Genomic DNA, 72,089 nt, shown 5'->3' with positions numbered 1-72,089 from the left:
ATGAGCCATAAGATAACTTGATACATCCATGGTTTTAAGGGATATCACAATTGACTGTGGTCTATGCATCTAAAGAAATTGAGAAAAAGACCACCACTTTTCTGCCATGTGGGCCAGCCTATTCTGGAGCTCTGGAGACCTTCAAAAAGTAAGTGAGAGATCAGTGATAGGATAGGGAGGAGCACATGGACCCCAGTGGGCTAGCAAAACAAGCTCAGTGCCTCTGGAGATGTCGCAGCATCTCTTGGTTGAAAGGGCGACCAACCACTGTGATGCTGCAACATAGGTAACTTCGAGACTGAGTTGTAAGTATCATAACTTTGAACCATCAGTAAGTGAACAGTCATAACTGAAGGAATACCTGTTTATGACACTTGTATGATACTGATTTTGTTCTGATTGTATCTGGGTTGGCATTTACTTGTCCAATGGATCTTACTAATTTCACCCCTTTTTTATGATCTGCAGGCTTTGGAGAGTGAGGATGCAGGCACTGCACTTTTGTATGTGGGTTGTGACATTATGTATGTGTGTAAATAAGCATAGAACAGGTAGAGATAAAGTAATGATGCAAATGTGTTAGTTACAGGTACATCATTTTGATGAAAGCATCAGATTTTGCAGACACCTTTAATGGGTAACCTTTACTGCCACAATATAACAATCTGTAAAATAAATCCTTGACCCTACTGGAGGACAAATTTGGTAAAGTTTCTATTAATCAAAATGTTTGATCATGTATAATAGGAGAAAACTATGGGATATGTAGTATTTCAGGTTGTTCTACACATCCTCTTTTATAGAAAACAAGGCAGAAGGACAGAAAAATCACATATTACCATATAACATATTATCTAACTTTTGTCTGTTTGTACACACCATTCAGTTTGTACATACTGTACAGTACATGCAATAGGCTACTCAAAATACATAGCTTGTATTTCTTATCAAATATTCAGTTATAATTTAGTTTTGTATTGGACTTTGGATTCTAATACTTTATGTACCTATCATTGTTGATGGATATTTGTGTCCTGTTCCTACCATGCTAAATAACCTTTTACACTGAGATTACACTGTGCAATTAGTGATGTGAGTATTCCCTCAGAGGCAATATATCATCAAATTAATCAAGGATGGCAATGCTACTGGGGAGAAAAGAATAATATAAAGGTAAATAGTAGCAGGCAGAGTGGACTTTTTTGTTATCTGTAACAACACTTAAAAAAGGAATCAATAAACATTTATTCTGAAGTTTACATTGTTACTCATTGGTCATTCTTGATCATGAGAAAAAGTGTACCCTTCGGTCTATTCAAATTGTCATAACAATGGCTGTTCTGGGGACACAGAATGAAATTAACTTCTAGGTTATCATCGTCAAGGACCATTAAGTCCTGAACTGTGAGGGACATTGTGAACAAGCCATATTTTAGCCTCCCCTGAGCTCAAAGCACGCAGGTTCTGCTCTGTCCCTCCAAACTCTGACCTTCAGTAAAATTTATGTGGAAATGAAAAGAGCAGAAGAAGGCTGTAGCCCTGCCAAATGCTGATGATGTGACTCATTTTAATTATTGGTATTTGGAAATTAAATGGCCTAGGGCTTGTTTGGCAGTTTGTTTCAAGCAAAAAATGATTTAAGCTGGCTCCAGAATCCAAGTATCTTTTTACAGCAGGTGTTCAACAAGGCTCTCATTTTTCTTTTTACAGGATGTCCTTGTAAGCATAATAACAATTAGGAAGCTAGGTCTTCACATCAAGATCTCCTGTTCTATCTGACATTCCTCCTTGGGCTACTTCATTACTTATAATTTTATCAACAAGCTTCTCTCGTCAGCCTATTTTTAAAAGTGGCTTTGAATAATAACTTTGGTTGGCTTCTTTAAAAGGTGAACATCAATGGGACTGGACCAATAATACTGAATTATGAGCTGACTGAATTTTTTTTTTTTGCACTATCAAATCTACTTTGTCACCAAGTTTGCTCAAAATGTTCATTAATGAAAATGAATGCTTAAGTCATTCCACACAGATATACACTTGGGATTAAATGTTCTTCTAGGGAAGGGCCATCTATTTTTATGTCAGTAAATTTTTTTACTGAAATATAAATCTTTAATTCTGTGTTACATTTTAATACACATTCTTTTTCATAATACTAGAATTACTTAAATTATTTCAAACAAAGTAAACTGCATATAAATGGAATGCAATAATTGTCAGTTGGCTGTTTTTAATTTTGTTTGGTTAAAAAACACATTGTTGACTAATTATAACGCTGTAACTGTTTTATCTCTTAAAGATAGGAGATTACTGTGGACATCTACTGAAAATTTCAAGGTAGAAATCCATCAGAATTTGCAGGAAATAAGAGATAAATCAAAAGAATTCCAGATATTTTTGTGTCCTGTGGAATGATTCTAACTACACACAATAGTGAGTATAAGGCCAGCATTCAGTGATCTCTATGCAATAGAATGTTTTATCTGCTGATAGACATGCATTCGCCTTCTTGGTGTATTGCTAAGTAATGGCTTTACAAGCTCAGTGTTCCTATCTGTGAATTTGTAGAAGAAAGAAGTGTATATTGCTGAAGCTTTACAGATCATCACGTTAAAATTTAATCCAGTCAATCCAAATTCCAGTTAAGTACAAGGTTTTTTTTCTAAGTAAAGGGCCACACTTGGTCTTTGAGTGGTGTGCTAGGACTAATGCAATACAGAAGGTAATAGAGGATTAGAATGAAAAACTAAATGCAATTTAAATGTAAATGTCATTTGTATTTAAATTAAAATTGAATACAATGAATATAATGAAATGGAAATAGAACTGCTTTTCGGTGATGTATTTAATATTATCACCTTCTGTCATATGGAAAATAATAATTTGATATGAACACAAACAGGGCATTTGATTGTCAAGTTTTACATGTCTCTATTAAATTTCTAAAAGCTAGAGAAAATTGCCTAAAAAAGATAATCTTCTCCTCTCCTTATGCTTTGTTTGTGTGCATGTATGTGTGGAAGACAAAGAAAGAAGGGAAGGAAAGAATCTGTTCCATGATTATCCCTGTGTACTGCTGGTAGCTAGGATTGTCAGACAATCATAAACCAATAATACCCCAAATCTCAAATCTACCTATATACTACTAAAACTCTCACTGTCATGACCTTTACCCAGGTGAAACTGTGCATCATAGGGCAACAATTTATGAACTAAGGTACCTCAAATGGGCTAACTTTACAGAAAGCATTGAATATCCAGGACCCATGACTTCCAAGGAAATAAAACTTGGGAAACTTGTTGGCTGCTTCACCACTACTGGTTACTGCTGGATGGCTGCTGCGGTTCATTTTCGATGTTCCTCTCTCACAATCCCTCAATTTCTTTCTAACTCAGCAGCAAGGAATTGACCCATCATGTGACTCTTAAGAAGCAACAACTTTAAGGTACAGATAGAAAGATCTGAATATTTGTATTGCTTTATGTGCCACTTCTTTGTCACACAAACATGCACATGTATCTACATTCCATCTTTATTCAGAAACTCAAGATACATACATAGTCTTTATCCTATATTTCTTCACAACAACTGTGTGAAGTAGATTGGATTGAAAGCCACCAAGTGAGCTGCTGTAGCTACTGATGATGTAGAAACTGAATCTATCCAGTGTCAGTCAAACATATTAGCCACTATGCTTTAGTCCTTGCCCATCCTCTTCATTTTTCAACTGCTTCCTACTCTGAGTGTAGCCCAGCCCTTCCTTTGGCTGCCAGAGACCAGGTAGACCAGTCCTGCCCTAACCCTGGGAAAGTTACATGATCGTATTTTACAACTACCTTAGTTACAACTAAATAGAGAAGTCAGCAGGGAATCTAAACTTAAATCTAAACTTAAATCGAATCAAATCAAATTAAATTAACACCAGCATAATTATGCCATGTGGAAAGGGGTGTGTGTCGTGGTCAGGAGATGATACTAAATTTTGTTAGGATGGGTCTAGGAGGAAGAGAGATGAAGCAACAGATGATGAAAGGTCTGCACCTTTCCATAATCACAAGGAAAGGTCCAAAATGAGGGGTCAAGAAAATATGAAGGAAGAAACAGAAGATCAACTTGAAAATATGTGACAAAAACTAATTATTGCAAGACTTCTTCAACAAGACAATAGCTACTTTCAACAACAAAAACTCAACAGAGAAAGATCAAGGAAAAATGCATGATTTGCATGATGCAATATTTCTGCTGATGTTAGTGGCATGACTAAAGTCTGCCCTCACTGTCATGCATTTCTATTTCCTGGAGAAACCACAAATTTCTGCTGTATGAAGAGAAAGGTCATGATAGGCAATTTGTAACCTCTACCTAATGAACTCCTCAATTTATATAACAATGACAAACCTATTGCAAATGAGGTCTTTGATTATTCAAGAGCAAATCCATCATTACATCAGTGTTTAAAAATGACATGGTCATGATTCAAAGAATTACACCAAATTTATCAAAGGGCAAAGATGTCTCTCTTCAGAGGACACAGTTGCCAATACAGTCATGCTTTCTTCTCACTATACATAAAGTGCAAGGACCAACTGTTATGTATATATGTATATAGGAGATGTTCACAGAGATAGCCACTGACACCACCAGGTGGCAGGGTGCCCTGTCAGGATTGGCAGGGCAGTCTTTGGTGGGAAATCCGGACAATGGGATTGGTTCCAAGTATACCTGGCTAGGTATATAAGAGGGGCAGTTGCCCCTTTGTTTGCCAAGTCTGTGCTACATCAATAAAGGAAGTATGCTGAACCCTGTTGTCCTGTGTCGTCCATCTTGGCCATGCGGTCCTGAGCCCACGATCTAACACCAACCATGGAGAATATGCTGATTTATCTGGAGAAACTAATATTCCAATATGGTCAGCTATATGCTACTTCAAGCTGAGGAAAGAGAAGTGAGAATACTACAGTACTTTTAAAGAATGCAGATCAACCACAAATGTTGTCATAAAAAATCATTTGCTAAACAAAAAGCATTGAGGCTTGTCTTGCTACACATATTTCTTCTTTAATAAAAAGATATTTTCTTCTTTAATTTTAAAACCAAAGCAATAGCAATTCAGCTATGGTCACTCTGTTTCTCTGTTTAGGTAATGAAATACCTCCGAAGGAAGACCCAATGGATCATAGGTTGCCTAGTCAAATTATAAAACTACAAAGTGTTGTTTTATCTTTAAACTTAATTTCTATTAATCTCTGAAGGAATTATTTTGAATTTTTGCACCTCATTTGATTAGATAGAGAGCTTATATTATTCTTTCATTATTAAGGTCATATTTTATATAGCAAAAACAAGTCTGCCAAGCTTGTTCATTGGTTGATTAATATATATATATGAAAATTGGATTGGGTGGCATTTGAATGGAAGACTACCAGAAAATTACAGGGCCTTAGGCTAGATAAATTTGATTACTTTAAACTAAAGAAAGAAAATGGGGGTATGTGGGGGGAACAGAAGGAACCACTAATGACAATTTGCTTCTCTGCTACTGCAAAGAAATCTACATGGCAATCCATGAAATTATCAAAAGTCAAACATAATTTAAATAAAAATTTACTTTAGAAGAAACTACATGATATGCAGCTAATGAATATAAGTAATAGAATGAATCCCATTGCATTGGAGAAGGATCATTACAATGAAGGTAAAGCAAAGCAAAAAGGTAAAGAAAAGCAAAATTCAATAAAGGAGAACAGAAGAAAACTTTTTAAAATTGCTTTCTAAACAATCATTTTCTTTGTCCAGAGACAAATTTTGGGTTGTCAATGAGAATGAGATAATATACAGCCTCTCAACCTTGAAAGGTATTAGGATACTTCTTTCTTGAAGCGTGTTACCTTAGTAACTAATAGCAGTTGACCTTGTGAGTTCTAGGGACAAGAGATGTTGAAAGCAGTTTCAATTGTCTACTTGAAAGTCAGTTGGTTTTAGTTAAGTTGCAGACAACTTCTTATGCAAAACATCTTGATGCTTTAACATACTGCTTTGGATAACAACTATTATTGTCATAAAGAACACAAGCAATTCTATTCCACGGAATGAAATAACTGGTCCATGCAGCTCAGTATTGACTTCACAGGCCCATAGTGGTTCATAGGCCTTAGACCAGGCATGTCAAACTCGTGATGTCATGTGATGTCACACGACATATCGGAACTTTTTCCCCATTGCCGGCAATGAGGTGGGCACGGTTTTGCCATGACACATCCAGTCGGTGGGCCAGCAGGTTGACATGCCTGCTTTAGACTAAAGGCTTCACTATCTGGAGAACCTGTATCTGCAGATATCAGGAACTAATCCTAGAAATTAATCTTAGAAACTAATCCCAGAAACAATACATCCAAGCATGTGATATGTTTATGGGATTGCTTCATCACAATCCTACTTAGTAATTCACCATGCTTGTCATACATACTCGCCAGCCAGTGGATCCACAGCTGAGTCTGAGGAATCAGATGAAGAGGAGGGGCCTGGAGTGACATTAGAGCCAGAGGAAGGCTCTGAGGAGCTCCAAGACTTACAGTCGGACGAGAAGCCTGGCCCCTCTACTCATGCTTAGGCTGAGCCACAGCTGTGCTGGGAGCCTGAGTTGGACAGTGATGAAGAACAGTTCAGACAAATCCAGGATGCATGAAAGTGAAGGCAAGAGAAGTGAGTAGGACAGAGGAATGCAATGGGGCATCTCCAAAGGCAAAGAAGAAGGCATTAGGAAGCCATGCCTTGGCTGAATTATAAAAGAGAAGGTATGGGAGGTGCTGGTTGCTGAAGGCAACCTTTTGTGTTGAGGATCAAGTTTCTGTGGACTGTGTTTGTTTGCTTTGGACATTGACTCAGGTCTGTGAGAATAAAAGGGGTTGGTTCTTTCTTGCGGTTCCTTCCTATTTCTTGGAAGAGGGGTTTCTCCGTGTGAGTATAACAAGGACTCATGTAGGCTGGGACAGATCACATACAATACAATATCTGTCTAGTATTGCATGTTGACTCCTAGCTTTGAGAAAACTGTGTTCCAGTGCAGCCATAACTTTCATAGTGAATATATAAAGGCTATTATTTTGGCAGGAAATATTTCTTATTATTAATTAGATATTGCTGTTACATACAGTGCTTCCAGATGGAGTGAAATAATAATAATAATAATAATAATAATAATAATAATAATAATAATAATAATAATAATAATAACAACAACAACAACAGCAACAGCAACAACAACAACAACAACAACAACAACGTTGGAAGGGACCTTGGGGGTCATCTAGTCCAACCCCCTGCTCAGGCAGGAAACTCTAATTTTAATTTATTGCACTGATGTTCTCAATTTCATTTTTATCTTGATTTCTGTACTTATTATATGTTTTGCTGTTAGCCGCCCTGAGTCCTTTGGGAGATATGGCGGGATATAAATCCCATAAATAAATAAATAAATAAATAAATAAATTTCAGACAACATTCACAGCTTCTGGAGGCAGGTTGTTCCACTGATTAATTGTTCTAACTGTCAGGAAGTTTCTCCTTAGTTCTAGGTTGCTTCTCTCCTTCATTAGTTTCCATCCATTGCTTCTTGTCCTGCCTTTGGGCGCTTCGGAGAATAGCTTGAGTCCCTCCTCTTTGTGGCAGCCCCTGAGATATTGGAACACTGCTATCATGTCGCCCCTCGTCCTTCTCTTCATTAAACTAGACATACCCAATTCCAGCAGCCATTCTATATATGTTTTAGTCTCCAGTCCCCTAATCATCTTTGCTGCTCTTCTCTGTATTCTTTCTAGAGTCTCAACATCTTTTTTACATCATGGTGACCAAAACTGGATGCAGTATTCCAAGTGTGGCCTTACCAAGGCATTGTAAAGTGGTATTAATACTTCACGTGATCTTGATTCTATTCCTCTGTTAATGCAGCCTAGCACTGTGTTGGCATTTTTGGCAGCTGCAGCACACTGCTGGATCATATTTAAATGATTGTCCACTAGGACTCCGAGATCCCTTTCACAGTTACTACTATTGAGCAAGGTCTCCCCTAGATCTAAGATGGCGGTGCCTGGAATGGCTGCGGCTGCATTGGCTCTTGAAAGCAAATAGTTTTGGGAGGGATAGTAAGGGCTATAGGCCACATGATCAGGAAGATTTTAATGTGTTTGAGCAACATGGTGGAACTAAGGTAACATACGACATACGACCAACAATCTTTGCTGGCATGGCAAGTTTCTAGTTGTTTTGGAACTGTTGGTGAGACCGTTAAAAATCGTTGGCACTGTTTGAATTTGTTCTACCAGCAGCAAGATCTGACTGCTGACCCAGTGATGGATTCTATTTCAAATCAGGGCTGTTTCCAGAGGAGGCAGAGGAGGAGAGGACCTGGAGCTTGTGGAGTGAAGGAACTGGATGAGGCTGTCGGCAGGCCCAGAGGAAGAGAGAGAGGCTTTTGTGTTTCTTATGTATGCCCTGTGAACCGCCCTGAGTCCCACCAAGGAGAAGGGCGGTATATAAATCAAATAAACTATAAACTATAAACTATAAACTTTTGGAGAGTTGGTGGCGGCAGCAGTGTGCTCCAGGGGTGAAAAGAAGCAAGGCCTCTTTAAGGAAAGGGTGGAAGAGTCAGCATCAGAAAAAGGAAAGAAGGCGAGGTTGTCAGAATACAAGCGAATTTGAGGGCTAATCCACATGGAGCCCCATTTCCATCTGTCCTGTTTGCTATCGTTCACTCCCTAGAGACTAAAATAGACAATGTGAAATTTGAGCGGGCCCCGAACAAGGAGTATATATCGGAGGTGGTGACCCTTTGAGAGCTGTATGCAACGAAATTTCATTTTGATGTATGCCAATTGGTGTACATTCAAAGTGACAATAAAGTTATCATCATCATACTATACCCATGCATTTGGTTTTTCTTGCCTAAATGTAGAACCTTACTTTTTTCACCATTGAATTTCATTTTGTTAGATAGCGCCCAGTGTTCAAGTCTGTCCAGGTCCTCCTGTATCTTAAGCCTGTCTTCTGGAGTGTTGGCTATTCCTGCCAGCTTGGTGTTGTCTGCAAATTTGATGAGTTCACCATTTATCCCTTCATCCAAATGGTTAATGAAGATGTTGAAGAGCACTGGGCCCAGAATAGAGCCCTGGGGCACCCCACTACATACTTCCCTCCATGTAGATACAGTTCCATTGAGGACCACACACTGAGTACGGCTGGTCAGCCAGCTACAAATCCATCTGGTGGTGATTCTATATGACCCACATTTTTCTATCTTATCAAGTAGAAATTTGTGATCTACTTAATCAAATGCCTTACTGAAGTCCAAGTAAATTAGATCCACAGCATTCCTCTGATCCACTAATTTTGTCACTTGGTCAAAGAATGCAATAAGATTTGTCTGGCATGATCTGTTTTTGACAAACCCATGTTGGCTTTTAGTAATGACTTTGTTTGCCTCTAGGTGCTCACTGATTCGTTGTTTGATTATCTTTTCCAGAATCTTCCCAGGTATTGAGGTCAGGCTGATAGGTCTGTAATTTCCTGGATCCATTTTTTTCCTTTTTTGAAGATGGGAACTACATCAGCTCTTTTCCAATCCTCTGGTAGTTCCCCAGTGGTCCAGGATCTTTGAAAAATATAGTTCAGTGGTTCTGAGATCACATCTGCCAGTTCCTTGAGAACCTTGGGGTGTAATCCATCTGGTCCTGGTGATTTGAACTTGTCTAGACTGAACAGGTGCTCACTTATTATTTTCTTGCCTATCTTAACTTGTGTTTCTATTCTGTTTTTTTATGGAACTATTTTTGATAGGTTGGACTGTTTTTTCCCCTTTGTGTAAAGACAGATGCAAAAAACAAGTTAAATAGTTCTGCTTTCTCCCTGTTGCTTGTCACCTTCTTGCCACTTTCCCCCACTAATGGACCAATCATTTCCTTCACTTTTTTCTTGTTTTTTACATATTGAAAAAAGGTTTTTTTTGTTATTTTTGACTTTGGTCGCAAATTACTAGCATCTTGGTAGTTGTAGTCCAACCCATTTAGAAAATATCACATTGAAGAGACTGAAATTGTGTCTTTAGTTTTAAAACTCGTAAGTCTCCTGGCCTTAGGTGATTTGGAGAATAGCTTAACTCCCTCTTCTTTGTGACAATCCATGAGATATTGGAACACTGCTATCATGTCACCCCTAGTCCTCCTTTTCATAAAAGTTGGGTAAGAACACAGTTTTGTCCTATGTGGTATTACTAGCAAAACTACTACTCTTAGAAATCATTTATCTGAGTGACACTTGAAAAAATAGTGTTAAAATCTCAGGAAGAACAACGTGAGGTCACTTCCTTTCAAAAGGTAACAGTTTCCCTGTCCAGTCATGTCTGACTCTAGGGCACAGTGTTCATCCCTGTTTTTGGCAAAGGGAGCCAGCATTGTCTGAAGACATTTTCCCTGTGGCCATGTGTCCAGCACCTCTGTGGCACCCCATTGCTTACTTGCCTCCATGTAGATATAGTGCCATTAAGGACAACTCATTGAGTACAACTTGTCAGCCAGTTACAAATCCATCTGGTGGTGATGCTGTCTATCCCACATTTTTCTAGCTTACCAAGAAGTTGGTTGTGGTCTATATGCCAATGATGCACATTATTATTAGTATAAATAAATATATATCCGCTAGCATAGTGGTACTTCTACTAAGGTAACATCTGTTAAGTATGATGCTTTACTTCATTCTGAAAAGGTTGGAAAGTATATAAGAATGTGTTCTGCCAAGCATGCAAGCCCAACTCAATATGCTGCACATGGTTTAAAGGAAAATGTTCAGCAAAGAGTTCATAATTATGATTCTATCCATATGTCTAGCTGCCAATTTCCACATACAGAATAATCAACTGTTATATTTTCAAAATTACAAACTTCTTTCATTGGCTAATCAGTTAAATGTTAGGATAGGTGAAAGCTCACATAAGATTATGGCCAATACTTAATAGGGAAGTTGCTGCATTGTTTGAATTATGGCTAGCAGAGAGACTTCTAAGAAAACATGTTTCAAATTACTTCTGAACACAGTACAGTTTTCAATTTGCAGCCACAGCCATCTCTGCTACTTATATGTTAGAAAATATGCAAATAATCTAGGTCGAACTTATGTTACACATTTTGAACATAAATTGCTAAAGAATAGTGAGAGTCCTGCACAGCATCAGAAGTTGCCTTGTTTCAAGTTTTAACTCTGACCTTGTTCACCTAGATACCATAGAAAACAGTCCCATTATTTTTGCACTCTGCCAAATATGTCAAGGCCACATTTAATCAAATGAAAACATGAAGAGCCTTAGAACTAAGTCTTCTTATAAGGAAGATTACATTTGTGGCACTTTATTATTTCACTAGTTTACATTAAAGATTTAAACTCAGTATAATCTTCTTTTTCTCATGCTTCTGTACAACTCAGATTTGCAAAGATTCAGTTTTCTATTGATAGCATTTGTTTATAAATATTGGATATTGTTATTTACAATATGTTCCAATAGAACTCAACCATTTTGTTTTGTCCGATTTTAGCGCCTGTACTTAAGGTATGTTTAAATAAATTGATGTCTTAAAATATAATCAACCTTTAATTCCATCCATGACAGGTTTATTTATTTTTATTGTCATTTTTAAATTTTAAAAATGAAAACCTTTAACTAATCCATAAATAATATCAGCCTGCTATCAAATGCTGAACCTCCACATTACATTTATAAGCATAATAAGCATTGCTACAACAACATTTTATGATTTGCAAAGCACTTAAAATTCAATATCCTTTAAAACCATCGTATATTTTTCTCACTTTGGCCTTGCCACATGCATATTCAGAATGTTTTCCACAGTGAGTCCAGAGGTTGGAGAGTTTGACTCCTGAGGGAACTTTTAGCCCTTAATTATTCCCCTAAACCTGGGGATAGATAGATAGATAGATAGATAGATAGATAGATAGATAGATAGATAGATAGATAGATAGATAGATAGATAGATAGATAGATAGACAGACAGACAGACAGACAGACAGACAGACAGACAGACAGACAGACAGACAGACAGAGTGGTGGGATTCAGCTAGTTTGCACCACTTCGGCAGAACCGGTAGCTAATTTTTTGTTGCCCAGGCCCAGAATGGACTTCCAGAAGTGGCATCCACACAGAGAACCGGTTGTTCACATATTTGAATCCCACCACTGGATAGATAGATAGATAGATAGATAGATAGATAAATAGATAGATAGATAGATAGATAGATAGATAGATAGATAGATAGATAGATAGATAGATAGATAGATAGATAGATAGATAGATAGATAGATAGATAGACAGATAGATAAGGATTTTGTGCACAAAAAAAGAAAATGATTTTGTGACTGATGGTTGTGATACTTGGAAAGAATAGGCTTTAGAAAGAAGGGAATTATGTAATCTTAGAGAGAGGGAAATTGATTAAAATTGTATGTATAACTGCCAAGACAATGTTTGGCAGTCTCTTCTTTATGTATATAGAAGTTTTTCTTTTCTTTTTCTATTCTTTTTTCTATTTTTTTTCTTTATTTCATCTTTTCTTTTCTTTTTTACATTTGCTATTTTTTCTTTGAATGTATTTCTTATTATATACATTTAAAATATTTTAGTAAAAAAGGAATCCTTTTCATTTTTGCTCTTTTCCTTGTTTTTCTCTAAAAATAAGCATATTTATTAATATGGAACATTTAGTTTTCCATAGTTCAACCCATTTATTTGGGAAAAAGACCCACTGAAATAAATTAAATACTGTATATATTTTAGTAGTCCAACAGCATAGCATTGCACATTCGTAACAGATACTGTTCCCAGTCAAGTCTGCTATTTTGTCACTTTGAGATTTGAGAATGTGTAGATTAGAAGGTCAGTGTCATTTAGAAACAGTGATTTTTTTTAACTGAAAATAGAAGGTGGTATGGCCTTTAGTACCAATAAAGAATTTGGCATAGTGGAAAGCACATTTTGTTATTATCTAACTGTTCACTTAGCCTCCCACCTGCTGTGCTTTCTTACATGGTAATCAAAATTAAAGACAAAAAAAATACTATCACAAAGAAAAGAACACATGTCTATGAGGCCAAAACAGTACAGCGTGACCCACAGCATCTTATCATTAAAAAATGCATCTCCCTTTTGCAGTGACATCACAAACTTTTTCAAAACCTTTCAGAATGTGCACAGATTAATTGGTCTTTGATTTGCCCTACTTCAGCCGAAGGATATTTCACAAGACATGCAATCAAATAAATTAAAAAGCAAGAGGCTATCTTTATCACTCCCTAGACAGTTTTGTGTAGCAAAACAGTCAATTAAAAATGTTCATTGGCATTGTTAATATGTTTCAGAAGAGACGTTTCATTTCTGAACTAAAATCTTATTAAAGTATAAAGTTTTGTTTTTTTGTTTTTCAAATAAAACATGACAGGCAGGATAATAAACAGGAAATAAATGATTTACTTTAATCAGTGTCAGCAACAAGAAACACGTCTGGCTAATGGAAGTGACAATATAGGACAGACATGTCAAACACAAGGCCCGGGGGCCGGATCCGGCCTGCGAAGTGGTTTCATGCGGCCCACGAAGCCATCCTGGAAACAGTGAGGGAACGGCCCCCACTGCCTTGGCCCTGGCCCAGAGACCCTCCTTCTGCCAGATACCCTCAGATCTCTCCCACTCCTGCCCAGGCCCCCATAGGCACCCTTGATGCGAACAATGTAGAGCTGGCCACGCCCACCCAGTAGGCCATACGCACTCTAGCCACACCCACCCAGAAGGCCACACCCACCCGGCCCCCTGAGGGCAACCGCAATGCTGATGCGGCCCTCAGTGAAATTGAGTTTGACACCCCTGATATAGGACCTTCACACAAGTCAATCAATCAGAATAGAGCTGGAAGGGACCTTGGAGGTCTTCTAGTCCAACCCCCTGCTCAAGCAGGAGACCCTATACCATTTCAGATAACTGATGGTCCAGTTTCTTTTTTAAAACCTCCAGTGATGAAGCACCTACCACTTCTGATAACAAGCTGTTCCATTGGTTAATTCTCCTCACTGTTAGGAAGTTTCTCCTTAGTTACAGGTTGCTTCTCTCCTTGATTAGTTTACATCTATTGTTTCTTGTCTTCAGGGAGAAGGGCGGCATATAAATTTAATAAAATCAAAATCAAATCAAATCAAATCACTTCTAGTCCTTTGAAAAATAAGTTGATCCCCTCCTCTTTATGGCAACCTCTCAGATACTGGAATACTGCTATCATGTCCCCCCTGGTCCTTCTTTTCTCTAGACTGGCCATACCCAGTTCCTGCAACTGTTCTTCATATGTTTTAGTCTCCAAGCCTTTAATCACCTTAGTTGCTCTTCTTTGCACTTTTTCCAAAGTCTCAACATCTTTTTTGTAATGTGGTGACAAAATCTGGATGCAATATTCCGGGTGTGGTCTTACTAAGGCTTCATAAAATGGCACTAATACTTCATATGATTTTGATTCTATGCCTCTTTTTATATAACCAAGATTGTATTAGCTTTTTTGGCTGCTGCCGCACACTGCCGGCTCATGTTCAAGTGATCGTCCACTAGGACTGCAAAGTCCCTTTCACAGTTACTGTTTTTGAGTCAGATTTCACCTAATGTACTTGTATCTTTTTGGATCCTGTGCTTGTCTTCTGGGGTGCTTAGTGTCATCTGCAAATTTAATGAGTTCCCCTTCTATTCCCTCATCTAAGTTATTTATGAAGAGATTGAAGAGTCCTGGGCCTAAGATGGAACCTTGTGGTACCCCACTATTTATTTCCCTCCAAGAAGATGTAATACCATTAATGACAACTTGTTCAGTACGGTTTGTCAGTCAGTTACAAATCAATCTGGTGGTGATGCTGTCTATCCCACATTTTTCTAGCTTACCAAGAAGTAGATTATGGTCTACTTTGTCGAATGCCTTGTTGAAGTATATGTCCACAGCATTTCGCTGGTCATTTATTCACAGCTATTTTGTATTGACTTTGAGTAATCTTAGGAATGAGTTCCCCTAATTATTTTATTGCTTGTTTCTCTTATTGGCTATTCTCACCATTTATGCACAAAGTTGTGCATAAGAAAAGTAAAACAATATAGATCTAGAAGGATCAAATAACAATTTTTCGTCATTCTTAGTTGAGACTACTTTATTTTTCTTTTCCTTTCTCCTGCTCTATCTGATGTAATTTCAAGATATAGATGATTCAAGGATAGTAAAATAAATTGCATTTATTGCATATTGCAAAATTGCATTTATTGCATATTGCAAAATTTATTGCATAAATTGCATGTTACATTTAATGTTATTTTGAATCTAGAAACAAAAATCTTATGATACAATGTTATGATACACATGAACAAAGTCAAAATGATAGCTATATTGTCAAATTGTCAAATAGTGCACAAATCCAATATTCAAGAATATTTTCATTCAAACATCTTTACAAAATGTAGACAACTTTACTGTGCAGTTCAAATAAACAATCAGCTCAGTTTAATAATCTTTAATAGTTATAAAAATAATAAATATTTTTTAAAAGTGTACTTGATATGTCTGCAAGAGATGATACACATAATTTCAATAAGATTGTGAATTGGAGAGCTCAGACTGGAAGGTAATTGACTTCTGCAAGCTCTGAGATTGCAATAAACTGCTTATATGTTAGACACAAAGGATCTCAGTAATTCAAATTAAAAGCTTTGCTGCAAATAAAAGACCCAATTTGTTGCTGAAGAAATCTAAGCCTGCTGGTTTAAACTATGATGTGCTCTCAACTTTTTTCAGATGTGATATATGTGCACCATAGCTCAAATAAATTATTATAAATGCCAACTTGATTACAGAGAGTGGGGAAATGTTTGCTGGTTTGGAGGGGTACTGAATTTTTTTTAATTATACCAGGCAAAGTTTTCATGTTAAAAATTGCAGACGTACCTATTAGAAATTCAGAGTAAAAGCTTCTTCTTGTTGTTGTTAGTTGCGAAGTCGTGTCCGACCCATCGCAACCCTATGGACAATGTTCCTCCAGGCCTTCCTGTCCTCTACCATCTTCTGGAGTCCATTTAAGCTCACGCCTACTGCTTCAGTGACTCCATCCAGCCACCTCATTCTCTGTCGTCCCCTTCTTCTATTGCCCTCAATCTTTCCCAGCATAAGGCTCTTCTCCAGTGAGTCCTTCCTTCTCATTAGGTGGCCAAAGTATTTGAGTTTTAGCTTCAGGATCTGGCCTTCTAAAGAGCAGTCAGGGTTGATCTCCTCTAGGACTGACCGGTTTGATCGCCTTGCAGTCCAAGGGACTCGCAGGAGTCTTCTCCAGCACCATAGTTCAAAGGCTTGAATTCTTTGGCACTCAGCCTTTCTTATGGTCCAGCTTTCACTGCCATACATTGCAACTGGGAAGACCATAGCCTTGACTATACGCACTTTTGTTGACAGGGTGATGTCTCTGCTTTTTAGTGTGCTTTCTAGATTTGCCATGGCTTTCCTCCCAAGGAGCAAGCGTCTTTTAATTTCTTGGCTACAGTCCCCATCTGCAGTAATCTTGGAGCCCAGGAAAATAAAATCTGTCACTACCTCCATTTCTTCCCCATCTATTTGCCAGGAATTGAGAGGGCCAGATGCCATGATCTTGGTTTTCTTAATGTTTAGTTTCAACCCAAGTTTTGTACTCTCCTTCTTCACTCGCAACAAGAGGCTCTTTAGTTCCTCTTCACTTTCTGCTATTAGAGTGGTATCATCTGCATATCTTAGGTTGTTGATATTTCTTCCGGCAATCTTAATTCCAACTTTTGATTCATCTAGCCCTGCCTTTCTCATGATGTGCTCTGCATATAAGTTAAATAGTCAAGGCGACAGTATATAGCCTTGCCGGACTCCTTTCCCAATTTTGAACCAATCAGTGGTTCCGTGTCCAGTTCTCACTGTTGCTTCTTGGCCCGCATATAGGTTTCTCAAGAGACAAATAAGATGGTCTGGTATGCCCATCTCTTTAAGGACTTGCCACAGTTTGTTATGTTCCACACAATCAAAGGCTTTAGCATAGTCAATGAAGCAGAAGTAGATGTTTTTCTGGAACTCTCTAGCTTTCTCCATGATCCAGCATATGTTAGCAATTTGATCTCTAGTTCCTCTGCCTCTTCGAAATCCTGCCTGTACTTCTGGCAGTTCTCGATCCACATACTGCTGGAGTCTAGCTTGTAGAATTTTAAGCATAACTTTACTAGCATGAGAAATGAGTGCAATGGTGCGATAGTTTGAACATTCTTTGGCACTGCCTTTCTTTGGAATTGGAATGTAAACTGATCTTTTCCAATCCTGTGGCCACTGTTGAGTTTTCCAAATTTGCTGGCAAATTGAGTGTAGCACTTTTACTGCATCATCTTTTAAGATTTTGAATAGCTCAGCTGGAATACTGTCACCTCCACTAGCTTTGTTGTTGCTCAGCTTTTCTAAGGCCCACTTCACTTCACATTCTAGGATGTCTGGCTCGAGGTCAGTGACCACCTCATTGTGATTATCAGAGACATTAAGCTCATTCTTGTATAGTTCTTCTGTGTAATTTTGCCACCTCTTCTTAATCTCTTCTGCCTCTGTTAGGTCCCTGCCATTTTGGTCCTTTATCATGCTCATTTTTGCATGAAACGTTCCTTTCATCTCTCCAATTTTCTTGAAAAGATCTCTGGTCCTCCCTATTCTATTGTTTTCTTCTATTACTTTGCATTGTTCATTTAAGAAGGCATTCTTATCTCTTCTAGCTATTCTTTGGAATTCTGCATTTAATTGGGCATATCTTTCTTTTTCTCCCTTGCCTTTCGCTTCCCTCCTTTCCTCAGCTATTTGCAAAGCTTCCTCAGACAGCCATTTTGCTTTCTTGCATTTCTTTTTCTTTGGGATGGTTTTGGTTGCTACCTGTTGTACAATGTTGCAAACCTCTGTCCATAGTTCTTCAGGCACTCTGTCTATCAGATCTAATTCCTTAAATCTATTTGTCACCTCTACTGTATATTCAACTGGGATATGATTTAATTCATACCTGACTGGCCTAGTGCTTTTCCATACTTTCTTCAGTTTAAGCCTAAACTTTGCAACGAGAAGCTCATGGTCTGAGCCACAGTCAGCTCCTGGTCTTGTTTTTAAATACAGCAGCCAAGTAGTACTTTTGTAATTAATTGTGTATTTAAATACATTTGAACATCTGCTAGGAGAGACAATGGTGCAACTTTTTAATGGTCAGGACATCTTATAGTTTTATTCTTTATTGCTTTCTAAAATGTAATTATAGATGAATGGATAGATTCAAGAGCTGATTTTGAGTCATTTGAACTTATTTTTGGAGTCCATTCAGATACGTAGAAGATACATTTCTTCATATAATTGGCTTCAACAATTTAGACTTTAATATAAATACTAGCACTATGAGTTAGTCAGGGACAATGACTAGTCACTCTAATTAGAAACCATGCGGCAGATTGCAAAAAGTTGATAATAATTTCTTTAAATTAATGCCAGCAGCATTCTAACAACAATGTTGGATTCAAGAGCATTGCTATACAAGCTTGACCCTTTAGATGTGTTTCTTTTTTTGAAGAAGAAAGCAAGAATTAATCAATCACTTTCTACTTCTAAATAGAGGGATTTTGGAAAAAGTGCTGGCATCTTCAGTGGAATATGCCAGAAACTAGGTGATTCCACCTTAGACTCTAGAGCAGAGTTTTCCAACCTTCGCTATTTTAAGAGTTGTGCACTTTAACTCCTAGAGTTGGGGACCACCTAGGAAATTCTGGGAGTTAAAGTCCACAAGTCTTAAAGCTGCAATAATTGTCCACCCCTGCCATAGAGAATAGAGGCCTTGCAGATTTCATTCAGAACATGAAACAAAGGCTTCCTAATGCAGATTTAGGCAAAGCAAAATCCCATATAAAACATGTTGCTGAGAACACAAACACAGTAGCAGAACTTTTGCTTTGTTTAAATTGAGTCTTGATTTAGCTATTGCACTAGACGATCTCAATGTTTCTTTAAATCCACAAATACAACCATACACTTTAAAAAAAATCTCAATAATGCAAGAGGCAGTCCAAATTCTTGTATCATTTTTTTAAAAAAATAACAATGTTTGACTTCTCATTAAATTTAATACAAATTTCTAACCAAGCTAGAATCTTCATGAAGCTATACTAGGGATTTTTTGAAAGACTCTACCTTTTAACAATAGGTCACATTCATGTTTCCAGCAGATAGCAGAGGAAATTATTGTGATCAAAGGAATCAGAACCAGCTGCTTCAGAGATTTCAGTTCTTTTATTCAGAAGGAACATTGTGAGCAGAAAACCAACCAGCCAAGATGTTTTTAAAAAATTAAAAAAACAAGAAAGAATTTTTCTAAAAAAGACAAAACTGTGTTAACCTGTTGTGAAAATGGAAAGGAAATGTAGTATAATAGACTTATTCATTTTTCTAACCTTTATTTGTATTGTGAAAATCTATGTGCTGCAATACAAAGTCTATTTTACTTTTCATATTTATTAAAAATAATACCTTAAAAGACCAGAGCTTGACATAATTATATCAATAATAACATGAAAGTTATTCTACAAAGTTTTTCTTATAATGACAATAGGGTTGAGGGGCTTTTTCTGATAGATGCTTTTATAGGCAGAAAGTAATGCTTTCCATAATTCCCTAATTATTTTTCTGCCACACTAGGACAATATATTTGGTCTTGCATGCATCTATTAAAAAAGCAGAACCATTCTTAGAGCGAGGAAAAGGTGAGACAGGATACAGAAGCAAACGGTATATTTGCTTCCTGGATAAGCAATCAGCAGCATTCCTTTTGGGGTTTAAATTCAGTAAAAAATAATTTTATCAGGAACTCAATTAGTATCCCAGAGGGAAAGAACTGCCCACCAACTGAAGGTAAGCTGGAGTATAAATACAATAAAGATAATTGTGCTAAATCTAGGGGTGTAGGACCGTATATTTGCTCATGGAACAGTTGTTTCCTTCTCCTTATGGCCCTTGCAGAGATTTATATAAATCCCCAGTCTTTCCCAGAGGGGCTACAGGGTCAGCAGGAATTTGACCAATTAGTGCCTCTAGAAGAATGATTCAGTTCAATAGAATACTAATTGGCAGATACACTACAGGATTTGCAGGTCGAAGTCTTCATGTTATATGATCCTTTTAATTGGAAAAGCAAGGAACTGAAACAGGGATTTCTTCGTATAAAGAAATGGTGAGCTATTCTTGTCTTGCTAAGTAATTCTGAGAGGAGCTTAAAAATCCTTGTTATTAGGTGTACCTGGGAAATGAATACTTGAGATAATCCGAGGAGTTTGAGAAATCATGAAATGATACACTACTAGAGTTAGGAAAAGGAAAAAGCTTAAAGAAAAATGTCTTTTTAAAAATGGTCTGCAACCTTAGTATTATAAGGCATGAGTTACAGTATAACCATTGTATTGTTAAAGAATTTTTAATATTAAGTCATGCTGTTAAAAAAACCTGTAGTTAAAAATGTTTTTTTTTTCCTTTTAACTTGTTCATTGTACTTGCACATGCATGCATGTTGCTGTTTTAACTCTATATGTAAAGATTCAACTTAACTTTGGATATACATAATGTGTTTGTGTCTGAGGTGTGTATGTGTATCCAGTAAGACTCTTCTCCCCCCCCCCTTAGTAAAGAAAGTGATTGACAATTGTTTCCTAGAATAGACAAATGAGAGCACACAAAGCATGGGAAATGTCCAATTAGCAGATGCCTTGAGCATCATACCAGCATGTACACAGGGCAGAACCAGATTAAAATGTATATATATTCATTATGTAGAACATATTTGAAGGTCAGTGGACTCTATTATTTATTTATTTATTTTATTTTAATCCCATTTATATCCCGCCCTTCTCCGAAGACTCAGGGCGGCTTACAATTTAAGCACAAACCAATGTGAATATGAAGTTTTGATAAAAAAATTGTCAAAGCAATTATTTCCCTATTTTTTGTCACTTTAGTAAAAGTGATCCAGTAAGCCAAGCATGTCAAACTTGCGACATCACGTGATGTATCGTGCCTGTTTCCCCATTGCCAGCAATGGGGTGGGCACAGTTCAGTATGATGCATCCAGCCCGCAGTCTGGCAGTTTGACGTGCCTGCAGTAAGCAAACATGGAATAGTTTCCAAAGTTTCAGAACATTCACTCAGATATGCTTTCCAACTGAGGAATTAAACACATTCAATAGAGTTAATAACTTCAAGAAGACTTATCCATGAGTCCTCTGACAAGACCTTCACAAATTGATTGTACATATTACATAGCACTTCAGAATCTCTAGACACTAATTCTTCCATGTTCTCTGAGGTTGGTGGTTTTCTTGCAGACATTTCATTACCAAATTAGGTAACATCATCAGTGCACACAGTGCAAGGACCACACAGTTTAACCCCGAGGTGCAAATATTCTCTTCTATTGGCACTAATTCTTCCCATTGTTTGGGGCCAAGAAGCAGAGCTTTATACTGAATCTAGATATATTACAGATAAACAAAGGACCTTTGTGAGAACTCACAGACTGCTTAAAAGAACACATTTATGCAACAACATATCTAAATCTATGTTTGGGAATTTTAAAATAATCAAGCAATATACTTTTAATTAAACCATATAATACCAATCTAGTGTTTATTAACAGTTACAAAATCAGTACATAAAGTGCCCTGAGCATATTTGTAAAGGAATCATTTTGGTTACTAGGATACAAGCTGTATGCTAGACTTACAAGTATAATAAATAAAGCTACAAGGCCATATATATAAACTGGAGCAAGAAAAGAACTAAAAGAAGCAGAAGGAATAGGCAGAAATCAAGGACAAAGTATTAAAAGTTGGAGCCTTGTGTCCCATTAAGTCATGAATTCCATCTACCTTTCTAGGACACTGGATCATCAAATGTCTCTAATCAAAGTTTGAGGATTTTTAAAATGTTTGCAAAACCTGCAAATTATTACAGTTGACACGATCCTTTCTGTGATGTATTTTATAGCTCTGATTATCTGTCATAGACAGCTGACAGCCTGATGGACATGAAACAAAACTACTGTTAGAACTCCAAAAACATACAAGCATACACAGTCACACAACTGTGAATATTTGGAAGATAGAATATGTAAAAGAAGAAATGCTTATTATGATCACAACATAGATATTGTACAATCACATAAGACTGCAATATAATTTGGATTGTACATTAAAAAATATTCTCAGAACCACACTAATTGTACTGTGGTCTTTACGTTGTTTTATAAATAAAAATGAGGTCAAATAAGTTAACCAGGATTTGTATTCCAGCTTTTATCCTTTATCCTCTTCACCATGTGACTCCAATCACAACTAGGGATAGAGAGAATATTATATCTTCAATTTGCATTGGTACAAAGTCTCCTAGGTCTTTGATCAATCCATCTCTAATCACCAGGTAATAGACCAATCTCTAAAAAAGTAGCTCATCTTGTTCTGGTTCACTTGAAGTAACAATTCACTTCTGTGCCAAACAACAATCCCAAATATTTCATGTAACAGTACTAGAGAGGTGGAATGGTTTGCAGAGCAGTTTAAAATCCTATGAAATAGTGATAAAAAACAGGGAAATGTTAGATTTTTGGAAATACCAATAGATTTTTAGCAAAGGAAATAAGTTTTTAAAAATATGTCTGCTATGAGGAAAAAAGATGAGAAAACTGTGAAACAATGAAGTAATGGTGGAATATAACTGTTGTAAAATTGTATATTCAAAATAAATTTGTTGTGCCAGTTGAATTGTAAGGATAATGTAAAATTTAATGTTCCATAGAAAAGCTTTCACAAACACATGGCTTGGTGTGATGGAATTGTGGATGCAGTACTGTATCTCATTGTCCCTATATTCTAGATACAGTATATTCTCTATTCTGATCTCTGTCCCTGGTAAATAATCTCTGCAATGTATGTTTCCTTAATGTTTGCCTTTCTTGAATCACCTGATCAAATGTATTCCTTGATAGATTTGTCAAAAAAATGCATCAGGAGAAAAGCTAGTCTTCCCGACACATATACAACTTCAATGATTTCCTATGCTAGGTTTTCTTGCATAAATATAAGAATAAAATGCCTCCTGGTTTTACACAGGCCAACAGGTCAACAACTGTAGTTAAGTCACCAAAACAGATAGAAGAAATCCTTCAACCCTACGTAAAAGACTGGGTAAAAGGCAAGGGCACTGTCACTTAAATACAGTGCAGTTACTAGTTTGTTGTAATATAATTTGTAAATTCTCTGTGAAAGGAATGAATACATGCCTTAAAATGTGCATTACGGATGTTGCTCTGCTATTATTGCAGCAACTTTCTATTAAAGGTAGGCAAAAAAATAGTGGGTGCTACTGTCTCAGTATAACAATGGGTGTACTTACTTAATCAAAAAGATTAAAAAGCAAAACTTTCATTCCAGAATAGAGGTGTCTCTGGGTAGTATGAATTCAAGCCACAACTATGCACAATTATGTATAAACCACAGTATTTACTTTTGTGGTAGAACCACTAGTCCCTGTGTTATATTTCTTGCAGATTCAGTCTAAACCACAGTCTTTGATGTTTATATCATTATCCAGTTCTTGTCACCACCAATAAAACATCCTTCAAGAGGCTTATTAATACTGACCAAAGGCAATGTTTGTAGCCACATCATCCCCCCAGGGGTCCTTGACACTTTCCTGACCCTTGTTTCTCTGGTCTACTTTGCCATCATTCCCTGCATTACTCTTACTTCTTTCTGTTCAGGACCCTGAGTAAGTAAGTCAAAACAAGACAACTGATATATGCATCTGATGACTTTATTGCCCATAAGGGTAAAGAAGGGTTTGGTGAGGGAAAATAATAGAGTTGCTATATTTGTATGAATGACAAGGTCTTCGGCTCTAATGCCAAATTCAAGGACATTTAAGCAACTCAATATATACAAGGTTATTTCCAAGCTAATTGCATCCTAAAATATAAATAGATGAAGAATCAGGTATGTAGTAGTGGTTTGGGAGTGGCCACCTTTTCGGTTGCCTTAACATGCAATATTGAAGTTGCTTCCAATTATTGATAATTTTTTGTGATTCACTAAGAATCCTGATCAAGAATGGTGTACCTCACTAGTAAAACAAGTATATCATATGCTTCTGGGTGAGTGGTTTTCTTACAACTGACAGATAGCTGTGACAACTAATAGTTTCTAATCAACACATTGTTCAATGACAGACAGGTTTCATCCAGACTTTCCAACTCAAATCATATGTGTGTGTGTACACATAAATGCACACATACACATACACACAGAGTGGTACTTACTCTTTGCTTTCACTCTAATTTACAACTTTTTGCTAAGTGATGGGAAGTTCCCAGTCTGGAAGGAGACCCTGTTTTCCTAAGGGGGGAAATGTGAAATCTGATCATTGCAATACAAGTTAGGAAACTGAACATCAGTGTGTTAAAATAAATGCATTACAAACTAAAGTACGAGACAATCTTAAGGAAACCCCCTTAATAGAACATGGATTTTTTTAAATTGATTTTAAAGTAAGAGCTTAATATATATGCTAAATGGAAAATTCTAAGCTGCTCTGATATTAAATAGACAGTTAGGCAGCAGGTGGAGGAAGTAGAGAAATAAAACTAAAAAGACTTATGGGATGCAAAAAAAAACAACCTACGTCATCATTCATGCATGGCAGAGGGGAAACTTAGAAAAAGGGGAAGCATATCATTGAATGCTATGCTAACAAAGGAAAGGGAGGGGGAGTAAACTTGTAAAGTGAGGAGAAAAAAAATATGTTATTCTAAGTCCATCTTGTGTGTGCCTGTGAAGCCTGTGAGAATGTCAGCTTCCCTACAAGACATCCACACATTAGAGGACGCAATGTTGAACTACTGCCAAGCTCTCATCACTGCTCTCAAAGACTGTCATTCACAGGTTGCTGCAGCCCTCCTCTGGGAAAAAAAAGCCTTTTGGCCCCTGCCCCCCCTACGTAACTTTCCCCTCCCCCTCCTCTCTCCCTTTCCTCAGCCCTGCCTCTGTTACCCTCCCACTTTCTCCCTACTTCACTTGCTTCCTTCTGCCCCAACAACTTCCCTTGTTTTTATGCCACCTGCAGGAGACTGGTGCAAGTCATGCCAGTGGCAGGCACCCCTGAAGGAGAATCAGGAGGCAGACCTGAACCCAAAGTTTTCACTCTTGTTATTCACAATTGCAGACATTATACCATTATAAAAAACATTTTAGAAGCCTTGGAGTACAGAGAAGTTTGCCAGAGGGAGAACATGGAGGACTACAAGCCTGGGGAAAGCCTTCTGAAGAGCTGGAAATGAAGAGCCGAGCCAGCTTCGCCCCCTCGAGGGAAGGTTTGAGTATAGTCAAGACCCTGTATTCCTACTGGTGGGGTGTCACCCTTGATCCTGCTCCTGCCACAATGGTCTCCCCTCCCTCTCCTTCTAACTTCTTCTCCTTTCCCTTCTCCCACCTATAAAAGACCTTGTTCGAGCTATTCAAGCTTCCCTGAAGACTGTTCCACCAAGAAACCATTACACCCTTGTCATTCATTGAAGGTTGCCGATTGGGTCCTGATAAAAGTATTTCAGTGCAAAAATTGTTGAAAGGGACCATTCCTTGTTGAAAGGGACCATTCCAGATTCTATTGACCACCACCCAGTGTCAAGATCTGGCTTCCTGAATGCATGTTTCATACTGCAAGAAAATACCAGCCCCCAGACGAGGAAGTCACAGACCTGAGCCAACTGACAACAATAAGGCAAAGACTGAAGCTTTGCCCAACAGGGAAGCAAGTGCTAGTAACCTTAGCTCCCCACCAACATGCAATCTCCAGCCCAGAGAGCACCAAGAAGAAGTGAACTCCAGTCTGCCTTCCTCAGACAACTGAAAAACCTCATACCACCTTTTCCAACACAATGGAAACCCAGAGGCGCATGAAGGAAATGATCTACATCAGAAAATGCCTCATGCCTGCTGTATGGACTATGGTTGTGTTGTTGTTTATTGGCATTTGTCTCAATTTATATAAAGCTCTGTACTCTTTTATCATGAGCCCTAAACCTACTGAGGTTGTCAGTGTTTCCCAGTAAAATGCTTTCCTTATATGCCCCTATGAAACGATTGTAGACCCTTCACCCCCCGAGTCCCTTTAATCTTATCTTCTTGGTTATGATTTGTTTGTCCTTATGGACAAGAAGTGGGGATTGTGGAAAATGAAAATATTGGCTATTGTTCTTCTATGCAAGATTTAGGCCCAGGTAAACTAAATCAGGCCTCATGGAAAAAGTATTGAACCAAAGTCTGTGTTATGCAGTCCAGGGGAACAATTTGTAATCTAAACTGCAATTGTACTTTACTTAATATGATTTTGCTAAGCTTGCTTGTTTCAAATATATTTAGAACATAAGGACTGAAATTGTGGGAAATAGGGAACTGAAAGTAGTTGATGGGTGTGGGTTCAGATGTACATGGGTCTGAAGAAAGCTATGGTCAGCAGAAAGTCTGCAAAAAGTGCAAGGTGGCTGACCATCTGTCTACGGTCTTAGGATGAGAAAGGGTATAAAGGGTTGGGATTGGACCTGATTGATTGCCAATTGGCCTATAGCTGTCCTTATTATTATTCCAAATTATTTCTGAAATAAACCTCTGAATCTTAAAGTAAAAAAGTATTGCTTTGTGTTGCTCTCTCTTGTTTCTTTCATTGGGTTTTTCCACAACAGAACCCTTTTCAATGTTCAATATTGCTGCATAAATGTGACTTAATGTGTTTTCTTTAGGACTTGTGTTCTAAAACTACATAAAGATAACCCAATTAAATAAATGAGTCAAAAACATTACACTTGTTTATTTACTCACTAAAAAAATGATCCAAGCTGTGATTCTTTGTTCAAGATGAAGCCTCGACTAAAACATGGTATATTTTGAACTAATGAACTAAATTAGTCAATTCACATCTTAATCAATGTCTGATGCAACAATATTTTTATTTTTAGCATTAAATCCAGAGTTCTTCAGCATGTGCTTTACAATGTCAAATTGCCTGCCTGAATTGCTCTCAGTTCTTTGAAAACAGAAGAAAAGCTCTATTAATTTCTAGAGGAAAATAACTGCCATACTAGTTCTTTTGATAATAAAAAGGTAAAGGTAAAGGTTCCCCCGCACATGCGTGCTAGTCGTTTCCGACTCTAGGGGCCGGTGCTCATCTCCGTTTCATAGCCGAAGAGCCAGCGTTTGTCCGAGGACGTCTCCGTGGTCATGTGGCCGGCATGACTAGACGCCAAAGGCGCACGGAACGCTGTTACCTTCCCACCATAGTGGTCCCTATTTTTCTACTTGCATTTTTACATGCTTTCAAACTGCTAGGTTGGCAGAAGCTGGGACGAGTAACAGGCGCTCACTCTGTTACGCGGCACTCGGGATTCGACCCGCCAAACTGCCGACCTTCTGATCGACAAGCTCAGCGTCCTAACCCACTGAGCCACCGCGTCCCTTTCTTTTGATAATATGTGTAGGATTATGGTTAAGCATTAAACTTTTTATAACTGTATAGGAGATGAATATGATATAGTATGATAGATATTCAGCATCAGTAAGAATATGATGGGGAGAAAGCCATAAAACCATGACATATTTAACTGGTGTCCTGGGAGGGAAAGAATACATTAAAAATGACAGTATTGGTTTGATCAGTTACAATTATTCAGACATTGCAGAATCACTGTTAAGTCTGCAATTATATTTAAATGGAAAACATCACAAAATAGCTCTTGTGTTTATGATGCAGCAACTCTGATTGTACTTGAATTAAAAAGATATCCAGTCAAATTATTCTTTAGCTAAGAAATCAGTGAGCAATTGTGAAAAAATTAGTCACTCAAACCTAGCCTTCAGTGAACATCATGAGAGCTGCAGTGATGCAATACCTTCCACAGAATGGAGATAATTTTAACAAAACATATTTTATTAAACAATAAATGGAATGAACATGTTGAAATTCAATAGTTTAATGACATACGAGTGGAAAGTTACAAATATGTTGTTTATTAAATGCTAGGCATTATCAGTGTTGTTTATTACTATACATTTTTTTATTTTAATCTTTTCTTTTTACTACCATTTTCATATTATACTTCTCTAAACTTTAACAACTTCAGCTTTCTCATCTTCTTTACTCCTCTAATATTTCTGCTCAAACAGAAGGATGGTAAAATATCTAGAAGGAAAGAAAAAAAAAATTAGTTCTGTTTCCGGCTGACAGGCATATTGCATTGTCTTTGCTTGTGTTGAGGAGCAGTCAGGAAGTGGCTAAATTAAATAATTTGTCCCATATTTGAACTGATAATTCTGTCAATTTTCATAGGAAAAAAAGGATCCTTATCAGCTATACTTGTGGTACTCTGTTTAGCAGAGGAATCTATTGCAATTGCATTGGCTGCATTCATTTATGAATATTTAAAAAATTGTCATAAGAAAAAACAATTCCATATTTAAGGTGATCTTTGTCATTCTCTGCTGATAATTTTCATTAACCTAGCCTGTTGGTATTCTAGAAGAACGTCCAGCTGTTCGGGCCAGGAGTTCAGGCAAACTCTATTGTAGACGTGATTTTATGATGGGCATTATGAGATTGTTTTTAGTTGCTAGGCTTTAATCTCTCCATACTGTTCAGAGTCACTATTGTGAGATGGGCGGCCATAGAAAAGATTTAAATAAATAAATCCAGATAGATATTTGCAAAGCAAGGGAAGAAATAGAAAACAAATTATAGAAATATTTTAATGAAATCATAAACAATGATATTTGATTGGTTTTTAATTTTAAAACTGTAATAACAAATGAGACCCATACATCATTGACTGTAGAAGAAAGAGTGGGAAAAGTCAGCATTTAAATACCATATTGATGAGTACATTTTGGTTACATTATTTGAAAATCTGATATGAGTTGGTTGCTTGGGATAAATAAGAACAAGCAGATAATACAAGTGTCAAGGTTCCGAATAATGAATCCAAACAAATCAGAAGTCTGAGGCTTGAAGCTTCCTCAAGGATCATGTTTATTGGATATATAATACCAACATGATCAAAAGTGAAACCAACTGTAAAATTCCCACATGGATTCAATGTAACTAAATTTAACACATCCCATCCCCTACTGTGCTATTGATCACACTACCCAATGAGGGCAATTGGCGGGCTCCGTGACACCCCTTCTTTCTGATTTTCAGCACCTGTGGGAAAGACCTTGGTTCCCATGGAACAGCTCCATGTTTAGCCTAGCAATACTTTTGCTTTCCTTCCCCTCCCTTTGTTTCAGAAGTTGACAACAAGCATATCCTTTCTGGCCCTTTCAATATCTAATCTGGTAATCAGTATTGGAAACCAAATTGACCAAGTACAAACCATATCCTGGCTTTTTTTTATTACATCTAGTGCCTGTAATGAAAAGAGTATACACATTTTCTTTTCTTCATAACTGGATATGAATAATATCTGATGTTTTATATGTTACTAAGGAAGAACCTATTGCCCCCAAAATTAAGAATTATGGGCTATATATAATCTTGCTTGTTGTTTTCCTTTATAATAGGCGATCATCATCCTTTGGGGTCAAGGATGCATAAGCAAGACAGGAAAACAGATTTCTCCCATGTTTCCACTTATATGAATAAAAGTATATTCTAATATCGGGATTGAAAGCTAAATTTAAGAGAAAGCTAAAAAAATAGTAAGGAAAGCTTTTATTAGAATTTGGCAAGAGTCAGGGCTTTTTTTCTCATAGAACGCTCAGAACGGATTTCCGGCACCTTTTTGGGATGGAACCTTGTAGGGTAGGCAAGGCGGGTTGTATGACATGTGTGAGTTCCGGCACCTTTTTCTTTTACAAAAAAAGCACTGGCAAGAGTTAACCAAGAGTTAGGAGTAACTCTGATATAAGCTGTACATTTAAAATTGGCATACCAAAACAAAGATTTATGAAAAATTGCCAGTGAAACAGAAACCAATAGCTTCTACAAGATACTTCAAACAAACATTAGTTTAAATTTTGCTTTATTGTACTTCTTAAAAGCAAAGAACTGTGCTAGATGAAATAAGGAAAATACTATGTTGTGGCACAATTATTGAATGCTGGTCCATTTTGTTTGTTGCATAGGAAATACCAATATTATGCAGTAACCAGTATCATTAGGAATCTGGTATGTATCTGTTGCGAACACTTCTATAGCTTTTGTGTTTGAAATCCTACAAACATATGCTTGCTTGTCTCTATTAAAATCAATGGGTCTCAATCATTATTTTATCACCTCTAATTTCTAGGATAACTATTCATTCAGTTCTAGTCAGTTTCCAAGGATGTGAAATTCCAAAAAAAAAGTCCTGAATAAAAGCTCAGGCAATTTTTTGTAATTTTGCTGATACTTAAGCATAAAAAGAACTATTGAACTGTTATATTAAATTGTGGCTGTTTTAATAAAGAGTTGTAACATAGACATAACAAGACAAAACTTCAGTTGTCAGTGTTTTTTGTGTATGTGTGTGAGAGAGATCTGATTGTACTTCACTTATATAATTACTTATTCAAAATATTATTGTCTAGAACATTTTGTTTTTTTTCAAGTACAATTTATTTCAATTAATTACTTTCAGGATGAAACGAAGACATATTGTTTTTTCTATCAGATGCATTATGTGTGTGTGTGTGTATGTGTATATCTTGAAAAGGAAGTAAATGGTTGTTAGTTCATATATATATATACATATATATATACATATATATATATATATATATATACATACATACATGTATGTATGTATATATATATATATATATATATATATATATATATATATATGTGTGTGTGTGTGTGTTTTACTATTCTGATTGTAAGCTTTAAAAGGAAGTAAATGGTTGTGTTATATATATATATATATATATATATATATATATATATATATATATATATATATATATATATATATATAACACAACCATTTACTTCCTTTTAAAGCTTACAATTAGAATAGTAAAACAGGCATTGTACTATATAGGTCAGTCTGTACTTCCAGAGAACAAGAAGTGATAAAAAATAGTAGAGGTGTTTAAAAAGCAACAAAAAGAAAGTGTGTGTGTGTGTGTGTGTGTGTTTGTGTGTCCTGTTTTGCTGCATCTGGTTTCTGTCAGAATGAATCTTGTTCATCTTGGTTTCAAGGTTTCTATTCTGAGTGTGTTTTAAACCAAGGTCAAGCAGTAGGCAGCACAGAGACCTTGAAGATGCCATTGGCAAGGAATATATAAGCTTTGCAGCTACAGCACTAATTATTTAACATTTATAGATAGGATATAGGTAGGCATGAAATGTTTTTTCCATGTACCTATGTCTCTGCACAAATACTTGATAGATTCATACAAATATGCACAAATATAAACAAATGTCTATCTAGCTACATTTATATGATATATACTACAAAGAGCAAAATAGTTTATTGTGTAACACAAATAAAAATATGGTTAGCCAGGAACTTGCAAATTATTTCCTTATCCATTGCAGAACAAAACTTTTAAAACATAAAAGCATAATCAGTTATTTCTAACTAATGGAGTATTATTGGATAGCAAATAATTTTTTTAAGTCATCTAATTTGAGGAGAGGGAACTGCTGTAAAAGCCAGTTATGGAACTGGGTCTTCTGCTTTTGTTCTCCAAATGAAGAGTTTCTCATCCTTTTTTGCCAATAAGTAAAATAAAAATAGGTCAACTAACAGGGCAATCCTCTTTGCAGCAACTGAGGGAGTAGCTACCATTAATCCTGCTGCCTTTGCCCCTGTCCTATACTAACAGATAGTTCATTGGAGTTAAAAAAAGAAATTAAAGACAACATCAGTTAATCTGTGAAATTAGAACATTATGCATAACTTATTACAAAACAATTGAAATAAGACATACATTTTTATCACTAAGCTGCAAGAAGGAAATCAAAGAAATGTTAAAGGTGCGGAAAAGATCATTAAAATGGATCAAGAGAAATATAGCAACATCTACAACAGTTATTTTAGAAGATGATGAAAGAGGGCACATACTATGAAACATGGAGGAGAAATGCTTGTTTTTCATATGTCTGAATACTATTACTTTACTTTTACATCTCACTAGACCACTCTCAATGTCAACTTGCTGTGATAGGTCAAGGCTGTAGCATTTCATAAAGTAAGTGAATGAGAACCATACCTATTTGTATTCAAGGATAGATCTATCTTTATCGCACTCTGTCTTCTATCTATCCATCCCCCCACATGCTCATCAATCCATAAATACATCTTACCTACCTCTCAGTCTAGGCCAGTGGTTCTCAATCTTTTCTTCATCACAGACTCCTTTTAAATACCTTTTGTGGCCAAGGATTCTCAAGAATTAACTCCAGATTTAAATCATAACATTTCTTCAAGACTTTGCAGGCTCCCTGTGACAACATCACAGTCCCCCAGGGGTCCGTGACCCACAGGATGAGAACCACTGGTCTAGACCAGGGGTCAGCAATCTGAAACAGTGAAAGAGCCACTCGGAACTGGTTCCCTCACAAAAGGAAAAACTGGGAGCCGCAAAAAAATGTGTGCACGTGCGCATACATGCGCGCATGCGCAGAACAGGGTTTGACTGAAGAGTGGAGCCAAGGCGAGATATGCACCTACCCTGCATACTTGAATTGATTGGTTGAACTTTTTTAGTCCCACTTTTTTTTGGGGGGACTGCACATGGCAGAGGACTGGGAGCCGCAGGAGATGGCTGAAAGAGCCGCATGCGACTCCGGAGCCGCGGGTTGCAGACCTGTGGTCTAGACCATATTTTCAAATTCTTCTATTTTCTTGGTTACTGTTGTATCTATTTTTCTGAACTAGATCAAATGAAGGACAGATCCATCTAGTTCAGATGAAGGTTGAATTCAATGACTGTTATACTCCACTGCATCAAAGTTCGTTTCCCTTTTCAACTTCTCCTTTTGTCTCTCCATTTTTCAGTCCATTTCTCAAGTTCATACCCTATACTATCCAAACCATTTCGCCACACATTTTCCTCCAAAAATTGTAAATAAAAACGCACTCTCCAACCAGAGATATAGACAGGCAGACAGACACTATCACACACAAACATGTTATGCCCAACAGTCATCCACACAAAAGACATTTTTATTGTGCTGAGAATACTGACACACCAAAGAGGAAGAAGAGCAACTATTTACTTTATCCCTACTGATTCTTGTTGTTTTTTTTCTTACCATAAGAAAGAAAAGGAAAGAGATTAATATTATAAATTTTCAAATTATGAAACTAAGTAGTGAGTTTTGTCAAATACTTCTGAAGTCCCATTAGGTATTCAAATGGTTTAGGTGAAAATGGGAACTTTGAATTAGTCAGAACTTTGGGGACTCAAAGAAGAAAACATAAACCAAATTGTAATTTTTTATGCTTTTTCAATATAAACATTGTGGATGCAACAAAATTGTTCTCAGAAAGTTTCACCTTTTTTACAAATATTTCCCTTCCTCAAAGTTAAATGGCACTTTTGTAAAATCTGTTGTAGTTATTTTTATTCAATCAAAATAGCACAATCAAAAATCTGTTTTTTAAGAAAATGTCTCTTTCACCCAAAAACTCAACAGATGCTTTGGTTAAGTGAAGAAAAATAATGCTCTGCAGACAGAGACAGAAGTTTCTCCTTAATTCCAGGTTGCTTCTCTCTTTGGTCAGTTTCCAACCATTGTTTCTTGTCCTGCCGTCTGGTACTTTGGAGAATAATGTGACCCCCTCACCTTTGTGGCAGCCCCTCAAATACTGGAATACTGTTATCATGTCACCCCTGTTTCTTTTTTTCTTTAGACTAGCCAAACCCAAGTCCTGCAGCCATTCTTCATATGTTTTAGTCTCCAGACCTTAGATCATTTTAGTTGTTCTTCCCTGAACTTTTTCCAAAGTCTCAACATGTTTTTCGTGATATGGTGACCAAAATTGGCTGCAGTATTCCAGGTGTGGTCTTACTAGAGTTTTATAAAGCGGTACTAATACTTCATGTGATCTTGATTCTATGCCTCTGTTTATACAGCCCAGGATTGTATTAGCTTCTTTGGCTGCTGCTGCACACTGCTGGCTCATGGTCAAGTGATCATCCACTAGGACTCCAAGGTCTCTCTCACAGTTACTGTTTTTAAGCCAGATCTCATCAAGTCTGTACTTGTACCTTTGATTTTTCCTGCCTAAATGTAAAACTTTGCTTTTCTCCACATTGAAGCTCATTTTCTTGGATAGGGCCCATTTTTCAAGTTTGTCAAGATCTTTTTGGATCCTGACTTTGTTTTCTGGGGTGTTGGCTACTCCTGCCAGTTTGGTGTCATCTGCAAATTTGATGAGTTCCCCTTCAATTCCCTCATCTAAGTCATTGATGAAGATATTGAAGAGTCCTGGGCCTAAGGTGAAACCTTGTGGTACCCCACTTCTTACTTCTCTCCATGTGGATGTAGTGCCATTGAGGACTACTCATGGAGTATGGTTTGCCAGCCAGCTACAGATCCATCTGGTGGTGATGTTATCTATTTCATCTTTTTCTAGTTTACTAAGGAGTAGGCTGTGGTCTACCTTATCAAATGCACTGACTGAGGTCTAAGTATATTACATCCACAGTATTTTGCTGGTCTATTAGTTTAGAGACTTTATCAAAAAATGAAGTAAGATTGGTTTGGCATGATCTGTTTTTGACAAACCCATTCTGGTTATAACTTTGTTTGCTTCTAGTTGTTCACAGATCTGTTTTTTTATTATCTTTTCCAGGATCTTCCCAGGTATTGATGTTAAACTGATTGGTCTGTAGTTTCCTGGGTCTGGTTTTTTTTTCCTTTCTTGAAGATGGGAACTACATCAGCCCTTTTCCAATCCTCAGGTATTTTCCCGGTGCTCCAGGATTTTTAAAAGATAAGGTGCAATTGTTCTGAGATGACATCTACCAACTCCTTCAGAACTCTAGGATGTAATCTGTTGGATCCTGGTGATTTATATTTGTCAAGGTTGGGTAGCTGTTCTCTTACCATTTTCTTGTTTATTTTAATTTTTGTTTCTAGTTTGTCTTTTGTAGTGGGGTTTTTTTTGGTATGTTGGGCTATAATTTCTTTTTGTGTGAAGACTGATGCAAAGTATGAATTAAACAGTTCTGCTTTCTCCCTGTTGCCTGTTATTTTCTTGCCATCTTTTCTCTTTAGTGGGCCTATAGTTTTCTTGACTTTTTTCTTGTTGTTAATATATTGGAAGAAACTTTTTTTATTATCCTTGATTTCTGTTGCAAGTCTTTGTTCGTTCTGACCCTTTGTTTCCTGACTTCATCTTTGCATGTTCTGGCTGTCTGCTAATAATCAGCCTTAGCTATGTGACCCTCTATTTTTTGTATTTGTCATTTTTGTCTTTCAGTTTGTCAGAGAAATCTTTGTGCAGCTAGGCTAGTTTTTTCTTGAATTCCTTGTTTTTCTTTTCCAGTGGTATTGTGTTGGACTGGGCTTTTATGATCACATTTTTTTCAGGGTTTCCCACACTTCTTGGGTTGTTTTCCCCTTTAGGATTTTCATCGGTGGGATCTTTCCTAGGTCTCTCTCTGAGATTGTTAAAGTCAGTTTAACTATTAAAAATTTTTTAAAGCCTCAACATTCATTCCTCATTAGCAAAAATCATTAAGTGCTACCAGAAATAACAACATAACTATTTTAACAGATCTCTTTTGTAAATCTAGTTAAAACAATTATCCAAATCACTTTTCTGAATTTATGCTTCAATGTCTTTTTCAAATATAAGACATTGATCAGTTTTGTTTGTACTCCCAATGTGTCATCTTTTTGCAAATTATTCTTATAGCTGGTCATATTTAAATCCACATTTAAATCAGTTTCAGTTTTCTCCAGTATAACTTGTTCTGTTTTAGTTTTACTTTATAAAAATTTATTTCTGACTCAAATCTCCATTAAAGCATCCACTACTAAAATATTTTGTTCCATTTTGTATCAGTGTGTCTCATCTGAATGTTCTTCTCCTTTAAGTATTTTTTCTGGTTCTCTCTAGTGCCCAACATTCAAAGTCCCTTCTAATCATGTTATCTTTCCAGCAAATCAAAACAATCAGAATTTCTTATGGATAAGATTATTATATTTAATTACAAATTCTCCATTTTAACTTTCAAAAATCATCTCTTTGAACTTCCTTTTTCAGATTATTAAAATACTATTTTTCTAAATCTTTAAAGTCATATCTTAGACATCCTTCACAAGGTGGAAGAAAACTCATTTAGTGAGTGGAGTTTAGGCTTGTTCCAAAGGTGCTTAATAATTTCAAAGGTAATTAAGAGATGTGGTTCAGTCAACGTTTTTGTCCATAAAAAAGGCTGTGTTATGACTGTGAGCTAAGATGGAATTCCAGCCAATTAAAACCAGAAGCTGGTTGAAAAAACTTGTTCTTGCAATCCACTCACAAGGATCACCTGTACAAAGTACACATAGGTTATCTCATGCACTTTCTTAGTCCAGAGAGATTTTGCCAGTCAAGATTCTTCATCCAATTGCAATCTCTGCCAGAGGTACCATCCTGTTCAAACAAAGGTGTCTAACTAGCCACAAAACTCACCAGAATTTGTTTCCTGTTCCCTTTTCCCTGTTCCAGATTTTTCTTGTTTGTTAGTTTCAGCACATAACATCACTCACAGGATATTCATGTTCAAACCATTGAGCCATGATATTTGAGATTTCCCCTTGCAGTGTTCAAAGTCTACATTAGAGGTAGGCACTGGCAAACCAGTGTTGTATCATCTGGTGAATCCTGTAAGACATCATTGCTGGAAAATTAACTGTATGATTTCTAATCATTTTCAGGAAGTAAATCATACAGTAAGTTCTAAAATAGGTAAAAATTCCCACTGCAAAAAAAAAAAAATCAGTTCCAGACCCATCCATTATAGCTCTCCAAATGAGATAATCATCCAGAAAGTTGCCCTATTATGTCCTATATAAAACCATTGATAGAAGCCATGCAAGATTCTGGATATACTATACAGGTAGTCCTCGACTTACAATAACTTACAACAACAACAGGTGGATTGGAGGACAGTGAAGAAAATGAAATTAAATTTGTATAAGAGACATACTTTTGAATAGAAAACTTTGAAATTTATGTGCAGAATGTTATGGCAAAATATCCAACATTTTCCTGGAAACCACTTCTGTTATCAGATAATTAAGCACTGACTATGACTAAGAATGTTAGCCATATTAAACTAAAGGGTATATGGCACCCACCATTCTAGATATGTTTATATTTGACTGAGATTTTAAATGGAAAAGCTTCATGTGAAATTGACAATTGTAACAAGATCTTTAGGGGTCTGGTCCTGGGAATCAGGTAGAATTATCCGCTACAGCATGATAGAATATTGACTGCTAGAATATTGACTGATACAAAGTGTTGGAGTCATGCCATCCTTTGGCCACATTAGTGTTCCAGTTAATTTCAAATGCAATTCAAATAGCTGGTTATGTTTTAGGATCAAGTACCTGAAGGTACTTTAAGACAACTATGTACTCATCTTGCAAGTTACATTGCTTTCAGCAGCACAGTTCAGGTAGTGACACCTGAGGGATTTTCTCAGTGACTGGCTTTATCACATACTGTATGTGGACATTCCTACCCCAAATTTTAGTTCACCTTCTTTCTCAGCAAATATACAGTTCTTTGTAAATCAGCATTAAGCTGTGCTTTTATTTATTGATGTTTAGCTTCTTAACCAAGTTTTAAAGAACTGTTATATTACTATATTAAGCACTTTCTTTTTAGAAAGAGAGAAATGTAGGCTATCAATGAAGGAATAATAAGCATTTTGAGTTCTTTTGTTTGAGAGTTCTAGCTCTTATAACATCTGTGGTTATAACCTTTGATTTGGGTCTTTATGTTCTTTTCCTTTTCACATATAAATTGAAAAGGGATCAAACAGCGTTCAGTGCTTTGAAGGATATATACTTTTTGCTATCTGGCTGAACAGAAATCTGGCTTGTGATTTATTTGTAATGGCTAGCAAACATTGATTTATCAATTGTTGTATCTGTCTCACTGTTACAGTGCCTTGATATCCTCCCACTTAAAACTGCAGACCCAAACATATTTCAGTGGTTACTCAGCAGTAAGAAACATGAGTAACTAGTGAAATTAAAAAGAGGATCTATCTGATACTAAGCTTTGTTGATCCAAGGATCAAAATCATAATGCTTTGTTATGGGTAAAAGATTTAGCTTGCCTTATTTGGTATGGTGTTGCAATTTTTTTTGCATTACTCTTGACTATGTCCCAAGAATACTGTCAGGTCCCAAACAGTTCCCTATTTTACTTACCTTCCTTCTATCCCTCCAGTTTTGGGACCTGCCATTCTCTTGGGGGAGTGGGGAGCCCAGCATTACTTGCATGTTTGTATTTGTTCATCAGTTCTGTTTCCTTTTCCTGATTGCCATGGGGAGAGGTATGATAGCTCTCCAAAGACAATTGCGATGAGCCGGATGCCAGCGAAGCCAGTAAATCACACGCCAACAACAGCTGATCACCCCGAAACACCAGCTGATTGGATACAATTCAAATCCTGAGCGGCTTTGGTGGGAAGGGTTTTACTGCTTGGGTGACTATATGGTGTTAATGAACTTTTACCTCAGACCTTGCCTTGATCCCCCACTGTTACAGATCCTCAAATAAAAGAATCCTGTTTGAAGCAGTGATTGCCTCAAGAGTTCAATTTTTTGGGAGAACAGCTGAAGTGGGTCATTACAAATACATTATTTTAAACTCACTGTGTTATTGGGCTTTTTAATTTTTAATTTTTTTATTAGTGTATCAGAGCTTGTGCTTGTTTGAAAAATATGGAATTATCTTAGGAGAAAAAAAAGAAGAGAAATCATCAGATTTAGCCACACATATTGACATTTTTTATTCATGAATCACTTTTCAGTCCTACATATACAGCTTTAAAAAATTACATGGGATCATCAATGGCAATATGTATTTCTAATGTTTTTTAATCATTATAATGTTTCTGATAGTGGTTGTTATGTACTGGGCTCATTAGTAATACCACATGGGTTGCTGGAGCAGCTAACGGCTCTCCAGCAACCCAGACTACAAGTCTTCAGTGCTGCTATTGGCTATCCCTAGGCGGCAATGGTTGCTTCAAACCTATTGGCTGCCGGCTAGGGGCTAGACTATATATTGCAGCTAGTTGCAGCCATTTCCCCAGTTCTGACTCTGCACAAAATAAACCATGCATTTTCCTGTACTCATTTATCTCGTCTTCATTCCTATGCCAAAGAACCTGCTACACAACACTGGCGACGAGGATGGGATCCTGCTTCCCTAGAAAGAGCTGAAGTCTATGAGGGGAAGGCAGCGTGTGCCAGAGGGAAAAGGCATTTCCCCCCCGCTCTCTCAAGGTCAGCTAGCAAGCTATGCTAGCGACCTCGTACTCAGTGGACTCATTCCCTGAGCCTGGGAAACAGGATTCAGAAGAAACGCAGGAACCAGCAAAGACAGAACGCCGAAGGTCGGGAGACTTCGAGAATTCGACGTGAAGCACCCAGAGGAATGGCCATCCTATTTGTCACAGGTAGAAAACTATCTTCAGGCAAACCAGATCACAGAAGAAGGATTGAAGGCTGCAACGCTACTCTGTCTGTGCGGCCCAGCAACCTTTGATTTGGCCGAGAACCTTTTCACCCCAACACTGATAGAAGCGGTCTCTTATGCAGACCTCAAAAAGAAGCTAACTGAACATTTCCAGCTCAAGATGTCTGAAATGGCTTGGCAGTTCAAGTTTGACCAGAGAGTGCAGCAACCCAGCGAATCAGCTTCAGAATTCATAGCGGGCCTGAGGCAGGCCACATGCCTTTGCAAATTTTCAAACTTAGAAGAGCAACTACGAGACCGGCTCATCTGTGGCCTACGGGACCGAACACTTCAGCAGAGACTCATTGCCGGACAAAACTTAACGTTTTCAGAAGCACAAGACAAAGTAATGGCCAACAAAGCCGCTGGTGGCACAGTTCAAACGGTACAGCCCACCAAAATGACAAAGCAGGAAGAAACGATCCACCATGAGGACGCCAAACACACCGAAGAATCTTCCAAGGAAGAAGAGCCTGAAATCAACAGACTCCAAAAGCAAAACAACGCGCAACACCGCAACAGCCAGCAGCGAGAGAACACTTACAAGGCAGTTCTCTTTCCTAGAGGTAAAGGGTGCGGTGGCAACCATTTTCGTGCCAATTGCAGATTCCGATCAGCCACGTGCAGAGCTTGCAGAAGGACAGGTCACATCGCAGCAGTTTGCAGAGCCCACCAGAGAGACCAACCAACCAAGCACCAGTCGGAAGAACTGACTAGGAGAGGTACTGGGGCCCAGGGTCCGGTTAGTGGTTAAGTTTTTTACATCTGCTGCCTCCCAGAGGTGAGAGCTCTGGGGGGTATTGCTCCCCCGGTTTGTATGTACCAGGTTGCCCCCCGGCTTTGACCGCCGTGAGAGGGTGGGATTCGATCTGTCCCGGGATTTCCCAGCTCTAGTGGCAGTGGAGCTGGGCTGGCTCTCTGGTCATTTGCCTTCGATTTATTTATTTTGAGATCCTCCCATGTTGATCTGGTCTGCCTTGCTGTTTTTTGTCGGACTTGTTAAGATCATGCGTCTGACTTATTCGAGCACGACCTTATACGCTCTCAGAGGGCCCCCCCCATCCTGGGAGCGACCCGCCTTACTTTTTACACCTCCTCTTGATGAAGGGCCCGAGTGTTGGGACCCTGAGAGATGGCTGGGCATGGGTAGGGGCCTCCGATATAAGCCAAATAGGAGCCCCCTGGTTAGTTTTTTGGTTAAATTTTTTAGGAGGTTAGGGAGGGGGGTGGGAACTTCTTTTGGTTGTTCGGATATGGGGGGCAGTCCAGCAACCATTGTTCAGGCCAGGGCCGGGATTGATCGCGGAGGGGAGGAGCGGGGGTCGGTCACCCCCGGGGCTCCAGGGCAAGTCGTGGGAATGCCTATTCCCACGACGTTAGGGAATGGCAGCAGGTGCAGGAACAGAGGGCCGTATCGACCTCAGGGAAGGCCTCTCCGCTACTTGCAAGCGGTGAGGCGTTCCGACCCTCTTGTTCTACCCCGAGGTCCCAGGAGTGAGGATGTGCAGCCTCCTGAGCTCCGGCTGGTGTACCTGAATGCCAGGTCTGTCGTTAATAAAGCTCCTCTTGTCCGTGACTTGGTCGAGGGTGAGCAGGCGGACCTGGCTTGCATCACGGAGACTTGGTTGGGCCCAGAGGGCGGTATTCCTCTGGCTGATCTCTGCCCACCAGGTTTCCGGGTGCTACACCAGCCTCGGGCTCAGGGTAGGGGTGGGGGAGTGGCTGTTGTTATGAGGGAGACCTTAGCTCCGCGGGAGGCCACCGTTCCGCAGATAGTCGGGTGTGAGTCTCTCTTCTTGAGATGCGGCCCTGGTGCGCAGTTGGGCTTGCTGCTGGTGTACCTTTCGCCTAGTCACGCAGCAGCAGCCCTGCCTGAGCTTCTCGATGTCCTCTCTGGGTTGGTGGTTGAGTTCCCGAAACTTATAGTTTTGGGGGACTTCAATCTACCATCTCTGGGAGGATCATCTGAGTTGGCTCGGGAGTTCATGGCTTCCATGACGGCCATGGACCTGACGCAAGTAATTTCAGGACCGACTCATGAGGGAGGCCACACCCTTGACCTAGTTTTCTTATCTGGTCGGTGGTTAGATGATCTTGGTGGGGGCTCCCCAATTATTATGCCCCTGTCATGGACCGATCATCATCTCCTGCGGCTGGTCTTCCGTTTTGCCACCCCCCCGCCGTGGGTGTGTGGAACCAGTTAGATGGTACCGCCCCAGACGCTTAATGGATTCCGCGAGATTCCAGGCAGCGCTGGGGTCCCCACCTGCCTCCCCCACTCACAGCTCGGCAGATGCCTTAGTGGAAGCTTGGGAAAGGGCAGCCACTGAGGCTCTTGACCGAGTTGTACCCTTGCGGCCCCTGACCCGATGCAGATCCCGTCGAGCTCCATGGTTCTCCGCGGAGCTCCGGGAGATGAAGCGCCGGAGACGGGGCCTAGAGAGCGGTTGGAGGTCCAGCCGATCCGAATCCGATCGATTGCGACTAAGAACCCATATTAGGTCTTATCTCGCTGCGATAAGGGTGGCGAGGTCCAATCACTTCGCTACCCTTATCGCGTCCGCAGATAATCGCCCGGCCGCTCTGTTTAGGGTGACTCGCTCCCTCCTTAATCAGGAGGTGAGGGAGGAACCCTTGCAGGGTCGTGCCGAGGAGTTTAACAATTATCTGTCGGACAAAATCACTCGGATTCGGACCGGTCTGGACTCCGACTGGGCAGAGTCTGGCGATCAGGACGCGGGTGGTCTTGTCGATATCACTTGGGAGGAGTTTGATTCTGTGACTCCGGAGGAAGTGGACAGGATTATGGGGAGACTGAGCTCCACCACATGTTTATTGGACCCGTGCCCTTCCTGGCTGGTTTATGCAGCCCGGGAGAGGACACGCAGCTGGTTCCAGGCAGTTATATCAGCTTCTTTGAGTGAGGGTAGCTTCCCTGCCGTCTTGAAAGAGGTGGTGGTGAGGCCCCTCCTCAAGAAGCCTGCCTTGGACCCAGCTGTATTGAACAACTTTCGTCCGGTCTCCAACCTTCGCTTTCTTGCGAAGGTTGTTGAGAGTGTGGTGGCGCATCAGCTCCCTTTGGTCCTGGATGAAGCGGATTATCTAGACCCGTACCAATCGGGTTTCAGGCCCGGGCACAGCACGGAGACGGCATTGGTCGCGCTGGTGAATGATCTCTGGAGGGCTCGGGACAGGGGTCATTCCTCTGTTCTAGTCCTATTAGACCTCTCAGCGGCTTTCGATACCATCGACCATGGTATCCTGCTGCGGCGTCTCAGGGGATTGGGAGTGGGAGGCACGGTTTTACAGTGGTTCTCCTCCTATCTCCAGGGACGCTCGCAGTCGGTGTTGACAGGAGGGCAGAGGTCGACCGCGAGGTCTCTCGTTTGTGGAGTTCCTCAGGGGTCGGTCCTCTCGCCTCTCCTGTTCAACATCTATATGAAACCGCTGGGTGAGATCATTCGTGGCTTTGGAGTTGGGTATCATCAGTACGCTGATGATACCCAGCTTTTTCTTTCTACCCCAAACCACCCCAGTGATGCCCTCAACGTGATGTCCCGTTGCCTGGAGGCGGTTCGGGTCTGGATGGGGAGGAACAGACTTCAACTCAACCCCGACAAGACCGAGTGGCTTTGCATACCTTCATCCCGGGTCTATTCGGATATTCCATCTCTTTCTATGGGGGGTGAATTATTACCCCCCGTAGATAGGGCTCGCAACTTGGGAGTCCTCCTAGATTTGCGGCTTACCTTGGAAGATCACATGGTGGCCGTGACTAGGGGGGCTTTCGCCCAGGTTCGCCTGGTGCGCCAGTTGCGGCCCTATCTAAGCCGGGATGATTTATGCACGGTCACTCACGCGCTCGTGACCTCTCGTCTAGACTACTGCAACGCTCTCTACATGGGGCTTCCCTTGAGGACCACCCGGAGGCTCCAACTGGTACAGAATGCAGCCGCGAGAGTTGTGTTGGGAGTCTCCCGATACTCCCACGTGACACCTCTGCTCCGTGAGCTGCATTGGTTGCCAGTTGTCTTCCGGGTGAGATTCAAGGTGCTAGTAATGGTGTTCAAAGCCCTCCATGGCATGGGGCCGGAGTACCTCAGGGAACATCTGCTGCCGGCATCAAGCTCCCTGCGCCCTGTGCGTTAACACAGAGAGGGCCTCCTCAGGGTGCCACCGGTCAGAGAATGCCGTCTGGTGGCCCCCAGGGGGAGATCCTTCTCTGTGGGTACCCCAGAGCTATGGAACCAGTTACCGGTTGAGCTCCGGACGGCGCCCGACCTGCGCTCCTTTCGCCGCGATCTGAAAACATACTTGTTCGAGCAAGCCGGCCTGGCCTGAGGGGGGATTGGTGGGGTTTTTTTATCATTTTTATTGGGGTTTTTACTATGTATCAATTGTATTTTAATCGGGCATGCATTTAATTATCTTTTAATTTTTGTAAATTTCTGTGTTTTATTCTTGCCCTGTACACCGCCCTGAGTCCTTCGGGAGAAGGGCGGTATAGAAATGATAATAAATTAAATTAAATTAAATTAAATTAGTGTGGGGTTTTTCAGAAGCCGCAGAAGCATGTGCCGCACTGGGGCCTGACAACCCCTCAAACCTAAACTCAGACTCTTGGTAGAGCTACAAGGAGTTCCATGTAAGATGGAATTGGACTCTGGCTCTGCAGTCTCCATTATTTCTCAAGACACTTTTAACTTCGTGTGTAGGCGCAGTAACAACTGGGCCAAACTAAGGCAGAGAGTTCACGAAGCAGGCCTCAAATTAAAAAAGAGCAAGTGTAGTATTGGGGTTCCTTCAACAGAATTTCTGGGTTTCCGAATTGATGCTAACAGCACTCCCCCTGCTGATTCTAAAGTGAAGGCCATTAAAATGGCTCCTAGGCCCAAATCCAAAGGAGAGCTACAAGCATTCTTGGGCCTCCTAAACTTCTATCACACATTTCTACCTCATAAGGCCGCACTAGCAGAGCCCCTCCACAGGCTTCTAAATAAGAAAGCTCCATGGAAATGGACTAACTTACATGAAAAAAGTTTCCAATACTTAAAAGCACTATTGTCAGAAAAGTCCACTGCAACTCACTACAAAGAGTCTAAACCAGTATGTCTTGCATGCGATGTATGTTTGTATGTGGGGTGGGGGCAGTTTTAAGTCACATAGAAAAAAATGTAACACAGGTTCCTATAGCATTTTACTCAAGGACATTGTCCTCTGCTGAGCGCAACTATGCTCAGATTGACAAAGAGGCCCTAGCCATCTTTGCTGGAATAAAAAAATTCCATGACTATTTATATGGCAGGGACTTCACGGTCTTTACAGACCATAAACCTCTGTTGGGACTGTTCACAACAGACAAACAAACCCCCCACATACTTTCTCCAAGAATGCTGAGATGGTCTATTTTTCTATCTGCATACACTTTTAAATTGATTCACAAACCGGGCAAAGAAATGGGCCATGCTCAGCAGACTACCTCTGCCACTAATGGAACCAGATCTGGCTCCAGCTGCTGGAATACTGTCCATACAGGACCTACCTGAATTCCCCCTCCATGCCGGGGACATTGCTGCTGAAACTGCCACAGATAGAACACTTAGTATAGTATTGTCATGGGTATACACGGGCTGGTTGGACAAAAGCCCAGGTTCTGAATTTCAGAACTATTTTGTCAGAAGGCATGAGTTATCTGCCCACAAGGGGTGCATATTATGGGGAACAGAGTCATAATTCCCACTTCCCTAAGAGACAGTGTTTTACAGTCATCACATGAAGGCCATCCAGGCATTGTCAGAATGAAACCTTTAGCTAGAAGCTACCTTTGGTGGCCTGGCCTTGATAAGGACATTGAGGCACAAGTCCATGGTTGTTATACAAGCCAGCAATCGAGGCCTGAAATGCCACAGGCTCCAGTTCACAGGTGGGAGGAAATACACACTCCCTGGTCTAGGATTCACATAGACTACGCTGGGCCCTTTCAGGGACATCTCTTCCTCATAGTGGTGGAAAGACACTCCAAATGGCTGGAAGTAATTCCAGTTCCTAACATGACTACTGCTAGGACCATCCAGGTGCTGAGAAAACTCTTTGCCACACATGGGCTGCCAGATGTCCTAGTTTCAGACAATGGGGCCCAATTCACTGCTGCTGAATTTCAGGCCTTCCTTAGAGCTAATCTCATCAAACATGCAACATCTGCGCCTTTTCATCCGTCTTCTAATGGTCAAGCTGAACGCATGGTGAGGACAATGAAGGAATCACTTAAGCGCATTGTAACAGGTGACTGGCATCACAGATTGGCAGATTTTCTACTCTGCCAGCATTCTACGCCCTGCACTGCTATGGGCAAAAGTCCTGCTGAACTACATTGGGGGAGGCGTTTGATCACTAAACTGGACAGATTGCATCCAGATAGAGTGGCAGCAGAAGCCTCTCAACCAAAACCCCCTAGGGGGCTGTAAATGGGCAATTGGGTTTGGGCCAGGAACTATGGTCATGGGATTCTGTGGTTTCCTGGTCAAATTACCAAAGCATCCTGGCCCCTGTCTTATGAAGTGGGGTTGGAGGGAGGGCGAGTTGTCAGACACCACATTGATCAACTCAGAAAACAGTTTCCAGAATGGCAACTAAGTGAGGACTGCGTCACAGGTCCCTCCCAAGGTCCTCAAACTTGCGGCCAAGCCAGTCCTCACATGGACTCCCAGGACTTTTTCTTCATAACTGAGGAGGAACCAGAGGGAGAAGTGGGGAGTCCAGGAATGCAACATGGGTCCCCTGAAGGAGCAAGCCAACTGGACTTCAGCAACTGCTGTGCCTGCTCTGCTGATCTAATCCCCTTGACTCAGGAGCACCAAGGGACACAGGTCTACCCAGCCCACTGGGTAAGCTGGTAGACCACAAAGTGACTGGAACTCCAAGACATTCCACGAGGGCACGCAAGCCTCCTTCTTATCTTGCTGATTACATTGTAAAATAAAGAGCTATAATATTGTTGCATTGCAGCTTGCCACTGTACTACAGAAACTAGCATTATGATGTTAACTGTCTGGTGTACTGTCAATGAAGGCATATTCATTCAGGTGCTATGATGTAACTAGTGTCTAGTGTGCTGTCAACAAAGCCTATTCATTCAGACGTTGTTTAATAACATTGTAATCTATATGGGTTTTTTTTCTATTACTATTATTTAAGTTTGTTTTGATAATGAGACTTGATAATTGCATTAAGACTAACTTGTGTTAATATTGCCTGATCTAAGAGGGGAGGGGTGTTATGTACTGGGCTCATTAGTAATACCACGTGGGTTGCTGGAGCAGCTAACAATGGTTGCTTCAAATCTATTGGCTGCTGCTAGGGGCTAGACTATATATTGCGGCTAGTTGCAGCCATTTCCCCAGTTCTGACTCTGCACGAAATAAACCATGAGTTTTCCTATACTCATTTATCTCGTCTTCATTCCTGCGCCAAAGAACCTGCTACACAACAGTGGTGGTACTTAGTTTCATTTAAAAAGCAAAAGATGACAAGAAGAATGTTAGGGTTAGGGTTAGGAAATTGTTTAAATTCTTTTAAAAATAATTTACAACTGTTGTTATACATAAATTTCCATATTATTTGCAATTTTCTTTTATTCACACAAACAGAGAGAAACACACATAGAAACATACACACACTCATGCATTCACTATATATGCTATCTGTCTATAAAATACTCATATGGTATCTGGCATAGTTATCTACAGTCAGTAAAGTTTTTGGTGAAGGATATGAAATGGAAAGTGGAAATAAAAACAGAAGTCCCTGTGGTGAAGGAGCAACAACTTCAGATAGGTTAGGGGTCTATTTAAATGGGTTCAGGCTGTCAAAGTGGATCAGATATGCAGTTAGGAGTCTTTATATGTAGCTGCATCACTTTCTGAAAGCAAGTAACCTGGAAATTGTACCACGCTATAAAAACTAGGGACGCGGTGGCTCAGTGGGTTAAGACGCTGAGCTTGTCGATCAGAAGGTCGGCAGTTTGGCGGGTCGAATCCCGAGTGCCGCGTAGCAGAGTGAGCGCCTGCTACTCGTCCCAGCTTCTGCCAACCTAGCAGTTCGAAAGCATGTAAAAATGCAAGTAGAAAAATAGGGACCACTACGGTGGGAAGGTAACAGCGTTCCGTGCGCCTTTGGCGTCCAGTCATGCCGGCCACATGACCACGGAGACGTCCTCGGACAAGCGCTGGCTCTTCGGCTTTGAAACGGAGATGAGCACCGGCCCCTAGAGTCGGAAACGACTAGCACGCATGTGCGGGGGAACCTTTACCTTTACCTTTACCTATAAAAACTGACTTGAGCTATGTTTCTGATTAAACAGAAAACTTCAGTAGCTAAAGGATTCAGCTGGCAGGTGGTCTCTGAAAAACACAAAGGACATATTATATGTCATATAATGTTTTCATCAATACTAAAATATTATCCACTTATTGATATTTTTTATAAGGGTGAATATTATCCGCTTTGCCCTTTTCAGAGCTGAGGAGCATCTGGTCTGAGTATGATTAGCATTCCAAACCTTTCATGATCTGTATATGTGTTGGCCCTGCAGCATTTCTAAAAGATGAGCTTCAGTTGAGATGATAGGACCACCATTTTCCCTGCTTGGATGCAGCCACCTGAGGCATCAGGCTGTGTATCTCTGTTCTATGATTACTTACTTTAACTTAATTTCTAGAAATTTAGTGACAATTATACTTAGTGTTCTCAAGAAGAAACCAACATGGGTGCACAAACATCTCTCTGACAAACTGAAAGACAAAAAGGACAAATACAAAAAATGGAAAGAGGGTCACATAACTAAGGCCGATTATCAGCAGACAGCCAGAACATGCAAAGATGAACTCAGGAAACAAAGGCTCAGAATGAACAAAGACTTGCAACAGAAATCAAGGATAATAAAAAAAGTTGCTTCCAATATATTTACAAGAAAAAAGGAAACCATAGACCAAAATACCACTGCAAAAGACAAACTAGAAACAAAAAAAATAAAATAAACAAAAAATGGTAAGAGAACACCTATCCAACTTTGATGAATATAAATCACTGGGACCCGACAGATTACATTCCAGAGTTCTGAAGGAGTAGGACCATTGCACCATATCTTTCAAAAATCCTGGAGCACTGGGGAAATACCTGAGGATTGGAAAAGGGCTGATCTGGTTCCCATTTTCAAGAAAGAAAAAAAAACAGACCCAGTAAACTACGGACCAATCAGTCTAACATCAATACCTGGGAAGATCCTGGAAAAGATACTCAAAAAACAGATCTGCGAACAACTAGAAGCAAACAAAGTTATAACCAGTAGCCAGTACGGGTTTGTCAAAAACAGATCATGCCAAACAATTTTATTTCATTCTTTGCTAAAGCGACTAAACTAATAGACCAGAGAGTAGTCTTCAACGGCACTACATCCACATGGAGAGAAGAAGTGGGGTACCACAAGGTTTCGCCTTAGGCCCAGGACTCTTCAATATCTTCATTGATGACTTAGATGAGGGAATTGAAGGGGAACTCATCAAATTTGCAGATGACACCAAACTGGCAGGAGTAGCCAACACCCCAGAAGACAAACTCAGGATCCAAAAAGATCTTGACAAACTTGAACAATGGGCCCTATCCAAGAAAATGAGTTTCAATGTGGAGAAAAGCAAAATTTTACATTTAGGCAAGAAAAATCAAAGGTACAAGTACAGACTGGGCGAGATCTGGCTTAAAAACAGTAACTGTGAGAGAGACCTTGGAGTCCTAGTGGATGATCACTTGACCATGAGCCAGCAGTGTGCAGCAGCAGCCAAAAAAGCCAATAAAATCCTGGGTTGTATAAACAGAGGCATAGAATCAAGATCTCGTGAAGTATTAGTACCGCTTTATAAAACTCTAGTAAGACCACACATGTAATACTGCAGCCAATTTTGGTCACCATATCACAAAAAAGATGTTGAGAGTTTGAAAAAATTCAGAGAAGAGCAACTAAGATGTTCAAAGGTCAGGAGACTAAAACATGAAGAACGGCTGTAGGACTTGGGTTTGGCTAGTCTAAAGAAAGGAAAAAACAGGGGTGACATGATAGCAGTATTCCCGTTTTGAGGAGCTTCCACAAAGATGAGGGGATCACGTTATTCTGCAAAGCACCAAAGGGCAAGACAAGAAACAATGGTTGGAAACTGAAGAAAGAAAGAAGCAACCTGGAATTAAGGAGAAACTTCCTGACAGTGAGGACAATTAACCAGTGGAACAGCTTGCCTCTAGAAATCATGGGTGCTCCATCACTGGAGATTTTTAAGAAGAGGCTAGATAGTCACTTGTCTGAGATGGTATAGGTTCTTCTGCTTAAGTGAGGGGCTGGAGTAGAAGACCTCAAAGGTCCCTTCCAGCTCTATTCAGTTATGGGCCATATTATTAACCAGTTTTCAGGCTAATGTAGAGAGAATGAGACAATTCACCCATAGCAAATGGATATAAATGGTAGCAAGGACAAAATACTCTGATGCTTTCAAAATCAAGAAGATTCCACCTGCCTCCCACATTCTCCCACCATGGTCTCAAAGAAGTATTGGAATATTCCAGACAGGAAAGGAGGAGATGTCTTCTGCATCATATGTTAAGGGGAAAAACTGATATCAGCAAAACAAAAGTAAGTAAATAATGAAGGATGTTCAGTCAAGGTTGCTGACTAGTGAAATGTGGACTAAATTTTGCCAAGTCCTAAAAGGGAGTGCTCAAATGAAATGGTGCTAATCTATTTGTCAGCTCAAGACTAAAGAAAGTAGGAAGGAGAGAGAAAAGAAAACATTCAGCAAAAATTAAAGCTGATTAGTGGATGTTGAAAGCAATTTAACATAATGCTACTTCAATGTCACATTGACATTCCTAGAACATTTGAATGATTGTACAGATCAGAAGTTAGTCAGAAGAACAATACCGTACATTCACATATCCAAATATATACAAAGGCTACTTCCAGAATCATGAGCAAATTCTAGAATATTGTGAAGCTTAGTTTTTAAAGGGAGATTTCTATTTTTGGTCAAAATAGATGAATAAAAGAAGCATTTAAAGAAAACTGGGAATTGCATTTTAACTTGCAAAATAATACAGTTTACTATTTGCAAATACCTATTTTTTATTAATTTGCAACTACCTTTCAAGCTAAACTATTTATAATAAAACATTTTTCCATATTCTAAAATTGAAGGTATGTATCCTACTTCTTTTCCCAGACATTTTCATACTGAAACCTTGGAGGGTTCTCCTGTGACCAAAGAAATCATGGAAAAGTTCTTTGCTGCTCATGATGGATTTTGATCTGTAAATGTTGGCAGTCTCATTTGCTCCACAATTGAGTTCAAACTCAATACACCTCAATATACCTCCATTGCCACATTTTGTACCACATGCTAGAATTGTATGACAGCTGCTCTGTGTCCTTTAGTCAGGTGTTATTTCAACAGGTTTCAAGAGGTAGCAGACACCCTCTTATACAACATAGATCCCGCTTGTTATCTTGCCATTCCATTCCCTTAATTGGAACCTTCAACTGAATGTCAAACAGTACAGTCCTATCTATCTTTGTTCAATTAATTATTTTAGAAGGCTGCTGCTTTTAAACAAGCATTATTCATCCAAGATCAGGTAGCAGTATCTGGTAAATAAAGTTCACAGTCTAGAGGTTTAAGAAAGTAGTGTTTGGGTTGTCTCACCTACAGATTTCTGGCTGGTCTTCTATTGATCTTCTCCAATTTAGCCTCATTACTAAGATAATTAAACATTTTTAATAATTATATTAAATACTAATTATATAATAAAAGCCTTCCTTCCCAAATACAATGAAACATTGAATCATCAGACCTCGGTATAACTTACTTCCAGTGTTGACTTCATATGTAGCAAACAGATTTCTACACTGATTAATGTAATGTAATTCAATAATGACATAAAATACAATTATATTTTGATATTTAACTTTCATAAATGGAATCCCCTCCAACAATTAATCTACTTAAACAATGTTTTGTTGTAGTATTATTTGTGCCCCCCAACTGATTGTTCTAGAGTTTTTAGCAAATTTCTTTTCGCTAAAAATCAGTTTTTAGCACATTGTTTTATTTTTATTAAATTTCTATGAAAGATAAAATATAAAAAAGCAAAAGAATTGAATAAACACCAATGTCTATTTTTAGACATTTTTTAATCCAACCAAATAATAATATGGCTTAATGTGTTATGATCCTAATTTCTTTATAATAATATCAGCAGATTCTAAACCAAATTCTAAGAATAGATTAAACCTTTACAGTTATATTGTACTTGACTAGAAATACACATACACTGTACAAGTCATGACTTATTTGAAATGTGAGAATATAACAGTATAAATGCAGCACGTACCGGTAATCTCTTTTTAGAATTCTATCAAATTCATGGACCTCCAAGAGGAGAGGCACAGTGGATCAGTGGCTTAAAGACAATGGAGATGGTCTCTGCCCCAGGAGTTTGAGTCCTAACATCTTGTGGCAGAGTGAGCTCCCATCACTTGCTTCAGCTTCTGCCCACCTAACAGCTCAAAAATCACACTACATGAAGGTAGATCAGTGGTGGGATTCAGCCAGTTCACACCACTTCAGCAGAACCGGTAACTAGTTTTTTGTTGCCCAGGCCCAGAATGGACTTCCAGAAGTGGCATCCACACACAGAACCAGTTGTTCCCATATTTGAATCCCACTACTGAAGTAGATGAATAGGTACCACTTTAGAAGGAAATGTGTGGCATTTCATGAAGACTGTTGGACCTCTGCTGGTGCTGGAGCTGCCTGGATTGGATGACATCAATAGTGAGAGAAGACCCTGGATGATGCCGCAGGACGCTGCTCATCTTTCTGTTCTGTAGCTAGTTCACCCCGTATGGTGCTCCATAGATAAGTATGTGAGTGTGAACTAAATGGACTAGCACTCTTCGGCAGCCGAATAACTGCTATGTATTAACATTGTAGACTCCTGGCTAATCGTAGCATCACCATACACTAAATAAATAAATATCCTCCAAGAAAATTCATTTAAATTAATTAACATCTAATTTTATAGAACAGACTATGAGATCAAAAGAGAGCATTTTTGTCCTAGCCTACATATACTGTACCAAAGTGAAGGGGTGTAAGCTGCAAGAGGAGACTCTGTAGTTCACTTTCCTTCAGCTGCTTAACGTGTTGGGAATCGCTCTGGTATTGTATGCCGTAGCCGAATGTGTCAGACTACTTTTAAAAACAACTTTTCTTTACCCTTATGTCCTTATTCAAAAGAAAATCAAATGCATATTTAAATTAGCTACTTATCAATTAATGGGGTTGCACCATGAAATGGAGATCTCCCTTGTACTACATCTGCAGCTCCTATCAGCTGTTAAGACAGGATACTCATGAGGTTAGGATTCTTCTGAAAAAAAAATAAATCCTTGATTAACAACAGCTGATGAGGTGGTAGAGTTGCTCCTAAGAATCAAACAGGCCTTTGAAAAGGATAATGGGGAAATGTACCTGACAAGAACAAATATCAGGAACCTCAATGAAATGGAGGTGGATCCATAGTAGGCTAGCACTGGGAGGATCAGATGGTCATATTATTTTCAAAATGAGCAATACCTCATAGCCTTTGATCACTACAAAACAAAGGCACATAGTGCTATGTATAAAAACTGAAATATAATTGTTGGAATTGCAAATTCAAAAAAAAATTGTGATACAAATACTATTTCTGACTTCCATATCTGCAAGAGTTCTTTCATAGCCTAGTAGCATTTGGGTTCATGAATCCAGACTCTTGCTGTAAACTTTCTCTGTGGATTTTTTCTTGAAGAGGCTACATCTGTTTTGGGCAAAAAGATTCTTATTTGTACTTTACTCATATATCCATACTCTGCCAGCCATCCTGAGCTGAGCCTGCCAACTATTCTCTTATCCTCCATATCTTTAGTTTAACATCTGAAAAGGAACAAAGGTTACTAGAGACAAAACTGGGCATAAGGAGGTTTTAGAGTTGTAGACAAATACATTCCAGTAAAGTAACCTTTTCTGTGAATCTTTATCAGCTGTAGGTAAACATAGTAAAACTTCACAGCAGACTGAACCTTGTGTGTCTTTCATATACATTATATTCAGGCATAATTTGTCAATGAGAAAACTCAAGTGTAGAGCTGAAACACAGTCGGTATTTAAGCCACTTACAGAAAACTCATTAGCACAGTCACAGTTGGGGAAATCATTAGCAGAGGTGATAGTGACCTTCAGTAGCCTTGGGCAGACGCTTTTACAAAGCTCTGAATAAGATTACATTACTGCTGAGTCTCAAAAGTATGAGTCATGTATTGTCTATCACTAAACACATTGCTACTGGTACAACTGAAAACATTAGCCTTTTGAACTCTGATTTGTAATTAAACTTCAGCAATATTACAAAGTTTACCGCAGTTTAAACCTGAAGAAAACAGAAAACAATGAGGGAATGCTATTATGAAAAAAGTACAGCAATTAGGAACAAAAAAATGCACACTAAACCAAATTGTTGGAGTTGGAAAAGAAAGAATGAACAGTGGGCATCTGATATTAATGCTAAGCTTTCAGTGTAAAATAATTTACACAACACTATATAAGAACTGATATGTTCACATTCTAAAGCATTTTTCTACATCATTTTTAAATCATTTATAGTTCAGGCTTTAACACAGTTGAAGGAAAACCCCAAGCAAATCTGCAATGAGAATGAGAAGCATAAGTAAGTTCTGGCTGTTAAAAATCAGACTTACTTCTACTTGACTGGTATTTCTTTAGGAATCAGGGAAGTGAAATTCATTTTGAGGAAATACAAAAGAAAGGCCCCATGTAATGTTTTGTCTGTGAATATTTTCTGATAATCTGTTTAAAAAAACATCCTGTCCCTTCACTGTCCATAGTTATAAAAAGAATGTGTAGAGATAACTATTTTAAAATGTTCTGTTCTGCTCTGGTAATTCATCTGACAATCGTCAAGAAATAACAGAAAAATATCTCAACAATCTGGAAAATCATTGGTTTTCAAAAATGAATGTATTTTTATTTAAAGATTTTATTTGATTGCTTCTTGGGGCATAAAAAGTCATATTATGACAAAACATTATGGGGTTTTTTTATGAGATTGAAGCATTCTTGGATACATGTGAACTGGACAGAAGGAACTGACTTCAGACCAATGATCAGATTAACAATGGCTTCTGAAAAATGGCTAATATTGATCCTCAAGTTGATAAATGGCTGGGAACCCAAAAGGTGTCAGTAAATGGCTGGGGGTCAGTAGGCAGTTGATAAATAAAGGAGGGTCAATTGGAATAAATTACAGTAGTTCTCAATTTACGAAAGTAATGGAGCCTGCCCATTCAGGAATTTGAGAACTATGTTAAATGAAGAACATATTTAATGACCTTCCTGTCCCTTTTTTCCCCAGGGCATTCATTAAAGAATGCACAGGTGATTATAAGAGCATGAAGTGACTCAGGGGTAGAGGAAACCATGGGAGGCCTCTCCCATCCTCTGAGATATCCCATGTTCTGCCTCCTGCTCCTTGGGTTCCCCAAAGCCCTATGGGCCTCCTTCATACCCCACCCCATGACACTTATATTTTGAAGGTATGCAGAGTTCAGGAAGTTGGAGTAGGAAAAGGCGCTTCCTGGCTGGTCCATGTGGCACAATTGAGAAGAATAAATCCTGTCACTTTTGCTTCTGTTGCAATCCTTTCCTCTCCAGCCAGTGTAAATCAGTATGATTTCTTCTTAGCACCACCAGCATTAGCTTTACACTAATCTTACACCAGCAAAGCTAAGAAGAAATTGTGCTTATTTTGCTCTCTTGCAATCCTTTTCTCCCCAGGCAGTGTAAATTGATACAATTTCTTCTTGGTTCTGCCAGTGCTAGCTTTACACTACTCTTACCCTGGCAGAGCTAAGAAAAAATCCTGTCACTTTTGCTTCCATTGCAGTCTTTTCCTATGCAGTCAGCATAAATCATCACTGATTTACACTGGCTGGAAGGAAAGGATTGCAATGAATCAAAATAAGCATAATTTCTTCTTAGTTCTGCTAGCGCTAGCAACAATATTGTTATTATTATAAAATAATAACAATAATAACAACGGGAGGAGGAGGAGGAGGAGGAGGAGGAGGAGGAGGAGGAGGAGGAGGAGGAGGAGGAGGAGGAGGAGGGAGAAACTGCAATGAATCAGTCAGTACCTAACAAGGAAGAAACAGTGCAGTTCTGGAAGCAGATATAGGATAACCCAAAGAAACACAACAAGGATGTGGCTTGGTTAAAAGAGGTAGATGCAAATAAAACAGAAGCTGAAATGAAAGAACTAGTATTAACAACAAAAATGGTAGAAAAAAGAGCAAGAAAGATCAAAAATTGGTCAGGACCAGGTGAAGATGAACTGCATGGGTTTAGGTTGAAACATCTAACTGTTACATACCTACTCATTGCCAAGCAGTTCAACAATATACTGTTGTTGTTGTTGATGTTGTTGCTAGTTGTGAAGTTGTGTCTGACCCATCGTGACCCCATAGACAACATTCCTCCAGGCCTTCCTGTCCTCTACCATCTTCTGGAGTCCATTTAGGCTCACGCCTACTGCTTCAGTGATTCCATCCAGCCACCTCATTCTCTGTCGTCCCTTTCTTCTCTTGCCCTCAACCTTTCCCAGCATTAGGCTCTTCTCCAGTGAGTCCTTCCTTCTCATTAGGTGGCCAAAGTATTTGAGTTTCAACTTCAGGATCTCCTACTACAAGGAGGAGAAATTGAAAATTGGCTAATAACTGGGAAAACCTACCTAATAATGAAAAATCCAGCAAAAGGGGCAACACCAGGCAAATACAGGCTAATTACCTGCTTACCAACAATTTTCAAATTGCTAATTGGTGTGGTAGTTGATGCAGTACAACAGCATCTAGCTGAAAACAATCTCTTTCCACCCAGGCAGAAAGGAAACCGCCCCAATAGCAGAGGAACAAAAGATCAACTCCTAATAGACAAAATGATCTTGGAAAACTGCAAGAAAAGGAAGACCAACCTGAATGTGGCATGGATTGACTACAAAAAGGCATTTGACTCTCTGCCACATGACTGGATAATCAAGTACCTAGAAATAACAGGAGTTAGTAGAAACATCAGAAAATTTGTGCAACGATTGATGGCACAATGGAAGACACAGTTGCAGGTCAATGGTGAAAGACTGGGAGAGGTTAATATCAAGAGAGGAATATTTCAAGGAGATTCATTATCACCACTACTATTTGTTATTGCACTGTTTCCTCTGTCAACAATACTGAATAACTCAGGACATGGCTATCAAACATCAAAAACATCTGCCAGACTATCCCACCTCCTTTACATAGATGATCTGAAGTTGTATGGAAAAAACATCATGTGAAATAGAATCACTGCTCAACACTGTCCATATATATAGCCAAGATATTACAATGGAGTTTGGCTTGCACAAATTTGCCACACTTACTATCAAACAAGGAAAAATAGTGAAAACTGAATGAATCAAGATGCCCCCAAAAATAACATTAAGAGTCTGGATGAGGAAGATTACTACAAATACTTGGGTATCCTTCAAGCTGACAACATCAAGCACATTGAAGTCAAGAAAAAAATTAGAGGTGAATACATCAAGAGAGTGAAGAAAATCTTAAAGTCCAAACTCAATGGAGGAAATACCATGATGGCAATCAACACCTGGGCAATTCCAGTCATTAGATACACAGCTGGAATAGTGGACTGGACTCAAGCAGAACTAAAAGCAATGGATAGGAAGACCAGAAAAATAATGACAATGAATCATGCCCTTCATGCATGCAGTGACATTGACAGACTCTATCTACCAAGGCAAATAGGTGGACATGGAATGCTGCAAGTACATCAGATGGTTGAAGAAGAAAAAATGGCTTTGGAAGAATATCTGAAGGACAATGATGAAATGTACTGAAATTAGTATATCAGGAAGGCTTACAGACTACTGGAGAGACCCAAATGGCCTACAAGACAGACCAAATGAAGAACAGAATAGAGGCATGGGAAGACAAAGCACTACATGGCCAGTACATTAAAAAAATAGCTGGGAAAGCAGATAATAACAAGACCTGGCAATGGCTAAGAGCAGGAAAGTTTAAGAAAGAGACCGAGAGACTAATTCTGGCTGCACAAGACCAAGCCTTAAGGACAAATGCATACAAAGTCAAAATTGAGGAGACAGCAACAGACAGTAAGTGCCACCTATGCAAAGAAGCTGAAGAAACAGTGGACCACCTGGTAAGCTGCTGCAAGAAGATCGCACAGTCTAACTACAAGCAGCGGCATGACAAAGTAGCAACAATGGTACATTGGAAGATCTGCAAGAAATATCATTTGCCTGTAAGCAAGAACTGGTGGGATCATAAAATAGAGAAAGTTATAGAAAATGATAAAGTTAAACTGCTCTGGGACTTCAGAATTCCAACAGACAAGCACCTGCAACATAACATCCTGGACCTAACAATTGTCAATAAGAAAGACATAAAAGTCTGGATAGTGGACGTGGCAGTGCCTGGAGACAGCAGAATAGACAAGAAAGAACTGGAGAAGATAACAAAATACAAAGACCTACAAATAGAAATAGAAAGACTGTGGCAAAGGCAAGCAAAGGTAGTACCACTAGTAATAGGCGCCTTGGGTGCAATCCCAAAACAACTGGAGCACCACTTGAACTTAAGCATTGGCATTGACAAATTCCCCATTAGTCAATTGCAAAAGGCGGCCTTACTAGGAACTGCTTCCATCCTGCAACGATATCTATAATACCATCAAACATCCACATCTGCCTATCCCAGGTCCTTAGTAAGGACTCAATAGGTAGACAAAAATGTCAAATCCAGTTTGAACATCTGGCTGACTGTGCAATGAATAATAATAATAATAATAATAATAATAATAATAATAATAATAATAATAATAATAATAATAATAATAATAATAATAATAATGATGATGATGATGATGATGATGATGATGATGATGATGATGATGATGGAATCTTGGAGGTCATCTAGTCCAACCCCCTGCACAGGCAGGAAACCCTATACTATTCCAGACAAATGGCTGTCCAGTCTCTTTAAAACTTCCAGTGTTGGAGCATTCACAGCCTCTGGAGGCAGATTGTTCCACTGATTAATTGTTCTAACTGTCAGGAAGTTTCTCCTTAGTTCTAAGTTGCTTCTCTCTTTGGTTAGTTTCCATCCATTGCTTCTTGTCCTGCCTTCAGGTGCTTTGGAGAATAGCTTGACTCCCTCTTCTTTGTGGCAACCCCTGTGATATTGGAACACTGCTATCATGCCACCTCTCATCCTTCTCTTTATTAGACTAGACATACCCAATTCCAGCAACCTTTCTTTATATGTTTTAGCCTTCAGTCCCCTGATCATCTTTGTTGCTCTTCTCTGTATTCTTTCTAGAGTCTCAACATTTGTTTTTACATCATGGTGACCAAAACTGGATGCAGTATTCCAAGTGTGGCCTTACCAAGGCATTGTAAAGTGGTATTAACACTTCACATGATCTTGATTCTATCCCTCTGTTAATGCAGCCTAGCACTATGTTGGCATTTTTGGCAGCTGCAGCACACTGCTGGCTCATATTTAAATGATTGTCCACTAGGACTCCAAGATCCCTCTCACAGTTGCTACTACTATTGAGCAAGGTACCACCTATATTATACCTGTGCATTTTGTTTTTCTTGCCTAAATGTAGAACCTTACTTTTTTCACCATTGAATTTCATTTTGTTAGATAGAGCTCAGTGTTCAAGTCTGTCCAGATCCTTCTGTATCTTAAGCCTATCTTCTGGAATGTCTAATTCAACTGGGAAAATTTAATGGAAGTGGGAATATTGACTTTGGACTACTTGAGCAAGATGATGAAGATGAATTTTTACTCTGTTTAACAGACAAATATCACCTACCAAGTATAAGGCAATGGAAATATTTACAGTTACATATGTTGACAACATTGTTTGGACCAGCAATATTTTCAGTTTCTGAGATGCTTGAGATACTAAAACAACTTGTTAAATCCTTTAAAACAAAAGGGAGGGACTATTCTTAGTTTCTATAAGTATTTGTAATCAGTAAATCAATTTGATATGCAGATGTTAAGCAGTGAATGGAATAGAGGTTCCTATATTGCCTAGGCCCTAGACAATGAGAAAGTGTTTAAACCTCTGTAGCAAACATGTCAATGGACTTAAAATTATTATTTATGCAAGAACAAATAATATTTAGAATTTATTGTACTTTGTGAAGTTTATATGGAAAAAAACTATCAAAAGCAACATTTTATCAGAGACATAGTAAAACACATGTTTTTACAATGGCTTACAATTACCAAGTTATGGGTACTGGATTATGAATATAATTATGCAACAGAAGTTAATTTTGAGGACAACAACAATCTTTTGAATTACATAGCTAGTACTTGGAATTTAACAAACAGAAAGCTTAAAAGGAATTTTTTAGGGGGTCCTTACCATAACTGTAAGGCTGATTTTGCAATATTGAAAGAATAAATGTACAGCCACTTTTAGTCAATGGACTGAAGACCTGATGGCAACTATGAGCAGATTCTTATAGATATAAACTTTGTATTGTCAGATATCATGGCATATGGGAGCTCATTTTTATAAAGTACAGTAGATTAAAAACTATGATAGTATACAATTATATAAACGTATTTGAAATATATACTGTATATCAGTGGTGGCGAACCTATGGCATGCGTGCCAGAGGTGGCACTCAGAGCCCTTTCTGTGGGCACCCATACCATTGCCACTAGCAGCTTGTGCAGGTTCCTTAGGGCACTGCTGCTGCCGCCCAGAGCAGCAGCCCCGCCCAGCACAAAGCAGGCAAAATGGCTGGCTAGCAAGCTCTAGTAGAGGTGTTAGAGCAGGGGTGTTAAACTGCCGGCCCACAGGCCAGATGTGTCATCGGGAAACCATGCCCACCCCATTGCCAGCAATGGTGAAAAACCTAAAAACCATTTTCAATGTGTGAAGGTTTATTCTTTTTTTTCTTTTTTGACAATGCATGGATTTTTATCTCTGTGGGATTTTTTCCCCATTTCTTTGTCATTCTTTTCAAAGAAATAAAACAATATTTTTTAAAAAAAATCTGTCATATTTTATATATATATATATATATATATATATATATATATATATATATATATATATATATATATATATATATATATATATATATATATATATATATATATATATATATATATATATATATATATATATATATATATATATTTTTATACCGCCCTTCTCCCAAAGGACTCAGGGCGGTGTACAGGGCAATACAATAAAATACAATATATAAAAATTAAAAAGATATTAAATACAATAGCCCAATTTAATAAATTATTAATAAAATAAATTATAAAATATTCAGCTGCAGTATATATTTAATTTTTTAAATGGTGGTGTATTTTGGTTTTTAATTGATTTTATGACTTTTCACTTCCCAGAGTCACTTGTTTGAGATGGGCAGCCATAAACAAACAAAAAAAGTACATACTGTTAGTGCCTGTGAGTCTTAATGGCTACAGTTTTCCTTTAGAAGCAGAGGCACCTGGATAAAAGATAGTGCTCATTAGTCGTGTTTTCCACTGAGTAGCTGATTAGCCATTATAGGAAACAGGATGCTGGTCAACAAAGAATGCAAAATCCAGCAAGGTTTTTATAGTCTTATTCCTGCCTGTGCCTCAACTTGCATGTTCTTCTGGCATGCAAGGAAAAATCAGCTTCATTGTCCTACTGCTAGGATCTGGTTTGATGTTCACAAAGAAAAGGCTTCTCAAATATACTATCTCATCTGTACTCCAAGTTGGAAGAGAAGAGTTCTGGATGAATAAGCAGTTAAAATTAACTTTATTGGCTTTCCAATGATCTTGTTTATGTCCTATTTACCACTCCTACTGATTTGGTCATGATCAAATCAATATAGCAGTAGCAATGTGTAGCCATCACAGAGCTAACATTGTGAGCCTAATTGGTTTAGTAAAAGTGGGAGGATTTAAAGAAAAATAAATGTTTTCAGACAGCCACTAGTTTAGCTGACCTACTTAAGTTTGAATTTTTATCAAGAGAAAAAGAAAGAAAATCTGCACCATGCCACTTTTGTAGTCTGATTATATGATTTTCCATGGTAATAAAAATCTGGCTCGAAATGATGATGAATGGTATTATGAGTTTCGTTTATGCTCCCTTTTCTAGTTTCAGGAAGCTTCTTCTTTAACCTGTTTTTCTTGATTCCTTTCCCAATGAAGGAAAAAGAGGAACTGGCTAAACAATTCTACCAGATGTTGCTTAAAATTCAGCAAGATTGCACAGCAGTATGAATATGTTGATGGAGGCTAAATTAAGTTCTGTCTGTTTTTCTCTTCTGTGATGACTTGTTCCACACTGGTTAAGCTCAATAATTTGGAAACACTTTGAAGTTTCTTCTGTATTGCCCATTAGCTATTTTACTCCAGGGTCCAACTCTGTCCCTGTTTTTATGCGACTGATTTTGCCAGTCTTTCTTTCTCTTTCTGCTTTTATTCTATTTAATTTATTAGCCTTTGATTGTTTCTTCACCTTGCCTCCACATCCCAGGTGAACTATATCTGCTTTTCTAGCCTGCATTCATTATACTCTCCTTTATGGTAAAGTCAGTTTAGCTCCATCATAAGATTATAAAAGATATGCCAACAAGCCCAGCATCTTTTTTTTCCTTAATAATATTTTATTAATTTTCTGATTTTACATTTAGGTATTTAAAAAGCAACGTGGTGGCTGGGTTAATCAATAATTCAATAACATACAAAAATCTTTAGTACAAATCTCAAGTTACAACATCAGATATTTCCTCTCTTTTTCCCTTAATATCTACTATCTCATATTTAAGCTAATACAGTTCTTATTATATCAACTAAGTAAAAACATCATTATTATATTTATCAATAAATTTTTAGCTTATACATATCTTAATTACTTTCACATTCAATCTTTATAGACAATCAATGTCCTGTTATTGGCTTTTTTCCAATTTTTAGTTTCCAATCAATATTCAAATTTAACATTTGATATTTATAATTTCCAGGCTTTAGGTAACCAAAGTTTCCCTTATCTCAATTCACAACAGAATCTAATATTCAAAATACACATCTTATCTATTTGAGTATACTCTTGTTCTATTTTCTAGAAGTTATCTATTTCCCACATTAAATCATCTAATTAATAATACAGTATCCCCTTTAATTAATCAAAACCATTATATATATTGTCTGGGTTAATAAAACATATTCATTGTTTTTTTTCTTTTGGGTCTAATATTTAAATATTAAACAGAATTCTTATTTTAAACTAATTTCAAAATATTTTAAATTTAATGACCAAAATTCCCCTTATCTCAACTTCTCCTTTTAACCCTCTAATTAGTAATATGAAATCCCTCTAATAAATCAAAACCCCAATTTTTTTCAACCTTATTCTGGTTTTCTTCCTTTGCCAACTAGCCTTCCATGTCAATGCTTTTAAATCATCAAATAGATCTCCCTCTATTATTATATATATTATTTGAAATAATAGAGACCATTTAGTTGCCATTTTTGGAGGGGAAGGGCTAACCTGTTTGTATTCATTAGATCATCTCCCTATTATTCAAATTCCCCACGATTGTCCTGATATATTTATTTTCCATTCAATCTGTTCTTCTTCTTCTTTCTCCTCAAGTTTCTTCTGATTTATATAGAAAGTCTTTTCCATTTTCAGTGTTGTCACTCCATTTTCTGCATTTTCCATTAACTATATTTGTTGGTCAATTGAGTCCTCTGTCTTAGTATTTAATTGTTCCAGTTCTGTTATCTTCTGCGTTGTTAGTTCTTTAGTTGTAGTTAAAATTTGGGTTTGTATATCTAAGCTGGCATCTTGTTCTTTTATGTTGCATCTTATTTTGTCACAAGCTGAAAAATGATTTCATGTATTGCTTTCAACATGGAAAGGATTTTTTCCTGGTCTTCATCCATATTCTCTTAATAGAGTGTTAAGTTGAGGACGTTAAAAATGATTTTATAACTAGGTATGGGACCAACAAGTCCAGCATCTTATTACAGTGATTCACAATCATTTGCTGACCACTTGAATAAACCAAAAGTTATTGATTTCTGCATCTTAAACCTTAAAAATGGTTTAAATTACCAATAAAGTGTGTGCTTTATGTAAGAAGCTGCATAGGTCAATGATTGCCTAAGAAAAATCATTTACTGTACAAAGCATAAGCAAAATGAGATCATATATTTCAGCTATGACAGAAGAAAATGTTTTCTTCCAAATGTATACTGTGATTTAAAAGCCAGAAATGTTTTTTTAATAATGTATGTGCATTTGGAACTTTATAAAACAGCATGGTTTATAACATAGGGCAATTGAGAAAGAAAGAAATTAAGCTGATAGTTTAAGTGGTTAATAAAACACAAGAAACCAACTTAGTATTTGGTTAGGGCACAATAGCCGCACTAGACCTTTATGCCAATAGTCTCAACAGAAAAAGAGTATTTTGAAAACAATATTGACAGGAATAACTAATAAGAGAGGTAACATCCTGCAGCATTTCCAAATATAGGAGAGAAAGAAGGTATGAGTTTTAGGCAGAGGAACATCTTAAGAAACTTGGTGGTAGAACCTTCACTGCAAAGTATATAAATATATGTAAGAAGGAGATTAAGATATGAAAAGGTTTGGAGTTTGGATCTGAAAGCCAGATCATATTGAAAGAAAAAGCTATGACTACAATTATGTGGGAATTAGCTGGTGAAACCGAAAAGGGAAAAGCAAGAAAGGAAAATTCTGAAGTTGCCAAAGTAATGAATGAGCAAAGTGTGAACCATCTTTACCTTTGCCTTTTACCGCCTTTTTTAATATTATAGTGTGAAAAAATATGACTTTATTATGATTGAATATAGGTACAGAAAGAAATTAACATTTTGTGCCTTATCAGAATGATAGCTGGTAGTGTATTCATTCAACAATAATAGAAGAGAAAATAATAGCAATGTTTGCTATTTGAGAATATCACGAAGCATCCAAAATATGAGGAAACAGTGTAAATTTGGATGCAAGGGGTCTACATTGCATACTACATAAGTAGGAAAACAATGGAGACTCTTAGAGATCCCAATAAAAAGATGAACTATTGTAAGCACTACTGGACAGAAGGAAATAGAAACATTTGAGAACTAGATAAGGAGTTATGAAAAGGAAATGATCTGATTTATAGAAGGCAACAGAAAGGTTAACAGTGATTAGATTAGGAAGATATAGGGTTTTTATTACTATTAAAACTGCTTCAGGGTATTCAGGGTACAAGTCAAAATAGAGAGTCAAGAGCACAATTAGAAGATAAATGCAGAGGAATGGGCTTGAAAGAAATTAGATGGTAGTTGGAGCATAGGATGGATCAAGGTTAGGCCTTTAAAAAAGGCGATATTTAAATAGACAAGGGGAACCAGATGAAAAAAGAGGATTTGATTACACGAAAGAGCAGGGGGAAAATGGTGGCATTGATATCAAGAAAATTCAGAAGAAACTAGCAGTAAAAAAAAACATGGATTTAAAAGAGTAATTAATGAAGGAAACATGAAATTTATATGAGCATATGTTTATCAAATTGAAAAGAAAAGTGCTATTGGAAAGATAGATCAAAGACCACACAATATAGTAAGATTTATTCAAGCCCCAGTCTTTTATTCAAAGTTGAATACTGAAAAAAATTACTTAAGTGCAAGTAGTATGCCCATTCCAAATAACATCGGTTATTAAGTATGAACAATAAATCAGTTTTCAGTTCAAATCTGTTCTACACAAAATGTTTTGTCTTTTCCAAGTCATATTATTTCATCCGTGTTTTAAAAACCAATTGAGTTTCACATAGAAGTTGCATTTATTTTGACATTAAATATGCACCACCAAAGACAAGATTTCAATATGTGTTTTAGTGTTTTAAAGCGAAAAGATGGATTGCAGATTTTGATAAGTTTTAAATCAGGATCAGCATTTACTTCAGAAAATGCATAGAACCGTGGTGGCGAACCTATGGCACAAGTGCCACAGGTGGCACGCAGAGCCCTCTCTGTGGGCACATGCGCCACCACCCCAGTCCTAGGCCTTCAGCTGGGTTGTATAAAACCTCGCTTTAGGCCTCCGCCACCATGTGCAAAAAAAAAAGGTTCAATCATTTTCAACTTCTCGCGGGGGAAAAAAGATCTCGCAAAGTTGGAATTGATTGACTGAACTTTTTAATCCCACCTAGTCTGCCATCACCACCACAGCCATGCCCACCCAATGGGCCACACCCACCCAGCACCCGACAATACATAAGCGAGTTTTCGGTTGCAGTTTGGGCACTTGGTCTCTAAAAGGCTAGCCATCACTGGCATAGAATGTCAGTTTGCCTCCAGATATCGACCAAATTATGTTTTAAATGCCCCTCATTTTAAATCACTCAATGAAGCCCCTCTCCTATTTTCTAGATTCTTCAGGTCCCTAAGGTGACAATTTGTAAGATCATCAAAATCTGAAGATATTTTTTTGAAAAGTTTCTTTTTTTAATCTATTCTGTTACCATGAGAGTATGGAGACAAGAACTGAATTCAACAACTATTGACAGATATTTTTGTATAAGGATGAGAGTGTAAAGGAAAGAAGGTTAATGTTCAGTTGGCATTTAAAATGTATGCCCTGCATTTTCCCACCATTTCTTTTGTTCCTCATATATACTTTTGAAACCTTTCTGTGTGTTCCTGAGTGCTTGGTATATGTGTTTTTTTATTCACAGGATTCTATTCTTTTAATCTATAACAGTTTCTCTTCATGGCATTCTAAATGACTCAGATATATTCCTTTAGAAATGTTTTTAGATTTTTCTGTCCAACTGCTATGCTATAGAGGAAATGAATGAATGGTACCTTTGCCCACTGCATAAAAAAAATCATATAATTCACTGCTAATTGAAATAGCTACCTGTATATTTTACAAGTATCAAAGTATAGGTATGTAAGTATAGGTATCTAAGTTTATGATAAAAATAGTTACAACTATTTAATTAAAGTGCTTATTTATTCAGTCTTGATTAGCTATCTTTTTTTATCCTATTGACAATTATTGTTACTTTAAATCAGACTGTTTTTCCCTTTCCAAGGATGTTCCCTATTCCAGAGATTTCAAATTATAGAATCTGTTAATTTTAAAAAAAAAATCTGGAACCTGAACCACAAAATGGTGGCTGTGATATTTTTTCACAAAAGGACAAGTCTTTTCTGTTGTGTCTTAGAAAACTTACAATAAGCACCCATATGAGCTTAGCCTTGTCCTTGCCCTTGAACTGCCCATTGTATTCATAGAATCATAGAGTTGAAAAGGATCTAGGAGGTCTTCTAGTACAACCCCCTGCCCAAAGCAGAAGTTCTCATACCATCTTACACAAATTGTACAGCCTTTCCTTTCCTTTCCTTTCCTTTCCTTTCCTTTCCTTTCCTTTCCTTTCCTTTCCTTTCCTTTCCTTTCCTTTCCTTCACTTCCATTCCATTCCATTCCATTCCCTAGTCTCAAAGAACCCCATCAAGTTTTAACAGACCCCCCCTAGGTTTTAATGGAACAAAATCTTGGAATCCATCCTTTAAGATAATGCAAAATGGACCTGAACTGTATGTGAATCCAACTCATGCTTTAGGGTAACACTCAGTGCCTCATTCTTGCCTTCATACATGCCTCCCAACCTATCTGCTTTATCTTCTGGTTGATATTATTGACTTTATTGTACATAATAGCATTTTTTTCCTGAAGAGCTCTTTGGCTGATGAACAATATTAAATTATTTAATTAAATATATTATTTGCACTGGAAAGAACTACAATCAAATGATATCTCATTAAAAATAACTAAATATTTGATTTCATCTTTGAAGTGCTTCTTTATCCCTACTATATAATTTTCAATTGATGTCCTTATGGTCATAATGTTGGAAGGTCTTCAGAAAACAAGAAAGGTGCCTGAAGCTCAATTTACATGTAAAGTTAAAACGGCCTGAAAAGTCCTACAAGATGATAGTTCTTGGCTGTCTGGTGTCCTCAATCAAGAAGAAGGTTTAAAAGATAAAAATTGGTTAAACATTGCCACTTGTTTCACTACAGTACTTCTGTATATATCATCTGAAATACAGCCAATTCATTTTAATAGTTAGCTTCTTGTTTATATATTGGGTTTTTATCCTATCTCTTTCATATTAACTCTTGGTCTATATATATACATTTTTGTCCAATTTTAGTCCCATAACAACTTAGTGACATAGGTTTAGTTGGGAAGCTGGGGAGTGTGCATAAAACCCAATGAACTTCTTTGGTTGAATGAAGTCCTAGTCTCATTAGAGGGCTAACAAAGCCCCCTTTCCCTTTTCTACTTAGGTATTATAACACTAACTCTCTTGCTTTTTATATATCTGTTTTTTATCTGCATGTGTTTGTTTTTGCAGTATTATGTTTGCACTTAATATTATAGCTTATATTTTAAAGCTGTATTAAGCTTTCATGAAGTCTTCTCTCAAGATTCCTATTTAAAATGAGTAGCAATAAGAATGAGAACTTTACACCCACATTTTTGTCCTCAAAGCACTTTCTACTTTGCCAAAGTGGTTGCTATAGTTGTATGGTAAAAGCAATTTTGCATAGCAACTGGAAGCTTTTTGCACATGCACATATGAGCCCAGTCCTAAACCTGCATTCCAAAGCTAGCTCTAATTCCAACTTGAAAGCAAGATGTTTCCCATCTTCAGTTGCAGGCAGGTTTAATTAAATGTGGTCTTTCAAGCTACTCAGCACTACATCAGTTTCCAAAGATTAAAACCAATCCTTTAAATTCAGCTTAGAAATGCACCAACAACTAGTACAGCTGGTGCTTTGTAGATATCGCATGAATCAACAGCATAGTCTCCTCTCTAAAAATTGGAGGGTGCTTAAAAAAAACGGGGGGGGCGGGAGATTAATCCTCTCTATGTCCTATGGGAAACTGGAAAAATCTGGAAAAAACCCCAAAGCTGACTTAGCTGTTTCTATGGGAAGAAAATTTCTCGCCCTTGGTACAGTATATGGGAGTGAAATGGAGATTTAGAGGAAGCAGAAATTACTAAATTTCCCTATTATAGACTGCAGAATTTTTTGAATGCTTTTCCTCACATTGCCTCCCATCACTATCCCCAATAAATAAATGAATAACAATAGGAAATTATATTTTAAAGTTACTGACTGACAAAATAACAGTCTTCAGATTGTTGGTCAATTAGTTAAGCACGGACTGAAGAGTTCTGAACACCCTAAATTAGCAGAACTGGAAAAAAAGGCTGAATGCAGTGATGGGAAACATTATAGAAGGGACAGGATTTACCAGCAATACTACAGCAATAGCATCATCCACTATCTGAAACATGTTAGTTTACAGAAGTTCTATAAACTTCTTGAATGCAAAGAGGCTTTTGCTGTTACTAGAAGGTGTACTGTAAAGGTGTGGTTTTTTTAAAAAAAAATGAAGTTAATTGACATTTCCTGAATATGAATATGAAACTCTTTGTTCCATATTCTGTGACTATTTCTAAGGCTGATGACTGTAAAACCTTTTCATAATAAAAAAGTTTACATATTATTAGATCTCATCCTCACTTCACCCTAATGCCAGCACATCCTGGTAACTAATTTGATATAAATAACAGAATAACAGAATGAGTTGGAAGGGACCTTGGAGGTCTTCAAGTCCAACCCTCTGCTCAAGCAGGAAACCCTATACCAGGGGTGACAAACTCAATTTCATTGAGGTCCGCATCAGCATTGCGGTTGCCCTCAGGGGGCCAGGTGGGTGTGGCCTGAGTGGGCGTGGCCTACTGGGTGGGTGTAGCTAAAGTGCGTATGGCCTACTGCACAGGTCGGCAACCTGCGGCTCCGGAGCCGCATGCGGCTCTTTGAGCCGTCTCTTGCGGCTCCCAGCCGCCCGGTGCGCGCGCACCTCTTCCAACGGGCAGTGGTGCGCGCGCACCTCTCCAAATGGAGAGTGGCACCGCCCGTTTGGAGAGGTGCACGCGCACCTCCCCGAATGGGCGGAGGTGCGCGCGCACCTCCCCAAACCTTTGGAGAGGTGTGCGCGTACCTCCGCGCGAATGGGCAGCGGTGCCGCTCTTTGAGGAAGCTGCCGCGGCCCGTCTGTGAAGCTGCCGAAAGCGGCAGCTTAGCAGACGGGCCGCGGCAGCTTCCTCAAAGAGCGGCGCCCCTGCCCATTCCGAGAGGTGCGCGCGCACCTCTCCGAACGACCGGAGGTGCGCGCGTACCTCCGCGCGAATGGGCAGCGGTGCCGCTCTTTGAGGAAGCTGCCGCGGCCCGTCTGTGAAGCTGCCGAAAGCGGCAGCTTAGCAGACGGGCCGCGGCAGCTTCCTCAAAGAGCGGCGCCCCTGCCCATTCCGAGAGGTGCGCGCGCACCTCTCCGAACGACCAGAGGTGCGCGCGTACCTCCGCGCGAATGGGCAGCGGTGCCGCTCTTTGAGGAAGCTGCCGTGGCCCGTCTGTGAAGCTGCCGAAAGCGGCAGCTTAGCAGACGGGCCGCGGCAGCTTCCTCAAAGAGCGGCGCCCCTGCCCATTCCGAGAGGTGCGCGCGCACCTCTCCGAACGACCGGAGTTGCGCGCGCACCTCCCCAAACCTTTGGGGAGGTGCGCGCGTACCTCCGTGTACCTCCGCGCGAACGGGCAGCGGTGCCGCTCTTTGAGGAAGCTTCCTCTTCCTCAAAGAGCGGCGCCGCTGCCCCTTCGCACGGAGGTACGCGCGCACCTCCCCAAAGGTTTGGGGAGGTGCGCGCGCAACTCCGGTCGTTCGGAGAGGTGCGCGCGCACCTCTCGGAATGGGCAGGGGCGCCGCTCTTTGAGGAAGCTGCCGCGGCCCGTCTGCTAAGCTGCCGCTTTCGGCAGCTTCACAGACGGGCCGCGGCAGCTTCCTCAAAGAGCGGCACCGCTGCCCATTCGCGCGGAGGTACGCGCGCACCTCCGGTCGTTCGGAGAGGTGCGCGCGCACCTCTCGGAATGGGCAGGGGCGCCGCTCTTTGAGGAAGCTGCCGCGGCCCGTCTGCTAAGCTGCCGCTTTCGGCAGCTTCACAGACGGGCCGCGGCAGCTTCCTCAAAGAGCGGCACCGCTGCCCATTCGCGCGGAGGTACGCGCGCACCTCCGGTCGTTCGGAGAGGTGCGCGCGCACCTCTCGGAATGGGCAGGGGCGCCGCTCTTTGAGGAAGCTGCCACGGCCCATCTGCAAAGCTGCCGAAAGCGGCAGCTTTGCAGACGGGCCGTCGCCGTCAGGCAACCGGGAACCGGTTCCATCTCATTTTTTTAAAAATGGCAGCCGCGTGCGTCCGCGCATGCGCAAAAAACCTTTTTGCGCATGCGCGTGCATGGACACACGCACGCGGCTCCCTCTTTTTTTAATTTGTGATGGAACCGGTTCCCAGTGGCTCTTTTTCTTTTTTAGGTTGCCGACCCCTGGCCTACTGGGTGGGCATGGCCAGCTCTACATCATTCGTATCAAGGGTGCCTATGGGGGCCTGGGCAGGAGTGGGACAGATCTAAGGGTCTCTGGCAGGAGGAGGGTCTCTGGGCCAGGGCCAAGGCAGGGGGGGCCGTTCCCTCACTGTTTCCAGGATGGCTTCGCAGGCCGCATGAAACCACTTCACGGGCCGGATCTGGCCCACGGGCCTTGTGTTTGACATGTCTGCCCTATACCATTTCAGACAAATGGTTTCTCCAATTTCTTTCCTCAAATTGTTGGAGCATCCACAACTTCTGGAGGCAAGTCATTCCGTTGATTAATTGTTCTAATTTCCAGGAAATTTCTCCTTAGTTCTAGGTCAGTTCTCTCCTTGATTAGTTTCCATCCATTGCTTCTTGTTTTGTCTTCAGGTGCCCCTCTTCTTTGTGGCAGCCCCTTAGATACTGGAATTCTGCTGTCATGTCTCAAACCTTCTTTTCATTAAACTAGGCATACCCAATTCTTCCAACCTTTCTT

Source organism: Vipera berus, assembly GCF_964194415.1.
Source record: "Vipera berus genome assembly, chromosome: 4".
NCBI lineage: Eukaryota > Metazoa > Chordata > Lepidosauria > Squamata > Viperidae > Vipera > Vipera berus.
The sequence above is the reverse complement of the archived record's forward strand: the minus strand, read 5'-3'. Positions refer to the sequence as shown.